General features: G+C 46.4%; 2 protein-coding genes across 3 annotated transcripts; one reads left to right on the top strand and one right to left on the bottom strand.

Annotated features, from left to right (window-relative positions):
* The first annotated feature begins 11,433 nt into the window (after positions 1–11,433).
* On the top strand, positions 11,434–21,288 carry MPO (myeloperoxidase). Its single transcript, XM_060133526.1, has 13 exons — positions 11,434–11,527; positions 11,677–11,770; positions 12,287–12,462; positions 12,659–12,782; positions 12,882–13,011; positions 13,082–13,288; positions 14,111–14,429; positions 16,223–16,383; positions 17,763–18,018; positions 18,480–18,650; positions 19,424–19,661; positions 20,376–20,587; positions 21,210–21,288. The coding sequence occupies exons 1-12, from the start codon at positions 11,452–11,454 to the stop codon at positions 20,578–20,580; spliced, it is 2,157 nt and encodes a 718-aa protein (XP_059989509.1). The 5' UTR covers positions 11,434–11,451; the 3' UTR covers positions 20,581–20,587; positions 21,210–21,288.
* Positions 21,289–23,163: 1,875 nt separating this feature from the next.
* On the bottom strand, positions 23,164–42,642 carry LPO (lactoperoxidase). Of its 2 annotated transcripts, XM_060133700.1 has the most exons (12): positions 42,567–42,642; positions 41,251–41,338; positions 36,627–36,787; positions 35,197–35,314; positions 34,625–34,754; positions 33,668–33,874; positions 32,119–32,443; positions 30,116–30,276; positions 25,587–25,839; positions 24,568–24,741; positions 23,558–23,795; positions 23,164–23,371 (listed from the first exon to the last, which is right to left on the bottom strand). In XM_060133700.1, the coding sequence occupies exons 1-12, from the start codon at positions 42,640–42,642 to the stop codon at positions 23,164–23,166; spliced, it is 2,139 nt and encodes a 712-aa protein (XP_059989683.1). The 2 variants fall into 2 exon arrangements, with proteins under 2 accessions (XP_059989683.1, XP_059989684.1); XM_060133701.1 differs by lacking the exons at positions 36,627–36,787; positions 41,251–41,338.
* Between the last annotated feature and the right edge of the window lie 28,386 nt (positions 42,643–71,028).

Raw genomic sequence — 71,028 nt, 5'->3', positions numbered from 1 at the left:
TATTAGTTCTAGTAGCTTTTTAATGGATTCCTTAGAATTCTCTACGTATGTGATCATATTGTATAGAACAAAGACAGTTTTACTTCTTCCTTTCAAATTTTGATGCCTTTAATTTCTTTTTCTTGCCTCACTGCACCGATAGAATTTCCAGTACAATGCTTAATAGAAATAATAGAAAAGGACACACTTGCTTTGTTCCTGGTCTTAGGGAGAAATCGTTCGGTCTTTCACTCTTATGATGTCAGTGATAGGGCTTTTTTTGTAGATGCCCTTTGCTGTGTTTAAGGAAGTTCTCTTCTATCCCTCGTTTGCAGAGAGGTTTTTTTTTTGTTGTTTTAAAGAGAATCAGCATTAAATCAAAACTACAAAGAAGTATCAAAAAGTCTGCAAATAATAAATGCTGCAGAGGGTGTGGAGAAAAGGGAACCTTCCTACACTGCTGGTGGGAATGTAAATTGGTGCAGCCACTATGGAGAACAGTATGGAGGTTCCTTAAAAAACAAAAACAGAGTTACCCTATGATCCAGCAATCCCACTCCTGGGCATACATCCAGAGAAAACCATAATTCAAAAAGATACATGCACCCCAATGTTCATAGCAGCACTATTTACAGTAGCCAAGACATGGAAGCAACCTAAATGTCCGTTGACAGATGAATGAAGATGTGGTATACATACACAATGGAATATTAGTCATAAAAAAGAATGAAATAATGCCATTTGCAGCAACATGGATAGACCTAGAGATTATTATACTGAGCCTGAAGTAAGTCAGACAAAGACAAATATCATATGGTATCACTTATATGCCGAATCTAAAATCTGATACAAATGACTTTATTTGCAAAACAGAAATAGACGCACAGACGTAGAAAACAAACTTACGGGGACTTCCCCGGTGGCTCAGTGGTTAAGAATCCGCCTGCCAATGCAGGGGACACGGGTTCGAGCCCTGGTCTGGGAAGATCCCACATGCCGTGGAGCAACGAAGCCCACGTGCCACAACTACTGAGCCTGCGCTCTAGAGCCCACGAGCTACAACTACTGAAGCCCGCATGCCTAGAGCCTGCGCTCCGCAACAAGAGAAACCACTGCAATGAGAAGACTGCGCACCGCAAGGAAGAGTAGCCCCCGCTCCTCGAAGCTAGAGAAAGCCCGCAAGCAGCAACAAAGACCCAACGCAGCCAAAAATAAATAAATAAATTTATTTAAAAAAGAAAGAAAGAAAACATACTTATGGTTACCAAAGGGGAAAGGGGAGGGAGAGATAAATTAGGAGTTTGGGATTAACTTATACACACTACTATACGTAAAATAGATAACCAACTACGACCTACTGTATAGCACAGGGAACTCTACTCAATATTTTGTAATAACCTATAAGGGAAAAGAATCTGAAAAAAATAGATATATATGTATGTATAACTGAATCACTTTGCTGTACACCTGAAACTAATACAACATTGTAAATCAACTATACTTCAATAAAAATAAATAAATTTTAAAAAAGAATCAGCATTAATTTATTTTTAATTGAAGTATGGTTGATTTACAATGTTGTAATAGTTTCTGGTGTACAGCAAAGTGATTCAGTTACATATATATATATACACACATATATATACACACATATATATATTCTTTTTTGGATTCTTTTCCATTATGGTTTATTACAAGATATTGAATATAGTTCCCTGTGCTATACAGTAAGACCTTGTTGGTTATCTATTTTATATATAGTAGTGTGTATAGGTTAATCCCAAACTCCTAGTTTATCCCTCTCTTCCCTTTCCCCTTTGGTAACCGTAAGTTTGTTTTCTATGTCTGTGGGTCTGTTTCTGTCTTGCAAATAAATTCATTTGTATCAGATTTTAGATTTGGCATATAAGTGATACCATATGATATTTGTCTTTGTCTGACTTACTTCAGGCTCAGTATAATAATCTCTAGGTGTATCCATGTTGCTGCAAATGGCATTATTTCATTCTTTTTTATGACTAATATTCCATGGTGTATATATACCACATCTTCTTTATCCATTCATCTGTCGATGGACATTTAGGTTGCTTCCATGTCTTGCCTATTGTAAATAGTGCTGCAATGAACATTGGGGTGCATGTATTTTTTTAAAATTAATTAATTAATTTTTGGCTGCATTGGGTCTTCGTTGCTGTGCACGGGCTTTCTCAGAGCGGGGGGCTACTCTTTTTTGCGGTGCGCAGGCTTCTCATTGTGGTGGCTTCTCTTGTTGCGGAGCATGGGGTCCACAGCGCAGTCTCAGTAGTTGTGGCACATGGGCTCAGTAGTCGTGGCTCATGGGCTCTAGAGCGCAGGCTCAGTAGTTGTGGTGCACAGGCTTAGTTGCTCTGCGGCATGTGGGATCTTCCCGGACCAGGGCTCGAACCCATGTCCCCTGCATTGACAGGCGGATTCTTAACCACTGCACCACCAGGGAAACCCTGCATGTATCTTTTTGAATTATGGTTTTCTCTGGCTGTATGCCCAGGAGTGGGATTGCTGGATCATATGGTAACTCTATTTTTAGTTGCTGTTGTTGTTGCTTTTGGCTGCACTTCAAGGCTTGTGGGATCTTAGTTCCCTGACCCAGGATTGAACTGGGCTCTGGCAGTGAAAGCGCCGAGTCCTAACCACTGGACTGCCAGGGAATTCCCTAGTTTTCCTTTTTTTTTTTTTTTTTTTTTTGTGGTACGCGGGCCTCTCACTGTTGTGGCCTCTCCCGTTGAGGAGCAGAGGCTCCGGACGCGCAGGCTCCACGGCCATGGCTCACGGGCCCAGCCGCTCTGTGGCATGTGGGATCTTCCCGGACCCGGGCACGAACCCGTGTCCCCTGCATTGGCAGGCGGACTCTCAACCACTGCGCCACCAGGGGAGCCCCTATTTTTCGTTTTTTAAGGACCCTCCATACTGTTTTCCGTAGTGGCTGCACCAGTTTACATCCCCCCCCAACAGTGTTGGAGGGTTCCCTTTCCTCCACATTTTTTTTTAAAATAATCAATCAGTAATGGAGGTTGGATTTTGTCAGATGATCTTTCTGCATGTAATGAGAGATCATACCATTTTTCTTAGTTATGGCAAATTTCATTGATTGATTTTGGAGTATTAAACCAACTTTACTTTCCTGGGGTAAATTCTACTTGGTCATGACCTGGGAGGAGGATGAAAGCCTATTCCCCAGGACGTGCCCCTTTTGTTGAGTTAAGGAGTGTGTACAGGGCAAAGATAAGGGGGCGGTGGGGATGGTGGGAGACTCATACCTTAGCGTAGAGAGACTCCAGTGTTAAAATCTGGACTCATCCATTCTCTGTTTCCTACCTACCCTCAACCGTGGGTCCTTACCCATTAAGGAGTCTCCACGTTCCTCTGTCAAGGCAAGGACTTCCCCTTAGGTCATAGTACTCTGGTCCTCAGGGCAGAGGAAAGAACCTGTTGTTTCCACTCCCGAACCTGGCCAGGGTCCAACACCACTCTCGCAAACTTCTGTTGGCCTTGAGGGGCTGTTTTCCTGCCTGCAGTCCCTGCAGAGAGGACGGCATAACTGGAAAGTTCTCCCTAGCCCCACGCCCTGCTGGAGATGCCTGGCCCTCAACCCCTCTTAGTCTGTCTTTCTGTTACCAGGTCCCAGGCTCCTTCTGTCTCCCTGGGGGTTTCCCACAACTCTTGTTATTTTCTGCTCTCCAACAATTTCACTTCTATGTCTCACTTCTGTGACATCTTCACCGTCAGGTTTGGCCGATGGGATCCTGTAGCCCATGTTAATTCTGCTTTGCCTGAAACCAGGATTAACGTCATATTGCAAGAGCTGGAAGTCTACTTGTAACAGAGAATTTAACTGTAATACTAGATGCACAAAAATAATAGAGCAATATCTTCCAAGTGCCAAAAAGAAAGAAATTTGGACTTGAGTTCTATATTTAGCCAAATTAACGGTCACACTACTGAAGTCTCCCACAGGGGAAGCACTTAATCCTGAATGCCAGGTGTTTCAAGGTCATCATTTCAATCTTTGGTAATGTTTGACCTCATATTTAGAAATCGAAATAAAACTAATCCAAAACCTCAGATTATATAAGTCAAATCAAAGTTTACTACTTTGCGGGGGGGGGGGGTTGAAGTGGAGGGAGAGATTATTAATTCTTTTGTGAAAAAATTATTATATTTTCCTGGTAAAACTCTCAAACAGAGGGGCATTTATTTTACAGTAAAGCCTCCACCTCCTCAGCCTTTTCCGTTCCATTCCCCAAAGGTAACCACTGTTAATAGGCTTCTGCGTCTGCTTCTAGAATGTTCTATGTATATTTAAAATACACGTGTGCGTGGCGTGTGTGTGTATGTGTGCTTTGCGCGAATTGCATATAATGTTTTGTAACTAACCCTTTTCCTTCAGCTACGTATTTTTCTTTATTGCTACATATAGACCTCCCTCCCTAGTCTTAAAGCCTGCATAAAACACCATTATGTGGATGTACCACAGTATGGCAAAAATTTTTTGATGGACATTTGGCTTGTTTCTACTCTTTTGGTTGTTGCAAATGAGGCTGAAATGAAGACCCTTGTGCTTTCTGTTTTCCTAAAAATGCATCTGAAGGATAAATTCCTTCCTGGAAGTAGAATTGCTGAGTCAGAGCAAGTGTACATTTTGGATTTTAACTGACATTGCCAAACTGCCATTCCATGGCATGGAGCCAATCTACACGTATCTTTTCACATGCTGACTGGCACTGGCTTTATCAGCCCTTTTAAATTTTAACTAGTCTGTCCGATGGATAAAGATGCTGTTGAATTCTTTTACTTTGAGTTTCATTGCTTCTTAATTTTAGTGTTATTTTGTAGAACTTTGACTCATGGAAGCTTACCACCCATCCCACCCCCACCACCAATAACCACAAGTATGAAGGGGGTTAACTGAATAACCATTAAACATTTGCACAGTCATGTAACTTAACTGTCTTTACCTTTACAATACTACCCTAAACAAATTTGGGAACCATTATTTGAAACTAACAAAAGCTTGAATGTTCACTCTTTAAAATGTTTTAATCTTGTTCAGTAAATAGGAAGTGCAACCTCTCTAGAACGGAGGGTTAAAAATGTCCAACGCTTTTCTGCTCTATGAATTTACCTTCTAAAGAGAACCAAAAGAAGCATACTAAATTTTTTTCTTTAAAAATACTTACCTTGGGGCTTCCCTGGTGGTGCACTGGTTAAGAATCCGCCTGCCAATGCAAGGGACACGTGTTCAAGCCCTGGTCCGGGAAGATCCCACATGCCGCGGAGCAACTAAGCCCATGCCCCATAACTACTGAGCCTGCACTCTAGAGCCCGCGAGCCACAGCTACTGAGCCTGAGTGCCACAACTACTGAAGCCTGTGCTCTAGAGCCCGCGAGCCACAACTACTGAGCCTGAGCGCCACAACTACTGAAGCCTGCGCGCCTAGAGCCCGTGCTCCGCAACAAGAGAAGCCACCACAGTGAGAAGCCCGTGCATCTCAACGAAGAGTAGCCCCCGCTCACCACAACTAGAGAAAGCTGCACGGAGCAACAAAGACCCAACGCAGCCAAAAACAAGTAAATAATTAATTTTTTAAAAGAATCCTTACCTTGAAAGCTTTTAAGGGAAAGAGAATGTTTATAAGATTTTACACGTTCTGTGGAGAAACTCAAAGGCTAAATGTATATACATTTTCCAAAAAGAGAGTACTTAGGAATAAACCTAACAAGAGGGTAAAACAATAACACTTCAATGAAGACTATAAGAGTAGACAAATAAAATGGTACATTGTATGACTCAAGAATGTGAGCTCCGCGAGACCAAGTAATTTGTTAATTGCTGTATCCCCAGTGCCAAGAACAGTGCTGGCACAGAGGTGCTCAGGAAGTACATGTTGAATGGATGAATGTGCATGGATAGGAAGATTTAATATCATAAGATGCCAAATGTCACCAAATTTGTGTATAAATTGAATACGATATCAAGAAAAATCTCAACTGGATTTCTCATGGAACTAGACACTCAAAAATTCACAAGAGAGAAAATATGTTAGAATGTTGAAGATTCTTTTGAAAAAGAAGAATGAGGAAGGAGAATTTATCTCACGAGAAATCAAAACATAAAGCTGTGGCAACTGCAACGTTTAGGTATCGACATCGGAATTGACAGCTAGACTAGCAGATCGGTAGAATAGAATAATCTAGAAACACACACACACATTTATGGTGAGTGATAAAGGTAGCATCTCAGCTCAGTGGAGAAATGACAGATTATTCAGTTCAAGGCACTGGGACAACTGGTTTTGCATTTGGAAAGAAATGAAGGTAGCTTGGTTTCTTACACTGTTCACACACACAAATTCCAAATGGTGATCTAAATGTGAAAAATCGAAGTATTCAGGTTTTAGAAGAATATACATGTGATTTTTGAAAAAGGGAAGATCCTCTTAAACAAGTCTGAAAAGGAAGATCCAAGAGGAAAAGATTGATTAATTTGACCGCCTCAAAATTAAGACCCTGTAAAAAACATAAATGAAAAGTGACAAGACTGGAAAAAAATATTAGCAACATACATGACAGACGACTGTTCATCCAGAACACACAATAACTTTTGCACTTCAGTAAAAAGAGTGATAATCAATAGGAAACTGGACAAGACCAAGCCCAGGAAATTTACAGAGGAGATAATATGCGTACAATGATGCACAATCTCACTCGTAATCAAATAAATAAAAATTGAACCAATAATGTGATTCTAATCTTTGCCTATGAGAATTTTACCATTTGGAGGACAGTTTGGTGATATCTGTTAAAAATTTTAAATGCACAAAACCCATGACCGACTTCTCAATCTTTACCCAGGAGAACACGTGTGTGTGAACAAGGAGGCTCTTGCTGCATTGTTTTTAATAGTGAAAAATGGAAAAATGTCGGCTTCCATCAATAGAGGAAGGGTGGCATAGTGGAGGTATACCTCATCTGAAGAATACCGGGTAACAGTCAAAAAAGTGAGATAGTTCTCCAAGGAGCACATGATAACAGATCTGAGAGAGGTATTATTGAGTGAGAGAAGCATGCTGCTGAGCAATGTGTATAATGTGACATCATTTATGGAAAAATCTAGAAGAATATTTCCCACAGATCCATATGTATAAATGAATGTAAAGTAAAAAGGTTTGGAAGGACAAATACAAAAATGACAAAAGTGTTTATGTCTCAGGACTGGGGGAAAGGGACTGTAATTGGAAATGGTGTAATAACCTAATCTAGAGGGAGCTTGAAACTGACCTGTAATATTTTAATTTTATTCAAAAGATATCCAGGTATTAATTACCTGCCTAATTCTAAATTAACTTTTAAAACTTTAAAGAGAGAGAAAACAAAGACTTTGGACTGGGTGCAATTGGGGTGTTTGAGGAGTCACTGCCCCCATCCTCTCCCCAGCTTCCATAAGCCCCCTTCACTCCAACCACACACACACACACACACACACACACACACACACAGGAAATCTGGCTGTAATCCCAACTGAACTGTTTCCTAAACAGCATTAAGAAAGAACAAGCTGTTTTGCAAGCAGTAGCAGAGAGAGCCCGTTACCCCATAGACAGTTGGATTTCACCCTAGGAGTGGGGATGTTTGGGAAGGCAAATGGAGAGAAGGAGGGCAGTAGGTGTGGGTGGGTGGAGGGGCTCCCTCAAAGGGCTATAGTCATGAGATGTAGCAGTCTCATCAGTGCCCTCCAGAGGCCACCCCCAGGATAGGGAGCTAGGGGGTAAGTTGTGGGACAAGGCTTGTCTGAAATATCTCCTCGGGCAGACATTCTCCTTCTGGTTATTCTGCGTGCTGAGAAGCCCTCTGAGCCTCAATTACACCTGAGCCAGACAAATAGGGCCTCGATGAGGGATCAACAGAGATACAGACTGGGCAGCCTTACAGTGGTCCCACCTGGGCCATTACTAATTGGTTGGAAACATCATAAAGAGCATCTCACATCATCACAGAGCATCTCAAACCTCTGCACACAAACGGAGACCCACAGCCCCTGCCCTGAGCCAAAGGCAGGTGGCTTGGGGATTATAAATCTTGAGAATTCTACCCCCTCCACATGCATAGAGAGTGAAGGGCATTTTAACGTCATCCTTTGAAAAGCCTTTAGTTTTTCATTCATTGCCTCAACACCACCCGTGAGAAATCAGGGCAGGTCTCTTGACGCCCATGAATCACTGCAACGCCTCCTGCCTGGCACATGGCCTCTGGGCCTGTCCCCTCAGTGCACATTCCACTTGGCAGCCAGTGAGCTTCCTAAAATGAACTCCGACCATGCACTTCAGGGCCTTCGTGGCTCCCTGGAGCCTTCAGGACAAGAACTTCTCAGGAGGTCAGCAAGAGCGTTGTGTCCTGGGCCTCTGCCTGCCGTATCAGCCTCATCCTGCCCCACCCTGTCCCCCATGGTGGAACTGTCTGGACGAAGCCCACCTGTGTCGAGGCTTTTGCTGTGTCATCCTCTGGGTCCAGAATGCTCTTCCTCCCTGTGTGCAACTTATAAACATTCTTCAAGACAGTCTCAAGCACCAATTCCTCAAAAAAGCCTTCTCTGATGCTCCCAAAGAGCCCTGCACAAGGTTGTTGGGCTGCCATCGGTCTGCATCCCCCTGTGCTCACGGAGGAAAGGGCCTTTGCTCAACGGAGGGCACCCAACGGCCAGCACAGTACCTGTCATGTGCGGGGGCTCGGTACCTACTCATTGAGCAAATGCCTGAGTGAAAGGTCAGCAATAAACCTGCAGAGGCCACTGGGTAAACAGCACTCATTTGTAAGTCAAGAGACCTGACAACTAGAGTTTTCTGAGCTGTGCCACACTGCTGCCCTAGGCAAAGTTATTTCCTTCCCAGACCTCCATCTTTCTCATCTGTGCTATGAGGAACTTGTATTAAATGTCTCTTACCTCTTGGGCTCTGACAATTCCCTTAAAAGAGTAAAGGAACACTAATCGTCAGAGTTGATGAGGGCGATGGGGAACAGGTGCTCCCACGCGTGGCTGATGGGAGGGTGAAAGCCTTATAAACGTGGATACCCAAATATGCAGCAATTTTACCTCTAGGACTTTTTACCTAAGGAAATAACTGAAGATGCGACTAGAGATTTAACTCCATGGATAACGACCCTAGTACTGCTTATAACAGTGAAAATAGGAAATGACCCGAGTATCTAACGAGAGAGGATTAGTGAATAAAACATAGTATTTCATACCAAATATTACGCAGACATAGAAACGAAATAAATCTTTTTATTGACAGAGAGATGTCCAGGCTAAATTACGTATTAAAAGTAGATTGTAGGGGCTTCCCTGGTGGCACAGTGGTTAAGAATCCGGCTGCCAATGCAGGGGACACGGGTTCGAGCCCTGGTCTGGGAAGATCCCACGTGCTGCGGAGCAACTAAGTCCTTGTGTCACAACTACTGAGGCTGCGCTCTAGGGCCCGCGAGCCACAACTACCGAAGCCCGCACGCCTAGAGCCCGTGCTCCGCAACGGAGAGTAGCCCCCGCTTGCCGCAACTAGAGAAAGCCTGCGCACAGCAACGAAGACCCAACACAGCCAAAAATAAATAAATAAAATTAAAAAAAAAGTAGATTGTAAAATAATATTTAAAGTAATAGTAAATATTAAAAATAATATATATTTTTGGCCTCACCACGTGGCTTGTGGGATCTTAGTTCCCTGACCAGGGATTGAACCCGGGCCATGGCATGAAAGCGCCAAGTCCTAACCATTGGACTGCCAGGGAATTCCCCTAAAGTATGTTCTTATCACTGCTTAAAATACATATTATATCTACATATAGGATATAAAATTATGAAATGGGGTTATTGGTGAGTGGTGGGATTATGGGAAATTATTTTCCTTCCTGCTTCTTATTTATGTGAAAGATGGCAAACCTGGAAAGAAAAAAAATTACACATAACCTCACCTGATTGTAAATATTTTATTTACTTATTCTATAACATTTCATGTATGGAAATATATGTTACTTACAGGATGAAAAAAGAAGTATTTTCAAAAGCCTATAAAATTCTAGAACCTGATTCACAAAGAGCCATTCGTCCAAGTTCACCCATAGCAAGTACCTGGCAGAACAAGGCTGGAAGAATGGCCTCCCCTCTCATGGGCCCCTGGACTCTGCTTCCTGGCAGATGACAGGATCACTGGGCACATTGGGAAGATGTCTCTGTCCCCTGTTCCTTGGCCAAGATGTGGTCTGGGCATAGAAGGCGAGAGTGAGTGCAGGAGGGTATCTGAAGGTAGGAGGTGTGGGTAGACCAAACAGGACATGGGGGCCACGGCTGGCACGTGCCCAGCCTGACGAGGGCACAGGGAGGTGGACAGACACAGTCATTAGTCGTAGGGTACCTTTTCCTGCTGCGGAATGGCAGTCCCTTGGCCAGTCTTCCCCAGGGCTTCTCCCTCTTCTATTTCAAAAGTTTAATGCAAATCCTAACGACACTGATCTTGTCCCTGGGAGGCACTGGGCTGTGTCACCCAACTGACCACTAACCACAACCAGCTCGCTTCTCTCCTCGTTCCTGAAATCTGGGGGCAGATGGTGGGGATGTTGGAGACAGCCCCCTACCAAAAGCCAAGAGGAAAGGGGATGAAGAGAGGGATAGAGGAAGTTAACCTTGGTCCTCAGCCCACGGCCCCCAGGGTCTTCTTTCCTGTGAAGCCCAACGGTCCCCAGCCAGATTTCCTGTCCCTTTAGCCTTCTCCAAGAATGGAGGGCTGCCCATCAAGGTTGGCCACGGGGTCAGGTTACTGTTAGGGGTGGGGCAAGGTGCCCTGAGGCAGATCGGGCCATCATCACTCCAGGTCTCTCCTTCACCTTCTGTTTCCCATAATTCCTTAGGTTGTCAGTTCCTAACTTTTGTCCCTTTCAAAGGAACCTTGGAGACTCAGTTGAACCAGAATTTTGGAGGGGGTGCGGTTAGTTGTCTGCACCCCCTGGGGACAGCACTGGTCTAGGCACACAGTGGGGAGCTGAGAAACTCTGGGGGTGCTAAGTTCAAAGGCCGAAGACAGTTCTGGTCCCTCCTCTCCTGCCCGTATCACCCATATCAGAGAACTCTTTCTAAGCACCCCGGGCCCAGGCGGGGAGGAGAGAGAGTTCAGTCTCCAGGGGCGGGCCTCATCTGCCCTGCCCCTCCCCCAGCTTGGAGGACATAAAAGCCCAGATTTAGCTAAGAGGTGATGTCACTGCCAGCTGGAGCACGGGAACTTTGGAGGTAGGGTCCTGGACTCCGTCTGTTGGCAGAACCCACTGAGGGGGCACTGGGGGGTGACGGTGGGAGTGAGGGGCCTGGGAGGAGAGGGACATGGGGCTCTCTTCTCCCTAAATGCCCTGTGGGCTTTGGACACTTACTGGGCTTGGGGTCTTGCTGCAGAGATGAAGCTGCCCCTGGGCCTAGCAGGACTCCTGGTCATTCTAGCCATGCCCCAGCCTTCTGAGGGTGCCGCCCCAGGTAACAGTTCAGAAGGAAGGGAAAAGCTGGTGTGTTGGGGGAGGTTCTGAGTCCCCGGGATGCCTTTCCTCAGTGTAAGTCACCCGGGCTCTAGGGCCTGATGGGGGCTTTGGGCCCATTCCTGACCTCGTGACCCCTGTTCTGGGCAGCTGTCCTGGGGGAAGTGGAGACCTCAGTGGTGCTGACCTGCATGGAGGAGGCCAAGCGGCTAGTGGACAAAGCCTACAAGGAGCGGCGGGAAAGGTGGGGCGCCGGGGTACGGCGTGGCTCTGGGCAAGGCTGTCTCAGGCCTTTCAGAGAAGGAACAGACAGTGGGGAATTTGTGGCTGGGCGTGGGGCCCTCTGTCTGTCAGTCTTTTTTTTTTTTTTTTTTTGCGGTACGCGGGCCTCTCACTGTTGTGGCCTCTCCCGTTGCGGAGCACAGGCTCCGGACGCGCAGGCTCAGCGGCCATGGCTCACGGGCCCCGGACCGGGGCACGAACCCTTGTCCCCTGCATCGGCAGGTGGACTCTCAACCACTGCGCCACCAGGGAAGCCCTGTCAGTCTTTTTATCTCTGGGTGCGAGAACATTTTCCAAACCATGCCTCCCGTGGCCTGGCCTCTGGGCACCCAGGTCCAAACCCCGTTTAAAAAGAGAAACCTGCTTCCTAACTGTGGGTCTGTCTACACTGTCCTCTGTGTCCAGAACCCTGGGCTGGGGCTGTGCTGAGTGTCTCTGCCTCCCTTCTCTGGCCCTCCCTCCTCCCTCCCCCAAGCAGCATCAAGCGGCGGCTTCACAGTGGCTCGGCCAGCCCCATGGACCTCCTGTCCTACTTCAAGCAGCCAGTGGCAGCCACCAGGACAGCTGTGAGGGCAGCTGACTACCTGCACGTGGCCCTAGGCCTGCTGGAGAGGAAGCTGCGGCCCCTGTGGCCAGGCCGCTTCAATGTCACGGGTACCATTCCCTCTACATCCCCAGACCCTCGCTCAATCCCAGTGGCTCCCCCAACCCCTCTTTCCAGGGGGTCTCAGCAGGCATCCTAGCGTCCCCTCCATGTCCTCAGATCACACCCCCTAACCGAGGCTCCCCAGCAGAGGATAGAAAATAGGGTCTCAGCTCCCACTCGCCCCCTACTTTCCCGGCCCCGCAGACGTGCTGACACCTGCCCAGCTGAATCTGCTGTCCAAGACTAGCGGCTGCGCCTACCAGGACCTGGGGGTGAGGTGCCCAGAGGAGGACCAGTACCGAACCATCACCGGGCAGTGCAACAACAGGTGCGGCCGCTGGGGACCTCCCCTCGGCGGGCGGGTGGTGGCTAGAGGAGGGTGGTCCTGGCCACATGGCGTCAGCGCCCTGTTCCCCCACCCCTGCAGGCGCAGCCCCACGCTAGGGGCCTCCAACCGCGCCTTTGCGCGCTGGCTGCCGGCGGAGTACGAGGATGGCTTCTCCCTGCCCTTCGGCTGGACGCCCGGGGTCAAGCGCAACGGCTTCCCGGTGCCCCTGGTGAGCCCTGGCCCGCGGAGTGGGAGAGGCCCGGCCGAGGCCAGGGCCCCTGACTCCCCGTGTCCCGCAGGCTCGCGCCGTCTCGAACGACATCGTGCGCTTCCCCACGGAGAACCTGACCCCGGACCAGGAGCGCTCGCTCATGTTCATGCAGTGGGGCCAGCTGCTCGACCACGACCTCGACTTCACCCCCGAGCCAGCCGCCCGTGTCTCCTTCCTCACTGGCATCAACTGCGAGACCAGCTGCCTGCAGCAGCCTCCCTGCTTCCCGCTCAAGGTACTCCCTCCCTGCCCCACCGGCCAGCCTGCCGGGTCGCGGGAGGGGCAGCGTTCCCGGAAGGGAACACCTCCCTCCCTGCCCAGCCTTCCTTCCCTGGCTCCCAGCAAGGCTGGCCCTGAGCCCCCATCCCCCGCCACTCTGGGCTAGGGACCTTCCCACCGTCCCTCAAACCTCTGTGTGCAGGTGCCGGGGGCTCAGTCCTCCTCCCTCCCCACTCACGGGCTCCCTCTCCCCAAGCCCACATCACACAGAGGCTGGGTTTTGGGGTTGGAGCAGGGCTGAGAGTGGGCTGGTTGGTCGAGGCACGTGCAGAGTAGGTAGACGAGGGGAGAAAGAAGGAAGGAGGATCCGAGAGAGAGGGAGAGAGACACAGGGGCCAGAGTGAGAGAGAGGAAGGGGAAAGGGAGAGGAGGCCCCCGGAGAGTGTAGAGACCAGATCTAGAGAACAGAGGAGGGAGGAGCAGAGACAGAAAAGAGGAGAGAAAGGAGGTTTGGGGGGAGGGGTCAGAGGACTGGCCACACCCCCTTCAGCGGGCCCCACATCCCCCACGCCAGCATCCTACTCGTCACCCCTCCAGCGTGGAGGCGCTCTGCTGGTGGAAACTCAGGCTGATCCCCTGGGGGCCTTGAGACGCCTTCCTGCCGGCCGAGGGGGCCGAGGAGCTCCATTTTAGTATCTGGGTTGCCGCCTCTGGTCCTGGGCTCTAGGCTGCTTCCGAGGTGGGAATTAAGGCCTTCAGGAGGGTGGGCGGGGGAAAGCCACTCCTGATCTCTGTCCCTGTCCTCGGCGCGCCCGCCGGGCCTCTCTCTGTGCCGCAGATCCCGCCCGATGACCCCCGCATCAAGAACCAACGCGACTGCATCCCTTTCTTCCGCTCCAGCCCGGCCTGCAAAGGGAGCAACATCACCGTCCGCAACCAGATCAATGCGCTCACCTCCTTCGTGGACGCCAGCATGGTGTACGGCAGCGAGGACCCCTTGGCCATGAAGCTGCGCAACCTGACCAACCAGCTGGGGCTGCTGGCCGTCAACACCCGCTTCCATGACAACGGTCGGGCCCTGCTGCCCTTTGACAACCTGCACGATGACCCGTGCCTGCTCACCAACCGCACCGCGAACATCCCCTGCTTCCTGGCAGGTCAGTCTTGGACAGGGACCTGGGCTGACGCAGGGGCGCCCCCCTACCGGAGCCACAGCGGGCCCGTTTGAGAGCCCCTTGTGGGTTTGCATTTAGAGAGACTGTCCTCATCAACTTCATGATATTAATCCAGTTGCCTTGGTAACAAGTTGGATGGAGCCAGAGAGGCGAAACAGAAACAAAACCCCAAACCAACAAAAACAATAACCCCAGACCTAAGAAGGAGACTCAGGGCTGGCCAAGGAGCGAGCCTCTGTCCATCTGTTCAGCCCTTTCTCGGTCGCTCTCTTTCCCTCTGGACTCTGGGAGAGAGGAAAGTTGAGTCCTCCAGGAACAGGGAACTGAAGGGACAGAGAGCAACATGGCACCCTCACCCTCTAGAATCACAGTATCCAATATGGTAGCCACTAGCCACACATGGCTATTTTCATTTACGTGTAAGTTAATTTAAATGAACTTAAATTAAAAACAAGATTCCTCCACTGCGCTAGCTACATTTCAAATGCTCAACAGCCTCGTAGGCTAGTGGCTTCCATATAGGACAGCTCAAATGTAGAACATTTCCATCTTCATGTTCTATTGGACAGAGCTGCTCCAGCACATCACCGCCTATCCACCTTGATTCCCTGTAATGAGAGAGGGTGGGATTTTCGATTTAAACAGCTGGCATTCCTGGGGATGTGGTTGGGGCAATGATGGTGGTAGTGCCCAGAAATTTTACACTTTTACGTTTAAACCCAACAGTGGGTCTGAGGCCTTTCTTTCTCCACCTCCTGGTGGCTCCTGATGGGTGGGCCCTGGGGAGGAGAATCAAGGTCAGCACCAGTGTGGGCTTTTCTGGGCTAATGGGGGAAGAGCAGCACTCCTTGGCCTCCTCATGGGGTTGAGCCACATGTTCCCAGCCTGGATGGTCGTGACCTCTGTCAGGTTGTGGGAAGAAAAGCTGCTCTCAGAGAATATCCTTCTCGACAAACTTTAGAGCTGTGGAGGACTGAACCCAGGGTCCTGCAGAAATGGGCTTGGCCCTAACCCTCTGGTACTTCCAGAGCAGGTTTAGGGGAGGACTTGAGGGATCAGAGGGTCACACTTCATTCTTTTGCACAGTCTCAGGGGTGGACTTCAAACATCCTGTGCCCTGGCTCCCTGCCCTGAGTAGGCTGCACAATTAGCATGCAGTAAGGTGCGGATGGCAGTTCTGAACAGATGGTACTGGCTTTCTAGAGTCCTGTGTTAAGAAGGATTCTGAGGTTGCATCCAATTTTAGCAGGAGAGAGGGCTGTGATCATTCACTGTGTCTCACATGGACAGGAAAATAGGGAGAGCCAACGTGCATGCTACTTTCTGGCCTTCCCTGAATCAAGAGAATAAGTCAATCAAGCTGTATTCATGGATCTCCTATTTTGTACCAGGCACTGTGTTAAACCCCATGTGTCTAGGTATACATTGGGTGGGAGGGTCAGATACAAAAAGGCATAAGCCATGGTCCTTGTCCTCAAGGTGCTACCAGTCTCAGGTGTGGGAAGGTGGCAAGTCTTGTGTCAGATCTGGTGCTTAGTGAATGAGCATCTCTGACCAGCAGTGCCACTAAAGAGAGGAAGAGCTATTATGGTGGACCAGGGCATCAAGGCAGGCTTCCTAGAGGAGGTGTAAACTGAGCATGGCGTGGAAAGATGGGTGCAGAGGAGGGCTGGGTAGGGGGCATTTGAGGCCTTGGCTTGGGAGAGAGTTTCAGTGGAGCAAGTCCTTTCTGGGAGGGAGGTCTTAGGAATGACAGTAGCTCTTGCTTCCCCAAGGGGACAGCCGCTCAAGTGAGATGCCTGAGCTCACCTCCATGCACACACTCTTTCTGCGGGAGCACAACCGGCTGGCCACAGAGCTCAAGCGCCTGAACCCCTGCTGGAATGGAGAGAAGCTCTATCAGGAAGCCCGAAAGATCGTGGGAGCCATGGTCCAGGTAGGCGGTCCTGCGCGTCAGTGATGCCAGGGGTCGGCAGACTTGGGATCCAGACATGCCTTTGCCACATCTTATCAGTGCAAATTAACCCTCATGAGCTTCAGTTTCTTCATCCATGATACTGTAAGGATTAAAGGACACATATGAAAACACCTGGCAGATACTAAGCACCTGACAAGGGTCACTTGCCTTCCAACGCCTCTTTCCCAGGCTTGCTGACCTTTCTACTGATACTTTCCTGTCCCCCAGGAATGGTACTGGGAGGTTTAAACAGGTGGTTCTAAAGTGCCTGGCGCACAGTAGCTGTTCAGTAAATGCTTCTCCTTTCCTTCATCTCATCATCACCCTTGGCTCCTTTGCACACCTTCTCTTCTTTAGAGCTCTATCACAGGTCACCTGCTCTCCTTATCCTCGCTTATCCATGAGGGGGTGTTCTCTGAACTTTTTTTGAAATGTTTAAATGCTTTATTTATTTATTTATTGGCCGCACTACATGGCTTGCGGAATCTTAGTTCCCCGACCAGGGATTGAACTCATGCCCCCTGCAGTGGAAGCAGAGGGTCCTAACCACTGGACCTCCAGGGGATTTCCCTTCTCCCAACTTTTGATGCTCCAGCATCCCCATTGTCTCCCCAAGACATAAACACACACACACACACACATACACACACACACACACACACACACACACACACACACACACACACGCACATGCACACCCCTTGTTAATACTCCTTGACCCTGGAGGAGAGAGAGTTGCTGGAGCTGAGGATGAGTTTTCAATTTGTACTAAGAAAGTGAGATTCATTTAAACCTCAGAGGAAATTCCAGAGTCTAGAATCTAGAGTGGGACTGTTCCATCTCTTTTCTTTTCACTGGGAGAAAGCATCTAGGGTGGCCCTTTTCCATTTTGCTTCCCCTCCTCCTACAGGCAATATATTGAACCCTACTGTGAGCCAGGCACTTGCTGGGCACTGAGTAATTTCAAGAGAAATGAGACACCACCCTTGCCCTCAAGGAGCTAATAAGTTTGTAGGAGAAATGGGACCATGGGTAACAAGGGCAAGGGAGCTACTGCAAGGAGTAACAAAGCCCTTTTTTTATGTAATACGTTAGGGCAGAGAGCAGCATAATTACCCGTAATTTACATTTGAGGAACTGGGGCTCAGAGAGGTTAATAACTGGCCCAAGGGCACACAGCAGGCAAGCACTAGAGCTCTGTTTATGCCATGCGGTGCCACTCTGTGAGACTCAGCTCTAGTGCTGTGGGAGGCAAATCTCTGGCCTTATACGAGGGAGGGATCCCCTGAGTCAGGAGCAGGTGAAGAATCTGCTGGGCGGGATGAGTGGAGAGGCTGCTCTGCGTGACTTTTCTTTAGATCATCACTTACCGAGATTACTTGCCCCTGGTGCTGGGGCCGGAGGCCATGAGGAAGTACCTGCCCGAGTACCGCTCCTACAATGACTCGGTGGACCCGCGCATCGCCAACGTCTTCACCAACGCCTTCCGCTATGGCCACACCCTCATCCAGCCCTTCATGTTCCGCCTGAACGATCAGTACCAGCCTATGCAGCCCAACCCTCGTGTTCCGCTCAGCAAGGTCTTTTTTGCCAGCTGGAGGGTTGTGCTGGAAGGTGAGCAGGACCTAAGCCAGGAGTGAGTTAGCTGGCAGCCGAGGGTGGGATGGGGGTGGGCTTCGTCACAGGGAACTAGGGTGGACCAGATCCTCTTTCCTTCCATCTTTGGGGATCTGATCTGACTCTCCAGCCTCTGACTTTCAAGCAAAGCTCACCTGACTCTGGTGAACTCTGGTGGAGATGGCTTGTAGGAGCTGGCTCCTTCCTGTGTGTTGTACTGAATAATCCTCAGTGACCCAGGAGGCCAGGGGCTGGGAGCACCTGAGCCTTGCCAGTCTGAATGGCATTACCCCCCGAGACCTCAAAGCCTCAGTGAGGACCTGCCCGCTGGGGACACCTTGGCACCAGAGCCGCACATGCCCAGCCCTGTTCTGCAATCCCCCCGGTTCTGCGTGACTCTGGTCTGAGCTCTGATACCGAGCCAGATCCTTCCCCCAACCTTGCTCCTCTCGCCCCAGGTGGCATCGACCCCATCCTCCGGGGCCTCATGGCCACCCCTGCGAAGCTGAATCTGCAGAACCAAATCGCGGTGGATGAGATCCGGGAGCGGCTGTTTGAGCAGGTCATGAGGATCGGGCTGGACCTGCCCGCTCTAAACATGCAGCGCAGCCGGGACCACGGCCTCCCAGGTGAGGGCCCCGCCCCTCCCCACCTCCCACTCCAGGGCCTGCCCTCTCCAGTGCCCCCAGCTGCCCAGGGCTCCCCCGAACCCCCAGAACGTTGCTCTTAGGATGCGGTCTGAGGTCAGGCCCCTACCTCTCCCTGGGCCCATCTGCCCCATTTCCAGCACCTCCCACCTCCTTTGTGTTGCTGTAACCCTCCAACTTAGAGCATCATCGTAATAACCACAAGCCCCTGCCCACAGTCTCAAAATCTGTCTCCATCTCATTTCACTTTGCTTCATTTTACATGAATTCTGAGGGGAAGAGATTATTATCACCTCCATTTTACTGATGAGGAAACCGAGGCTCGGAGAAATTCAGAATCTGCCCAGGTTCTCCAGCCACGTCCATGACAGAGCTGGAATGGGAGCCCAGATCAGCCTCACGCCACGCCCGTGCCTGTGTCATAGGACAGCTGGTGTGGCCGATCCTTCTAGACACACTGCACCCATCACGGGTCTGAGATCTCCACAGGGGGCCGGGAGATGCCAGCAGGAGTTATGGCGATTGAGGATTTACCGTAGGGTGGGAGGACAGGGGAGAAAGAGAGGCTCCTGGAGAGACCCAGCTGTCCCCAGGCCCCTGGAGAGGCCACAGGGTTCCCTGTGGGGTTTATAGCCTGGTGGCAGCCCCTCTGTGTCCTCCCCTCCCTCAGGTACCTCAGTACGTGGCCTCGCTGTGTTGGGAAGGTGGCCTTTCTGGGACCCACCCACGGGCGTCTCTCCCCTCCCCCCATACAGGCTACAATGCCTGGAGGCGCTTCTGCGGGCTTCCGCAGCCCAGCACGGTGGGCGAGCTGGGCACGGTCCTGAAGAACCTGGACCTGGCGAGGAAGCTGATGGCCCAGTACGGCACGCCCAACAACATCGACATCTGGATGGGTGGTGTGGCCGAGCCCCTGAACAGCAAAGGCCGCGTGGGCCTGCTGCTCGCCTGCCTCATCGGGACCCAGTTCAGGAAGCTCCGCGATGGCGATCGGTGAGGACGGAGGCCGAGGGGCTCGGGCCCGCTGCGCGGCGGTGGGCCTGTCCCTTACCCTCGGGGGCCCCAGCTTCCTCCTGCTAGAAGGAGTGCGTTCTGGGGAGCCTCAGGGTCATCCCTAATGCGCCCTGAATCTGTTGGGGGCGCAGCAAGGAGGCACCTGGACCCCTGGTTGTAAAGGAGGGAAGAGAGAAAATGCCACTCGTAGTCACTTCTTCTCCGGGTCCCGGGCCGCCGCCACGGCACCACCGATCTCTGTTGAAAGGTCCCATCCTCGCTTTCCCACGGCTGCTCCTGGGGTCCTGACATCTATCACACCCAGTTCTACCCTAGCCTGAATCGCGCCTTTGGGATCACTTTTAAAAGGTGTCCCACTCCAGGTGGACAAATTATAAACCACCCCCAAGGGCCTTTCTCCCCACGTGGATGTAGCCCTGGCTACATTGTGAATGAGTGGGGGCCTGGCTCCCGGTCTGTCATCAGCGGTGCCCGGAGGCTGCTGGGGCGTGGGCGGGGGAGGCAGCTGGGCAGCTGTGAGTGGGGATCTATTTGTTTGAACCCCCCTGGGCTGCCTGAGGGCCTGGAGCTCCCCCGTGCTGTGGGGCCGGTGTCTGCCGTGGTCCTCTGTCATCCGGGAGCATCTCCAGCCAGTGGATGGCCTCCCGGCCCAGGAGGGCCTCAGGCACGATGGCCAGCAGTGTTCCCGTGCAGGTTTTGGTGGCAGAACAAGGGCGTGTTCAGCCCGCAGCAACAGCAGGCCCTGGCCAAGGTCTCCTTGCCCCGCACCATCTGTGACAACACAGGCATCACCGTCGTGTCCAAGAACATCTTCGAGTCCAACACGTTCCCTCGGGACTTTGTCAACTGCAGTGCACTCCCTGCGTTGGACTTGGGCTCCTGGAGGGACAGGGACTAGAGGCTGGGTAAGGGGGTGCAGTGGTGAGGTGAAGGTTGGGCATACCTGGGCTGGCCAATTGGAACCACAGAGATCTCCCTTCCCTAGGTGGGCCCATCCCTGTTCTGGGTGCCAGCCAGAAAAACCAGTGACTAGACATTCATTCATGTGTGTGTGTGTGTGTACGTGCGCAGTGAATATAAATTGCATTTTGTGTGTGTGTGTGAACATGGGTAGTATTTTGTGTGCGTTGGGTTCAAATCCTGCCTCTGCAGCTCACCAGCTATGTGACCTTGAACAAGTTCCTCAACCTTTGCTAAGCCTGAATTTTCTTCTCTGTAAATAACAACTATCACGGCTCCTTAGAAGGTCCATTTGCATTCTCTAGTACTCGGTTTATTGAGCACTTACTACCTGCCAGGCACTGTGCTAGGCATGGGAAACATACAGAAAAAGTCAGACACCATTTCTGCCCTCACGGAGCTTATACCTTGAGAGGGTCCGGGTAGCAGAGGTGAACCAGCGACCCCAGAGGAGTGGCTAGTAGCAGTGGGGCTGTGGGTGGTGGTTGAGTTATGGGCCCTTGCGAGCCAGGCTCAGTCCCTGGCTGCCCTTTGTCTTCCTTACTCTCTTCTCTTGCTTTTTCACAGGAGCCTGCCTGGAGAGGGACTGGGGCCCACTGGCCCTTTTGTACCATTTGTTTGTACCTGATGATTATGAGAATAAAACATCACTGATGGGGATCTTTGCTGTGTCTGCAGTGGGGCTGGACCCTCAGCATGAGGCTTGCTCTGGGCTCTGAACTTGAACCAGGGGGGTCAGTGTTTCAGGGCCCTTTCTGAACTGGGGGTCAGGACATCCAGGAGTCCTCCTTTGGCCGATTCGTAGGTGGAAGGCAGTCAGCTCTTAGAAGCCTAGGGGCCAGGCCAAACCAAGCAGACCCTCTTCGCTCACCTTCTCCGGGGAACAGGAATTGTGGTCCCCAAGGCCTTCTGTTCGTGCATTGCTCTGGGAAGTATTTGCTATGTGCTCACTCTGTGTCAGGCCGGGAAATAGAGGGGACACACACTTTTACTGCAGGAGAGGAAGAGCAGAGGGGTGATGGGAAGGTAGTTCCCTCCCCAGATAACAAGGCATCTCTGGATCCTGCATCCCTGCAGCTGGCATAGTGGTTCGGAGGCCGTAGGACAGTAGACTCCTTCTCACTCCTGCCTTCACGGGGCCAGGTTCCCAGACTGGGACAGCAGGCTGGGCTGAGGGAGGGGAAGGCGCATGCTTCCCTAATAAACTTGCCTGGAGCTTAATCCCTCTGATTGGTAGATTCCCTCCCTGTTCCCTCCCTTCTTCCCACATTTGGGGAGGGGCACCCACAGCTGGAGCCTGAAAGCATGCAGGATGCTGGGGGCCCATGCCCATAGGAGCCCCCGGCACGTCCCCCTAGCAGGATAAATACCACTCAGCTCCGTTTCACTGATGACGAGAGGGGTGTTCAGTGAGGTTAAGGGCCTCATCTGAGGCCTCAGAGAAGAGGGTACCAGCGTCAGGGCTGCAGCCCAGGCCTTGCGGCTCCTGGGCTTTTCCCACAGGATGGCTAAGCGCCTCCCACCCCTGCCCCGCCAGCCAGGGGATCTGGAGGCCCCGGCGGGGCTGACCTTACCCAGGAAGGTCATTTTAAAACAACTCATGAATCTGTATTGGGCGGCAGCGCTAGCCGCGTTCTGGAGCTGCCTGTCAAAGGCCTCGCAGTCTCCCAGGACTGGCCTAGAAGAAGAGGGTATTTCCCTGAGGGGCCCCTGGAAGGGAAATTAACTTTAGCTCTGGGGGAATCCAGGCTTGGATTTCCTCCCTCTTTGACCCCGTGGCACTGAGGGCTCTCTTGCCACCCCACAGCCATGGCTTCTTTTCCCAGGAGCCCCTTGCCTCCTCTTTTTCTTTGAGAGCACTTTGAAATCCCACCAGACCGTGCCCTCTCACCCCATAGACTCGTGCACACGACCTGTTGGTGGTGAGACATGTCTGAGCTGTAAACATCCAGTTACTCATTTGGCAGTGATTCCAAGGCCTGCCTTGGGAGGGGAACAAGGTCATTGCCAGCACCCATAGTCAATCACCAGATGTTTACTGGGCACTTACTGTGTGCTGAGCTACATGCTGGGGGCCACGGAAGACACTTGGAAGTGGGCTGAAGTCCCCGGCTCAAGGAGTTTACAATCTTGGGGAGTTTATAATCACGGGGGAGTTTACAATCACAGGGAGGAGAGATAAGGGTGTAAAGGCCTTGACTTGTTCAGCGGAGAGGATGGCTGACATCTGGCAAGCTAGACTGGAAGGTATCTCAGAGAGTATCTCGGAGTCTTGACAGAAACGTGGGTTTCCACAGGCAGAGAGGATGGATTCAAGAGGAAGAGCTGGAGAGCCCGAGGGGGCTGGCTTCGGGCTTGAGCGAGGTGTGTATCCAGGGAGCGTAGAGAGACCCGGCTGGGAGGAAGGGCTGGGACTAGGTATGGCGCTCTAAGGGACCGGGTCACTGAGCTTGCTTGAGGTGGCATCGTGGACCAAGGGGAGCTTTACTGCACAGTTTGTGAGGCCGTGGAGTCCAGGCCCCTAATTCTCCTCGGAGGTCCACGGTGAGAGGTCCAGCTTATCGATGGCTGAGCAATCCACAAAGCCTTGGGGGTAGCTGTTGGCTTGGAAGGGGTGCAGCGGGACCTTGGTGACGTGGGTGTTGTCACAGACAAGGCGTGACAAGGACATTTTCTGTAGAGAGTTCCGCTGCTCCTCAGTGAAGACCCCAGGGTTCTCCCACCAGAACCTGCAGAGACAGAAGCAGGGTCTCTCCATACAGCCCAGCTGTTGGACCCTCCCCCGTCTGCCAGAGGGGAAGGAAGGGGGTCACCGGAACATGCCAAGGTCTGGCGTCAGTCCTCCTGTAGGATGCCCACGGCCCACCTCCGAGAAGGGATGCCCTCCGTGCCCTCCCCCCTGAGGTCTCACTTGCCTGTCTCCATCACGGATCTGCTGGAACTGCCTTCCCAGGAGGCAGGCCAGGAGATGCCCCACCTGGCCCCTCTCTACCAGGGGCTCAGCGACGGCCCCTATCCAGATGTCAATGTTGTCAGGGGTCCCGTAGAGAACCAGTAACTTCTCAGCCAGCAACTTGTTCTTCAGCACGGCGTGCAGCTGCTTCAGTGTTTGGGGCTGTGAGAGGCCACAGAAGCCTCTCCAGGAGTTGTACCCTAGGGCAGAGAGGCTGGAGCTGTCTCATCCCCCTTGCAGAAGTGCCCACTCCGGCTCCATCAGCCCCAGAAAGTCTGTGTTCGCAGCCCTTGGGATAGGGGAGTCAGTGAGCCATTGTTTTATACTGTGGCACTTAAGCTTCGAGGGGGCTAGTAGGTTATATGGTGCTTACTATGGGTCCAGGAACTATTCTAAGCACCACACACAAACGTAAATTGAAGAACAGAGATGTCAAGTAACTTGCCTGAGGTCACATGAGTAGAAAGGGCAGAGCTGGAATTTGAACCCAGGCAGTCTGGCTCTTAGGTACTACATTTAGGAAGATCCGATAGTCGTTGTTTTCCCTCTGTTACCCTTTTCTTAATATTTTCTGGACTTTTAAACTGATTTTACAAGTCAGTTGTTGATTTCTTTCATTTGAGGAGCTCAAAGAAAGTACCAGATGTGTTCTCTGGTCTCTGCATTAAGGAGAATGGAAGATTCCATTTCACAGATGAGCAAAGTGAGTTTTAAAAACGGGCATCTCTGGACTTCCATGGAGGTCCAGTGGTTAAGACTCTGTGCTTCCACTGCAGGGGGCATGGGTTCTATCCCTGGTCGGGGAACTAAGATCCCACATGCTGCGTGGCACGGTCAAAAAAAAAAAAAAGGGCATCTCTGCCTTCTGTTTTAGAAGTGATCACCTCCTCAGGGCTACAGACAAGAGTCCCTTGGAACCCCAGAAAGTAGCTAAAAGTTCCCCAGGCCTGGCAGGACCCTAGGCCCACTCACCAGGCATCCCATGGTCCCGGCAACGCTGTATGTTGATGGCAGCCAGGTCAAAGCCGTGGATCACGTGAGTGGGCTGGAAAAGCTTGTTGCGCAGCTCGCCCGTCATCATTTTATTCTGATTCATCGATTTGGACTTCTTGGCCAGCAGGCCCCGCACCAGAGGGTCAATTCCACCTGCAAGGGAGACCCAGAGGCCATGTTGGGGATGGGGGCAGCTGGGGACATCTTCCACTGCTGGCTTCTCCCTCCACCAGACATTTTCTCTTTCCCAGGTGAAAGAAGGGCCAACTGCACCTCTCAGGCTGGAAGTGGGGAGAGAAGAGCACAGTGCAGCCCGCAGGGTATGCTGGGAGCTGGGGGTCAGTCCAGACCACCTGCCGTCCTGGGGCGATGGCATGAGCATAAGCTTAGGGTTTCTTTCAAGCTCCAGTTCAGAGAGCTGGCTCCTTCACTTCCATATGTTCCCCCAATGAACTGTGCAGCTTGGGAAGAGATGTCAGAAATCTCTGGAAAATGCCCTGACTTGTCAGGCCTTAAGTAAAGCCAGTTTCAACACAGCCCACCTCAGGATAAAGGGGAGCTGGCTTCAACCTTTGGCACTTAATGTAGGTGGAAAGCCATAGAGGAGAGCAGAAAAGAGCAATTTTTTTTTTTTTTTTTACCAGACCTAGGAATTATTTCTGCAGGAATCAGAGAAACCTGAGGCAGGGAAAGGGAACAGGGAAAACTCGGCATCTTAAAGGCCAGCGGAAGAAAGAAAGAATAATAACCACATCCTGTGTGTCAGGAACCATTGTAGGGCACTTTATACATATATTTCTATTTTTTTAATATCCTATGAGATAGGTATTATTACTGTCCCCATTTTACAAATGAAGAAACTGAGGCTCCGTGAGGTGAATTCACTTGCCTAGGGTCACACAGGAAGTGCCTGGAGTCTGACTTCCAAGCCAGGTTTCCCTAGAAGCAGGCTACAGAGTGAGACAGCCTAGTGACAGTGCTTCCCTGAAAGCACATACCATCTTTGACTATCCTCCAGGTGTTGAAGAAGAGGGTATGCAGGGGGAGCTCTGCTTCCAGACCCCATGGCTGATAATTCTCATCCAGGCGGAACACAGTGGAGGGGACCTCTAAGTGGCCAAAGCGGAAGGCGAAGGTGAAGACATTGGAAATTCGGGGATCCACAGATTCGTTATAGCCTTTGTATGGAGGGATCCACTTTTGCATCTCATCACCTAGCACAATGGGTAGGTAGTCCCTAAAGGTGATAATCTGGAAGGAGAAACAAGTCATGAGAAAAGGGTGTGAGAAGCCCTACCTCTGGCCACAGTGGACGGGCCCAGCTGTGGCACCAGACTAAGCTGGTTAGTCAGATTCTCTCTCTCAGGAACTTAGATTTCAAATGCAGCTCTTCAAGAAATTATAGCTTGAATAGAAATAGCTATTCAAGCTATTTTTGGCGGTGCTCTATCTGAGGGGACAGATGGGGTGATATGGGTTGTCATCTTCTATCATGTGCAGAAAAGCAGAGAAAACCCATCTGCAGAGAAAGAGAGTGGAGAAGTGAAGAGAGGAGCAGAGAGGAGGGAGAGACAGAGTGAGAGTAGCTGCCCTAATTCCAGATGGTTTTCAGTCTCTGGCTCTCACCCTAGTTGAGGCCCAACTACACTCCCTGCCTGGGGGTTCCGGGAGAAACCCTTACTAGCTTCCAGTTGATACATGTATAGGGTGAACCTGTACTGAACATCTGAACTAGCTTGCATGGGTTTCTTTTTCTTGTAGTCCAAGAAGCCTTATTATGGATGCAAATCCATATGTTGAAGCTCTAACCCTCTCATCTGACTGTATTTGAAGATAGGGCCTGTAAAGGGGTAATTAAGGTTAAATGATGTCATAAGGGTGGAGTCCTAATCCAAAAAGACTAGTGTCCTGATAAGATGAGAGAGACACACGCACAGGGGTAAGACTGTGACCTCCAGAAAGGAAAGAAGAATGATGTACTGGGTAACACTACACCCATCAACAGCAGAATACAAATACTTTCTAAGGACCTATGGAACATTCAACAAGATAACCATACCAGGGTTATAAAATAAACCTTAACAAATTTGGAAGAATTGAGATCATAAGAGTATATTCTCTGACCATGATGGAATCAAATTAGAAATCAGTAACAGAAAGGCAGCAGAAAAATCTCTAAACACTTAGAAATAAAACAATATACTTCTCAATAACCCACAGGTCAAAGAGAAAGTCTGAAACGAAGAAACAACAACAACAAAACATACACAGTGAATTAAAATGAAAATATAACATATCAATATTTGTGGGATACAACTAACAGTGCTAAGAGGGAAATTTATATCACTTATGTTAGAAAAGAAGAAAGCTCTCAAATCAATAATCTAAGCTCCTACCTCAATAAACTAGCAGGAAGAGCAAAGTAAACCTAAAGCAAGCAGAATAAACTAAAGAAGAAAAGTCATATGATTATCTAAATCAATGTAGAAAAACTATTTGACAAAATTCCACATCTACTCGTGATAAAAACTCTCAGTATGCTAGGAATAGAGCAGAACGTCCTCAACTTCATATAGAGCATTTACCAAAAAAAATCACAACTAACTATACTTAATGGTGTAACCTTGAATGCTCTTCTTTTACTATTGGGAAGACAAGAATGTCTGCTCTCATCACTCTTATTCACTATAGTACTGGAAGTTGTAGCCACTGTAATAAGGCAAGAAAAGGAAATGAAAAACATACAAATTAGAAAAGAAGGAATATAACTGCCATTATTTGTAGGTGACATGACTATCTATGTAGAAAATCCCAAGGAATCTACAGAACTCCTGGAACTAATTGCATTCAACAAGGTCACAGGATACAGACTCAACACATAAAAATCAATTATATTTTTATACACTGATAATGAATAAGTGGAAACTGAAATAAGAGATGTAATACCACTTACAATTCCTCCAAAGGAAATGAAATACTCAGGTATAAATGTAATAAGCATGTATAGGATCTGTCTGATTAAAATTATAAAATGCTGATGAAATAAATCAAAGAAAATCTAAATACCTGGAGAGACATACTATGTTTATATAGTGGAAAACTCAACATTGTAAAGATGTCAATTGTCCCTAAATTGATCTATAGTTTTAATACAATTCTTATCAAAATCTCAGCAAGATTTCTTTGTAGACATAGATCAGCATGTTTTAAAATATATGTGGAAAGGTAAAGACCCTACAATAGCCAAAATAATTTTGAAAAAGAATAAAGTGAGGAGTCATTCTTCTTAATGTTGTCTTATTGTATAGCTACAGTTATTAAACACTGTGGTACTGGTGTAGGAATAGACACATAGATTAGTGGAATATAATGGACAACCTAGAAATAGATTGACATAAATATGCCCAAATAAGTTTTTTTTACACTTTTTATTTTATATTGGAGTATAGCCGATTAGCAATGTTGTGATAGTTTCAGGTGCACAGCAAAGCGACTCAGCCATACATATACATGTATCCATTCTTCCCCAGACTTCTCTCCCATCCAGGCTGCCACATAATGCCCCAATAATTTTTGACAATGGAGCAAAAGCAGTTCAAAAGGAGAAAGATAGCCTTTCAGTAAGTGGTGCTGGAGCAATTAGACAACCATACCCCCCACCCCAAATGAACCCTGACCTAAACCTTATGCTTTATACAAAAATTAACCTCAAATGGATCATGGGCTTAAATGTAAAAGATAAAACTATAAAATGTCTAGAAAAATAAAACCAGGAGAAAAATCTCTGGGACCTAAGACTAGGGAAAGAATTGAAACTTGACACCAAAACACAATCTATGAAAGGAAAAAACTGATAAATTTGGCCTCATCAAAATTAAAAACTCTTACTCTGCAAAAGACCCTATTAAGAAAATGAAAAGACAAAGTACAGACTGGGAGAAAATATTTACAGTCACATATCTGACAAAGGAGTCATATCTAGAATATATAAAGAACTCTCAAAACTCAACAAAAAGACAAAATCCATTTTGAAAATGGGCAAAATATATGAACAGATGTTTGATTGAAGAGGATATCCAGATGGCAAAAAAACACATGAAAAGAAGTTCAATATGATCAGCCATCAGATAAATGCAAAGTAAACCCACAATGCAATATCACTACATACCTATCAGAAAAGGTAAAAAAAAAAAATGAGTGATGACACCAAATAATGACCAGAATGCAGAGAAACTGGATCATTCATACATTGCTGGTGGGAATGTAAAGAACAGTACAGCCACTCTGAGAAATACTTTGGCAGTTCCTTTTAAAACTAAAAATGGACTTAGCGTATAACCCAGCAATTGCACTCTTGGGCATATATGCCAGAGAAATAAAAACCTATTTTCATGCAGAAACTTATCCACGAATGTTCATAGCAGCTTTATTCATAATAGCCCCAAATTGGAAGCTATGCAAATGTCATTCAATAGGTGAATGGTTAAACAAAACATGGAATACTACTCAACAACAAAAAGAAATGAACAATTGATGTATGTAACAAGTTGGATGAACCTCAAGGAAATTATGCTGAAAGTAAAAAGCCAGTCTCAAAAGAATACATACTGCATGATTTCATTTATATAATACTCATGAAATAACATAACTGTACAGATGGAGAACAGATTAGTGGTTGCCGGGGGTTAGGGATGTGGGAAGGGGGAGGGTGGATGTGGCTATAAAAAGGTAGCACAAGGGAGTCTGTGGTGATGGTAGAGGTAAGTGTCGTTATTGTGGTGGCCGTTACATGAAACTACATATGTGATACGCTTACATGGAGCTACACACACACACACACACACACACACACACACACACACACACCCCACATGAATTGACTGCACTTATAACTGGTGAAATCTGAATAAACTTTATGGTTCGTATCTATGTTAACTTCTGGCTTTTGATATTGTACCATAGTTATGCAAACTGTTAGCACTGGGGGAGACTAGGTGCATGTGCTTTTTTTTTCTTTTTGATACAACTTCCTGAGCATCTACAATTATTTTTAAATAAAATGTTTAAAAAATATGTGTATGGTTAATATCAACATATCAATTTTTCTAAGTCTCTTCTAGTTAGTCAATCAGTCAATCAACAATAGCAATTGACTATGCCTGTGACATGTGGCTTAGGTGTGGAAAATTTTAGAAGATAATCCAATCAAAACAATCAAAATAACTGTGATGTAACAGTCCCAGGAGTGATGGAGCCTGTGGTCCCAGGGATGGCCCCTGGGCGGGCATACTGAGTGACTAACATATGAATGACTCTCCAACACCCTGAATCCAGGGATTCATTTTGGGGCCGAGAAGCTGAAGAAACGAAAGGGAGGGTTTAAAAGAATGAGACAGTGGGAAAGAAGCAGCAGAGGAGAGGAAGGGGGAAAGCCGAGGAGGTCACTGGACGCGTGGCCACGGGCAGAGGGCAGAGCCAGGAGCAGAAGCGAGGCTGGCACGTGAGGCAGTTCTCCTGAGCCTCTTACCTGTATGAAGGCTCCTAGGATTTTCCGGGCTTCCTGGTAGAGCTTCTCTCCATCCCAGTGAGGGTTGAGTCTCTTTAGTTCTCTGGCCAGCCGGTTGTGCTCTCGGAGAAGGAGGGTGTGGGAAACGGCCAGCAGGATCTGCTCCGAGGCTCGGGGATCTCCTGAAAGCCCAGAAGGCAGAAGGGTGGGTCCCCCCTGAGCAGCCCCAGAACCCAGTAACATGCACAAAGAATAAATGTGGTGTCCCAGAGGGAAGCTCTCCTAAGCCCCTCCTTCCAGTTAGTTTAAGGTGGAAAGAGATCGGGGTTGCGATTCATAGATTTGAATCCCAGCTCTCCACACACACTCTTTAGTTCTGTGACTTTGGACAAGTTACTTAACATTTCTAAGCCTCAGTCTTCATGTCTGTGAAAATGGGGATAATAAGGTCGAACCCACAAGACTGTGGTAAAGAAAGACTACATACAGGTGATATTAAAAAGTAAAATTTTGCTAATTAAATCCCAACTGCCTTCTAAGACAGGACCTACAAATAAACGAGGGGCTTTTTATTGTGCGGAGCAATTTGGATGGTTTTAGGAATGCAAGTTTGAGGGTAAGAGATTGGGTAGGGTTGAATTCCTCTGTGTAATAAGGGAGAAGAATCTAGAGATGGGGGCTATTGGGAAGAGAGGGTCGTATAGGTGGTAACAGACCAGCTGTTTCATAAGGGGACTTCTCCTTGTGTCCTCTAATCTTCAGGAAAGTCTATTAAATTCATGAATGCTTGGTCTTACTGGATATTTTAATGGAAAACAGGAAGGGCTTAGTTTTGTGTCTGGACTGATGCGAGATGTGTATGGACGCAGAATCCAAGAGCTCTACCAAGAGATCTGGGTCTTCTGCCATGTCTGGGTGGGCTGGGGGTTTGTCCTGGGAGAGTGGGTTTCTGGAAGAGACAAGGCCTCCAGAAGCCGCAGGCAGAGAACACCAGGAGGGCATGAGCCCCCGGAATGAAGAGAACTGGAGGGCTTTGTCTGCGTACAGGATACATGGAGTGGGGACTTTGTGTTTATAGAAAGCCTTAAAAATACACATTCCTCTTAATCTAGAACGTCCTCCTCTAGGAAGTTATCTTAGTAACTTATGAAAAATGAGCACAAGGGCTTCCCTGGTGGCGCAGTGGTTGAGAGTCCACCTGCCGATGCAGGGGACATGGGTTCGTGCCCCGGTCTGGGAGGATCCCACATGTGGAGCGGCTGGGCCCGTGAGCCATGGCCGCTGAGCCTGCGCGTCCGGAGCCTGTGCTCCGCAACGGGAGAGGCCACAGCAGTGAGAGGCCTGCGTACAGCAAAAAAAAAAAAAAAAAAAAAAAATGAGCACAATAATTCATCAACAAGGATGCTCAGGACCTTAACAAAAACGCACAAACAAAAATCACAGAAAAACTAGAAATGACACCAATGTCTCCAAGTAAGGCTGATAAAATACCGTATGATACATATATGTCATGGAATACCAGGCAGCCATTAAAGATCATGACGTAGAAGAATATTTAAAGATGTGATACATTAAGAGAAGACATCAGACAATGAGAAGACAGAGAATTACTTCTAGTATGACCCCAATTGTGTAAAACAAGGTAGAACTAGATGTATGACAGAAAAAAACTGGAAACATAGGCACTAAAATGCTAACGATTGTCTGTGAGTGGTGGGATTTTGTGCATTTTCTTATTTTCTTTGTGCTTTACTGGACTCCCTTAATTTTTTTTTTTTTTTATACAGTGAACACATGTTCTTAGATTCTGTCTTCATCTGCGCCCTTCTGCCAGTCCTGGACCACTGCCCACGGCAATGGTGTCTTGGTGTGTGTTTTTCCAGGAGACAATGAGAAGCAGCAATGGTAAAGCCTCCCTGGAAGCCGCCCAGTGGCCTCGAGAAGCTCTTCTGGCCTTCCTCTGCTCTCAGGCCCCAGGATAATCCCCTTGTCCTTTGGCCCCTCTGTTGCCAGCCTAGACTCACCTGCCAGGAAGCAGGGCACGCGGGCAGTGGCGTTGATGAACTCACAGGGGCTCGGCTTCTTGTTGTCAAAGGGCGGGTAGGCCAGCCCGTGGTCCTGGGCCTCCTGGTTGATGGCCATGAGGCCCAGTGGGCTGCTGAGATCCCGGAGGCGGCTGGCCAGGCTCGGCTCAGGGCTGTACACTAAACTGGCGTCCAGGAAGGAGGTCAGAGCATTGATCTGCTCTCGGGCCAATGACTGGTAAGGTGGAGTGGGGCAGACAAACCCGGCCCGGAAGAAAGGCATGCATTTCCCTTGAGTCTTCACCTTGGGGTCGTTGCACGGGAACTGCAGAGAGATCGGGGTGGGTGACTGGGCAGAGGTGGTACAACTGGCAACCTCTCCCCAGGGTAGGTCTGGATGCAGCTGGCAAAGATGCTGATGGTGCCCTCCTGGGACCCTGGCACCAGACAATGGCTCCAGATGCCTCCTGCTGATGCTATAAATCCTGGGCCCCCAACTCCCTGAAGGTCACTACCTCTGCTGACTAAAAGGGCTGAGGGGGAATCATTCAATCTTTCACAGCAAAACCTCCAAATTTTTGGTTGAGAGAGAGTCCTGAGATCCCGGCACAAGGAAGCAGGACATGAGGCAGAAAAGGGTTTGTTAATAATTAACAACAGCTACCATTTATTTATTCTGGACCTACCGTGTGCTTGGCATTATGCATACTTTATCTCACTTTGGTCCTCATAAAACCCTGTAAGGTAGACAATTCTGTCCCACTTTACACGTGAGAAAACGGAGGCTCAGAAAGGTTAAGTCATTTGCCCGAGATCTTACAAACTGAAAGGGAAAGATGTGGGATTCAGATCTAGGCTGACCTGACTTCACAGCTTATGTTCTTTACACCACAACACAGAGCCCCGATTTGTTTGAGTGAAGAAATCATTCTCTAACTGTAAAATCATGAATAAGAAGAAAGGTGCACCACTGCAAGTTCCTTTCCCTTCCTGCTGGAAATTCCCACAAATGCCTGCCACTCATCCTGACTCATCCATTCTGGGAGTAGACTTCCCGACTCTGAGATGACTTATGGTAGCATTCCACAAATTTCACTGTCTATAAAATGAATCTCCTGGGGATTCCATAAAATGTGGATTCTGCTTCCCAATGTCTGGGATGAGGTTTGAGATTTTGCATGTCTAATAAGACCCCAGGTGACATCAGTGCTGCTGGGCCAGGGATGAAGACAACACTCCCCAGAGCTTCCCAATTTTGCCATTAGTGATTTCTTGTCCATTTCCCACACAGGTCCTTTGTCCTTGACGGAAGGGACAGTGTCTCGTTCACCTTTGAATTCTAAGTGTTTAGCGTACTGCCTGGCACAGAGTAGCTGAGTAATGTCTATTTGCTAAATAAATGGGTGAGTGAATGAATAGACGTGTGAGGCTTGGGAAGCTGTCAAATCAACATTCAAGATCTCCAGGAGGCCCTGGCTGACAGGCTGGGAACGTCTGCCACATCAGGGAGGCAAGGGGCTTGCCAGGGACCCGCAGCTGCAGGGCCTACCATGATGGGGAAACAGTTGTCTCCCTGGATACAGTGCTCATCGCACTGTACTTTGGAGTACTCGCTGCTCTCCAGTTCCGTGTCGGGGGCAAAATCCAGGTCGTGGTCCACAATTTGACCCCACTGCATCAAGAGCAGGGACCTGTTTGGGTCCAGAACACCCTCTTCATTTAGGTAGCCTACAATCTTGTTGGATACCTCACGGGCCTACAGGTGGAGAGAGAAGGACGGGGAGGAAAAGGTGCTTTGAGGATTCAGATTCAACTGCAGTTTATAGAGTACCTGTGATGTAACGGGTGCACTTCATCCCCATGACAAGCTTGTGAGGTACGTGGCATTACCCCCATTTTGTAGATGAGGAGACTGAGGACTAGACAGGTGAGGTCAACTCACCAAGGTCCTGCCGCTACAAAGGGCCAGGTCTGTATGACGTGCTGGCTTCAAGGCCAGTGCTCCTTCCACTCAGAGAGGGAACACAAAGACAGGCTGTCCCTGAAGTAAGTGCCACGGAGGTGCCAGGTGTCTGGGAATAGAAGAGGGGCTCTGGGGAGGGCCCGCCAACTCAGATGAGGCCAACAGATAGGACGTCCCGGCAAGCACCAGCTGATGCACTCCAGGGGCTGGGGCAGGGCAAGCGCGAACAGGATGGGGCAGGGAAGCCATCTGCCTGGGAGACCCCAGGATACTTGGCCTGACGGCAGCTGGGACGTGACCGTCACGTGGCTGGGCTCCGGGACCCGGACTCTGCTGCTCTCTAGTGGCATTTTCCGGAACACCACCAGGGAGGAAGTCCAAATCTCCATCTTTCTCTCTGGATGCGGTTCTACCGCGCGTCTGTCCTCCCACCTATTTCTTCTTCCTTTCCTTGTGTGTTTGTGGGAGGGCATCCTTTCCCCTCTGACTCCCATCATTCACCCGCCTGCTCGGGGCTCGCCCCCACCCCGTGTCCGCCCTCACCAACGGGACAGGGAAGCCGTTCCGCTTCTTCCTCGGCGTCCAGCCGAAGGGCAGGGAGAGCCCGTCCTCGTACTCCGCCGGCAGCCAGCGCGCCAGCGCCCTGTTGGACGCGCCCAGCGCGGGGTTCCTCCTGAAACAGCAAGACCGGCCCTCAGCCTAGGCGGCGGGTTCGCTCCGGGGTCCGCTTCTCCGCAAACCCCACGGGGATCCCCTGGGGAAGGACCCGGAGCTTCTGCCCAAGGGAAAGGGGGCGCGGAGGAGGGGCCTCTCAAATGTGGGGTGTTGGAGCTACTGCCACCTCCGAAGGCGCTGGGCTCCTCTGCGCTGGGGAAAGGTGCTCCTTCCAGTGGGATACAGTGGTCTCTTTAGAAGGTGGGGAAGTTAGCGGGGTTCCAACAGAACAGATTCCAGTGGGACGCTAGTCCAGGAGGGTAAGGCGGTGGGAGTTAAGCCTGTAATGCCCAAGGGACAAAGCCCCTGGCTGGGCTGAGCAGGGCAGGTGGGCTGGACAGATGGGTTGGCTGTGGTGATTGGGAGAACCTGCCTCCTAAACCCACCTACTGGCCACTCACCTGTTATTACAGTCTCCCGTGATGGTGCGGTAAGGGCTGTTCTCATCACATTTCACCAAAGGAACTGGGACACCACAGCCCACCTCCTGAGAGAGTGCAGTGAAGTCCAGGCTAAGGTCTGAAAGAGAAGGGACGCCAAAAGGGCTGAGTTCTTTCTCCATTCCGAGGCCCTGAGGGGAGGTTCATTTTTTGAACTTGATTTTTTGGGGAATACATTTTACGTTCTAAGTAAGCATTTCTCAGGGGGTTTCTCATTGAATCCTGACAACTCATTAAGGTAAGAATTTAAATTTTCATTTTACGAGAGAACGAGACTTGCCCAAGGCCACACAGATAGTAACGGTCTCCAGAATTGTTAGTAGTTCTTTGTCTATCAGACCCTTTGAATCAACAGATCTTTCTTTTAGAACAATACCCCTGAGAGGTTAGGTACATGTTAGTATGAGTTAGTTTGAGAAGATTGCTTTTCTTCTAAAGCTCCACTGACGTCTAAGGTCCCAAGCACGCAGGAATCTAGATAGGAAAGATGTTGGGAAGGGACGGGGCATCTTTACGTGAGGGGCGCTGTGATCTCGGCGGGAGTAACAGAGCGGGGAGCTTCAGGCATCAGAGACCTCCACGTGGGCACAGAATGGGTCCTAATGCAGCCTGAAGGGAATCCGGCTCTGGGGGCCTTCTTCGGGGGCTCACCTGCGGAAGTTGGCAGGGGCTGAGGTTCAAGCCCCAGCACCTTTTGAGTCTCAGAGTCCAAAGTGCTCCCTACTTCTCCCTACCTTGTCCTGGTTTCCTCCTTTTGGAACTTTGGAATTTGCCCAAGTCCTAGGCTAGCTATCTTCCCCCGCTTGATGTTTTCCCAGGGAGAACCTGCAGCCTCTTCCTCCTGTCAAGACCAATCCCCTTCCTCCGTGACCCACCGTGAACAGTGACATTTGGTAGGGGGTGGGGTGGAGGGGTGGAGGAGGTCACGATCAATCCATCGACTCATTGTTTCAGCTCCACGGTACCGAGAACAGAAGAGACAGCTCATCACCTGTGACGTAATCCCAGTAAATCCCCCCTGACACAGGTGGCTGAAATGTCCCGTCCACAGGCGGAAGTGGTGACACTGTGGCTTGGGACAGGGAGCCTGTGTTTATTAACTTTAGTCCTTCCTCTGGACAGAGGCCTTACAGATGGTGTTATAACAAAAGGCACAAATGTCCCCTCATTTGGAGTTGGCAGTGTGACCTTGCTGGGCCCAAGTTCCTTTCTCTGCAAAAGGAGCATTGGCCTGGCTGTCCGCCCAGCCCCTCCTTGCTCTGCAGTCCATGATTCTGATGGAGAGAGAGGACATGGCTCCCAGTAGGAACTGTGGCTTTTGGTGGCTTGTGTTCTCTCCTGCGGAGAGATGACCCCTTCCTGCCATCAGAGGGCTGGTGGGTTTTCTGTACCTGTGATGTTGGTCAGGGTCACTTTCTGCCTCAGTCTCTTTAAGGACTCCTCCCACACCTGCCCATGGCGGATGGCCATGCGGGTCCAGCCCTTGGCGTGCTTGAGGTATTTGGAGAGCTGTCGGGTGGTGGGTGCCTCAGAGCTCATGGCCGTCTTCAGCCTACAATGGAGAGCAACGGGGGAGTCATGACCGGGCCCTCGGCTCCGACCCTGTAGTGTGAGGTGTGAGGGGTGTGAGGTGCTGTGTGTGTATAGCAGAGCCGCGGGGGTGTGGGCAGCATGCAGGAGACCCCCACTCCTGTGCTCTCAGGATCTTTTCTTAGCTCTCCTCTGATGCCTCTGGGAAATCTCCTCTGGGAAATCTCCTCTGGGAGGAGGAAGCTACAGTGTGTCTTTAAGCTTCGTTAAGTCTGGTTCTCAAGGAAGGCAGAGAGATGGACATGAGCACTTCCTGAATTAGAGTCAGAGGGTTGCAGCTGTGCTGGCTGCTTCCGAATCAGTTGGGGAACCTGAAAACACCTAAGTCCCAGGATGTACCGATTCAGACCGAGGAACCCCTGACCGTGGAGCTGGCCTCGTGCACCGAGAATTCTGGAAATAACATGCCCATGGGCCCCAGTTCTGCCCATGAGTCTGGCCCTAGAGTCAGTGTGGAGTTTGTTTAGTTGTGGCTGTAACATCTAGCCTCTTGTTGACCATTTCTTGGGCCAGATGTTCGGGCTTTGTCTTAATTACCTATCTATAAAAAGAGAAGCCCCAAACCTTTCTACTACTAAGAAGTTGGTGACCAAGGACAAGGTGGTGTCAGAAAAGTCCCTGCATGAGAACCCTCTCCCCCTTCCTGTGCCTCAGTTTCTTGTGTGTGAGATGAAGGGTCCTATGAGATGATCTTTATGGCTCTAAGACTGAAATTTTGGAAGTGGCTCAAATTCTCACAAAGGCAACCCTCCTTTGGGGATATGCGTCACAGGCTGTAACTCCTGGCCTGTCCCTGTGGATCAGGTTATCGATTCTACTGCAAGCATGAGGGGGCCTCGTGCTCAGCCTGAAGGGCGACAATGGGCGATGACCGAGCTGTAATCACCAGGTCTGACCCCTTCCAACCTCCCCCCAACCTCGGTAAGAAAGGACCCAAGAAGATAAGCCAGACTGCCTTTTGTTGCTGTTACAAGAGACGTCATGGCCCAGTGGCCCAGCCTGCTGCATGGCATGTCCAATATGGTAACCGCTAGCCACATGTGGCTGTTGAAATGGAAATGCATTAAAATTAAATACAATTAAAAACTCAGTTCCTCGGTGTCACTAGCCACGTTTCAAGGGCTCCGTAGCCACATGTAGTCAGTGGCTCCTGTATTGGACAGCACTGACCTAGAGTTTGAACCCTGGTTCCCCCAGGATTGGTTTACACGCATGACCTCTGAGTGAGCTAGGACTCACTGTGTTACTTACATCAGGGCCTTTGGAACACGCTGGCTGGGTTTGCCTCCTGCGGCCACTTAGTAGCTGTGTGCCTTCGAGCAAGTTACTCAACATCTCTGTCCCCAATTTCCTTACCCATAAAATGAGGATAATGGTAGTAATCCTGTTATTTGATCATTTTGACCTTCAAAGGCAGCTGCTTCACATAGTTGGATTGAGCACTTTCTAGGATTTGGGGGAGGAAGGTGTGAAGCGCTGAGAGCTGTCTCTGGCACAGAGTAAACACCCAGTGTTAGCATCAGCGCCATCACCATCATCATGGGTCCCGAAGGCCCCCCCACCCAAGAGAGAAGGTGTGCTGCTGGGCCTCCCAGGGCTCCACCCAAAGGTCCCACGCAAGGCCCTACCTGTTCCTGCCTTTCTCCCCTGGCTAGCGTTCTGCGCGGTCTCCTGCCTGACCTTGACACGCCAGGGACTTACCTCCTGCTCTGCCTCAGGGCCGGGCTCCACGGGCGCAAGCAGGGCCTTGGAGGAACTCTGTTTCCATCTCCAGGCCTACCCGCTTGTCCTAGCCCCCAGCCTCTCCCATCTGGATGGCCACAGCAGACTCCTAATGGGACTCACGCCTCCTCTCCTGTCCTTCTCCCATCCGTTCTCCATCCGGCTGCAGGAAGGCGCTTTTTCGAATGAAAAGCGGACCAGGCCACTCTGCCTGAAGCACTCTCTTGGCTCTCCCTGTGACGTGCATGAATCCACAGGCTTACTGTGTACGTGCTCGTGACGTTGTGGGATCTTTGCCTCTATCTAGTTCCCAAACATTTTCATCACCCTCCAAGGAGACCCCACACCCATGAACAGCCAGCCCAATCCCTCCCCTTCTCCCCCAGCCGCTGTCAGCCACTGCTGTGCCTCTGACTATCTGGCCCTCAGGCTCCACCCGTGTGTCCTCTTTTCCTACTGCTACCACCAGTGTGGGCCCTCTTTCTGTTTCCTGAGCACCCTAAGCTCTTTCCTGCCTCAGGACCTTTGCCTTTGCTGCTCCCAGACCCTGGCTTTCTACATGGCTGGCTCCTTCTCATCCTCCGTCAGGCTTCCCTGCTCCCTGCGCCTAGAGTAGCAGGCGCTGCCCTGTTTATTTCCTTCATTTTCCGTGTCACAGACTGTGAGTCGCTGGATTGTGTGTGTGCTTGTGAACAAGATGTTTAAATGTGGTTCTTTGTGTCTCCATGAGACCCCTAAATCCAAGAACCAATCGGTGGGGATGAATTCCAAGGCAGGGCTGGGTCGTCCTGGGCAGCACGACTTGCAGAGGAGGTGACGAAAACCAATCGTGAGGCTGTTATTCTACCCCGACCTTGGGCTATAAAAGGATTGACATTAAGGAGGGAGAGAGAATGTTCGTCTGGAGGTAGTTGCTGAAATACCAGGCAGTTCCCTCCTGCCACTGTGGGGCTTCTTCTTGGCACTCAATCTAGTGACAAGGGCCTTGAGAGGAGGGCCCTGCTGTGTGTCCTGGAGCTATGGCTGGTGGTTGACTTCTGCCCCAAGAGCCCAAAGAGAACAAGAAAAGCAGACGTGGCTCGTGCTGTGCACCTAACAGCAGAGTAAGCCAGACAGGGCAGCCCTCGGCCCCAAATCGGCACATCCTCCAGCAGCAGAGCAAAACTTTTAGTCTTCTGTGGCATCTTTAAAGGGGACCTGGCCCAAGATGGTGCGAGGAGGGGTGACGGAGGGAGCCGCAAGCTCCAGGGCTGAGGGGTGGAGCTCAGAAACTTCTCTGGGTCAGAAACTTCTGCTCAGAAACTTCTCTGGGTCAGAGAGCTGGCAGCAGAATCTCTGAGAGCCGAAAAGCGCCCAAGGAGGGAAGGAGCTTCTGACCCAACCCCTAACACCCAGGCACTAAGCTGTCCAGGCGACTTAGACTTTGCCATCCTGTATCTCTCCTACCTCCCCCAGCTTGACCCCTAAGAGGGACAGTCCTGGGCTGGGGGATGAGGAGAAGCTCGGGAAAGAGGGACGGGCGGACCATGCGCCCTCCTCTCACTATGAAAGCCTAAAGCAGCTCCGAGGGGAGGAAAGTGAGAGGCTCTGGGCTTTGTCTTCTTCTGCTGACATTTGAGTTCCTGAAAGGACTAGAAGTGATCAGAGCACATCTTGTCATCTAAAAGTCAGCAAAAAAGTTATGGGACCTCTTGAGAGTTTATGCAAGGGCCAGGGAGGAATGAAACCCCAAGCCCAGTAAAGGGGCAGCAAGAGGAACGAGTAAGGTTGTTTTCTGCTCAGTAAAGTGGTTACTCTTGTTTTTCTGCCTCTCTAGCTCCAGCATGGGCTTCCTGAGGGCAGGGACCCAGTCTGCATTGCTTATTTCAGGAAACCCAGGCCCTACACATGGTCGGGAGGTGGCTGACTCTGCTGGTGTCCTGCACGTTTCTCAAGTTCATTTGGGCCCATTTATAGCTTTGGCGTGCCCCTACCCTAGCCTCTGACGGCTCACTCCCGTAACTGTCCTGGCAATTGCTTCTGAGTCAGGGTGGCTTCCTGGCTGGAGGTGCCTGGGAGTCACACAGTGTGCTACACTGCGCCCCCCCACCCCCCCCAGTGCCAAGCTTGCAGCACATCTGGCTGACATCAAGGACCCTTTTGGCAGGTGAAAGGTCTGCTCTCTCGCTTGGGGTAGGATAGACTCTGAGGTGCAGCCTACACTCCGGATCTCCCTGTGGGGTCAGCTGGGGCTAGACCTTAAACCACATCCCTGCTTAACCCCTTCTTTTTACCTACCTGGCCTCACTCCCTCACTCCGCTACAGCTTTCGTGAGAGCGCTCCCCAGTAAGCCACCCGCATGTGAATCCAGGTCTCAGGTTCTGCCTCAAAGGGACCTGACCTAAGACATGTTGAATGAACGGAGAACTTCTAGGGACAGGCTTTCTGAGAGTATGCAATGCATGACCTAATGAATCACTTAGTCACGTGGAAGAAAGTGCTTATAGGATCAGATGAGACATCCCCTTCAAGGTAACTTAGAGGCTGAGGACTTTAGGAACTGTTGGCTTTTACTCATACTTGCCCCATACTCGCAGGTGGGCAGGGTCTGGGAGTGGAAGGGCAGGTTATAAAATTGCTCTGGCTCATTGGCTTGTCAGGACTGGCCTAGATGCACTCGTCAGCCTAGGAAGAGAAGCATGTGGTATGTGTGTCTCACCTACCTGGTCCGGGAGTCCAGGAAGGCCTTGTTGACCTGGATCTTGACCTGACTCACAGCATCAGAGATGGCGAGGGTGCGGGTGGCCTGCTCTTGGAGGGGGAGAAGCAAGGAGCAGGGTATCAGACACCACTCTTTGGAGAAGCCCTTTGCTCTGTCTCCCTCTTTCTCCACCATTATCCCCACCACTCAAACCTGAGCAGGCAGAAGATCAAGATTAGGAAACATTCGACAGGAGGAAAAGCCCAGAATGGGAAGAATACTCTCTGATCCTCAGTAAGGTGTCAATATCACTCTTTAGGAGTCCAGTAGAATACATTCGTCCCTCAGTATCCACAGGGGATTGGTTCCAGGACCCCCCAGGATGCTCAAGGCCCTTATGTAAAAGGGCATAGTATTTATATATAACCTATGCGCATCTTTCTGTATACTTTGAATCGCCTCCAGATTACTTATAATACTTAATGCAATGTAAATGTCATATAAATAGTTACCAGAGTGGGTTTTTTTTTTTTGGGAGCCGGGGAGCTTTCTGGAATCTTTTAAAAAAAATATTTTCAATCCACTGCTTGTTGAATCCGCTGATGCAGAACCTGTGGATACAGAGGCCTGACTGGACCCAGTGATGGGATTAAGAAGGCGTGTGACCACTCAGGTTGGCTCTGGGCTCTGGGCTGTGGGGATTTTTTTTGGTTCTTGGTGAAGTGGATCTGAAAACAAGTCCCTCAAAAGGCTTCGCTAATCACAAGGACCCTGAGGTAGGGAAGGGGATGGTGTAGAGTAGAGGTGGGGTTCCCTCTTTTACTCGAATTGGGGTCTGGAATGGTGGGGGGATGAGGATGCAGTCTTTGAACAAGGGGAGTGTAGTGGCTTAAATAGTGTCCCTCCAAAAACCTTGTCCAACTACCACCTGAGAATGTGACCTTATTTGGAAATAGGGTCTTTGCAGATGTAGCTAATTAGGAAGAAGTCATACAGGTACAGGATTAGAGTGGGCTCTAAATCCAATGACTCGTGGTCTTATAACAAGAGGAGAGGACACACAGAGGACACCACAGAGAAGAAGGCCATGTGAAGATGGAGGCAGGTTGGAGTGACGCATGTAAAAGCCAAGGATTTCTGGGAGCTACCGGAGGCTGCAAGGGGCAAGGAATGATTCTCCCCTAGAGCCTTCAGAGGAGCATGACCCAGCCAACACCTTGATTTAGGAATTCCAGCCTCCTGGACTGTAGGAGAATAAATTCCTGTTGTCTTAAGCCGCCCAGTTTGTGGTCCTTTGTTACGGCAGCCCCAGGAAACACAGTACAAGGTGGTACTTACCATTTGTGTCAGATTCTGCAACCTGGAACAAGCTCAGGGAAGCCAAAAGGACTGGGAGATGGAAGAGGACCCTCATCGCTGAAATGAGACCAGGATCAGGATGTGAGCCTTGTAGAGTCCCCGTGGGTAGGACTGAATCACAGAAAGGGGGTGGTAAAGCAGAGAAAGCCCAGAGAACATGAGACACCCTAACATTAGAACAGAGGAGGGGGAACCACAGTAACTAACTAGCCATCTACCGTACGTGCAGGCCCATGGTAGGTCCTGGGAGATGGAAAGAGGCAGTGGTGGAAGGGAAAGAACACAGGCTTTGTGGTCAGAAGGTCCTGAGTTGTAGTTATGCGTTTGCTCCAACTAGCTCTGTGACATTGAGCAGGTTACCTGACATCTCTGGGCCCCCGGCCTGATTGAGTGAGAGGGTTGGACCAAGTGATCCAGGATGTCTGATTCTGCCTTGACACCCCGTGACCCAACTTCCTGTACCTGTCTTGTCACTGGTGACAAATGCTCTTACCAAACCCAAAACACAACTTTGGAGTTCCTCTTCCTTTTTTCCCCTCAGGATGTATTGCTCCCTGAAAGCCATCCTCCTCTGGCCCAGCACCAGGGGAGTGTGCCTGAGAAGCAGACACTCAGTTCCTCCTATGGGAACTGGCAAGGAACGCCACCCTCCCTCAAAGAGTCGACATGATGGGAAAACACGAATGAAAATTGTGGCGAAGCTCAGAGCTCTCCAGAGCTCACAGCTGTGTTCCAGGTTGCCTGAAGAGATTCCTGCTCTTGGATCAACGCCTTCATCATGAGCTTTAACTCTGAACCTAAATCATCAGATTAAAATTGTGCAGATTAACAGATTTTATTTTAACAGATTAAATTTAACAGATTAAATTTTAACAGATTAAAATTTGTTTGCTGACGAGGGACTTTGGAGCTCAGAGCGTCCATTAGGATTGGTGGGATAGACCCAAAATGTCTTTTGAGGAGATTCTAGTTCCAGCCCAGGAGGCACCCATGCTGTACAGATGGAAGGATCGTGTGTCTAGACCATGTTCTTCACGAGAGGGCACAGGCTCTCCCCATAGTGTGCATTCACTGGTTGGACCTCAGAAACGTCCTCAGATTGGCTGCCCCCTCTGTCTCTACTCAAAGCTCCCTAAGAGAAATCGTGGTTCTAGAGTTTTGCCCAAGAGACCACCCAGGAGGTCTTCCAGATACTCTCCAGAAAAGGACAACTGTGTATCTGGACAGGTAATTTCAGCTTCCCTTGCACTCCCGCAATCTTTTCCTCTGACCTTTGATGATCCCCCTAATAATTTTTATCTTGTTGAATGTACTTCTTGTAAGCTAACTGTAGAAAAAAAAAACAAACCAAGGTGCGAATAAATACCTCTCTGGCCAAGATTCTCCCTGGCACTTTTTTTTTCCCCAAGAGGAAAACAGCTTGACCCCTCCCTCAGTGGGCTCCTGTCCTTGCACCTCTATGGCCCCACGTAGTCCTCCTATTTGTGCTTCGAGGAGACCACTGAGCCAGCAGAAATCTGCCCTTTTAAGCAAACAGATACGATGGTTTTGGAGTAAAAAGCATCACTGATATTATTTTAAGTTGTGGTGAAAACACACAGGATAAAATTTACTACCTTAACCATTTTAACCAGACAGTACAGTAGTGATAATAAGTACATTCACATTGATGTCCAACAGATCTTTAGAACTATTTCATCTTGCAAAACTGAAACTCTCTACCCACTAAACACCAACTCCCCCTTCCTCCCTCTGCCCAGCCCCTGACAACCACCATATCATTGATTTTTAAGAGAGCTGATGGGCACACAAGTATGCATTATGTTATTCTTTCAATGACTAGTGTGTTTCATGATAAATCAAAAACAAAAAGTGAAAGGTTAGTCTATGAAAATAGGCATCATCTGAAATAGATTGAGGAAGAAGAATATCATAGCTGGAGAAATAAAAGTTGAGAAATCTGAACAGGAAAAAGTCCTTAGATACTCATTTCTCCTCTCCTTTCCTTGGAACCTCTTTAATACTCCCCATCACTGAAAAGTGGAGGGAGGGAACCTCAAGGCAAAAGCTAAAGTATTTTCCTTGTCTCGGCCATCTTTCCTGGTGGGTGTGAAGGAAGCATGTGGGACAGAAAGCAGAGAAAAGCAAACACGAGGTCATGCTGCTGGGAAAGGGGTGTTCAGAAAGATCCTGGAGGAACCCTAGCTGCAGCCGGAGCAAAGAGGCTTCTGGGATGTTGGGATATTTACCCACATTCTTATCATCATGCTCAGTGCAGAAACCCTTTCCCAAGCCCTTTGGTTTGCATCAAAGCTTGGAGCCTTCCCTGAGACATGAAGTGTTATCTGGAGACAGAACCACAGCCTCTGCCTCTCAAATGCCAGTCTAGTCCACAATCCCCTGCCTCTTACTCACACTCTCCTACGCAATGCCCTCTTGGTCCCGTGAACTCCTATTCGTTCTTTAAAACCCAGGCCAAATGCCACCTTCTCTGTGAAGTGTACCAGATCTAGGCAAAATTAGGTCATTCTTTTTTCTCTCTTCCCACAGTACTTTACTCACATCTCGTGTCACTGTTTTCATGTCCGTTTCCCCGTCAGATCATAAGCTTCTCAAGAGCTACGTCCTATTTTTGTTTCTTCCACTGCCCAAGCCTAGTGTTGGTACATAATAGGTGTTGGGTACGTGCTGAATGAATGAAACTCCCACGGCAGCGAAGTTCAACATCCAGATGGTGCAGAGGGAGAGGGTGGTGATGGTCCCTTAACAGGCTTCTCCCACCTCAGTGTGGCTACTAATCACCGGGGGACCTTGTTAAATGCAGATTCTAACTCAGAAGGTTATAGAAGGGGCCTGAGAGCCTGCACTTCCAACAAGTTCCAGGTGACGCCGATGCTGCAGGTCTGCAGACCACACTGAGTACCACGATCTCCCAGAATCCGGCTCTCAGACTTGCTGAGAGGCCACCAAGGGTGCGGCAGGAAGGCCTCAGAAGGGAAGCCATCAGTAGGATTCTTTTCCATGAATGGTGAACGCTCTGTTGAGGGTAGTGGGATGAGCCGGAAAGAATACCAATGAACTCACCATCACCCCCAAGAATGTTCTATTTGATCTTTTGAGCAGTTCCAGTATCAAGAGGAAAATAGAGAAGAGACAAGCTCTTATCAAGCTCTCTACAGCAGAAAAAATCCCCCTTAGCCACAGGGTTCGGGATATGCAGTTTCATAAAAAAACAATATGATTCAATCACTCAATTTTCCCAGGATGAAACCCATTTAAATATTGATGCAATTCATAAATCTGATTGAGAACATAGTGTCCACAGGACATTGGAGACACCTGGGACTAGACATTCAGGGCTAACTAGATGTCCAGGTCTGCTGGAAATAGCATGAGACACTAGAAAGAGGTTGAAGATCTGAGATCCCTGGCTTAGGGGACCCCTTAAACACTGCAAACTTTTCACTAGAGTGAATTTTCATTAGCGTTCATATCGTAATTGCATCGGTCTCAAGAACCCCACATGGAGCATCATTCTGTTACTATCTTCCCCCAACTTTCTGTGCGACCTGGACACATGATGTGCCTTAGACCTTAGTTCCTAAACAGGATGGATGCGAGGAATACGGTACCTTCCAGCCCTAAGAGTTTATGATTCTATGGCTCGGTGTTCAGACTCAGAAAAGCCTCTTTGCCCCACAATGGATTCAATTACATTCTCCCTTATGGATTCAATCACATTGTCCCTTATGGATTCAATCACATTGTCCCAAACAGGGATGACCTGCCAAATCTGGCACCAGAAAATGCCTGAAGAAGACAAGTCCAAAGGCAGTACCAAGCTTTCTGAGAAGCCGTTAGGAAATTTCATCATCAACTTTGCAGATTCCAGTTAATGAGTCTTACCTGCCAAGTGCCTTGGCCTCCTGTGGCAGCCAGGGGAGTTTCTCTCCTTGGAGGAACTGGTCTTTTATACTGTCTATCAGGAATTAATTTTAGGGAAAGGCCCAGAAAGAAAGATTATGAGGGGCTGATGTGGCTTGGAGGAGGATCTCAGGTTCAGCAGGAAATACCCTGTGACTCTGGGCAGATGCTTGAGGAAACTGTCAAAAGGCAGAGGTTGGTTGATGCACTATCGCTGGTCCTGGATGAAGCAAATCCTCTTCTTCCTATTTTTCAGGTGAACTATGTGGTCTTGCTGCAGTCATGGAAGGTAAACCTCTAATCTTTGAGCAGGCTTGCCCCTTCTATGCCCTTGATGGGATCTGAATAGCTCTTAAAATTAGGAACAATTAAGTGGCTTTCTTCCCCATTTGTTTATTCAGTGCCCTTTGATCCCTCTCTTACCTTTCACCCAATCACTGTGGAAGCCACTAAATTCATCTTTGGGATTTGCAATAGTTTTCAAGTGTTCCCTTCTGGGAAGGTCAACATTTCAAAATACTACCCCTTTTTGGCCACCAGAGAAGTGAGAAGAGCCCTGGACTTGTTGTCAAGGGGTAGGTTAGATCCCTGCCTCTGTCACTGTGTGGCTCTGGACAAGTCACTCTACCTTCTGTTTCCTCGTATACTCTAGTTGCAAAGCCAACGGTTGGCTTTGATTACTAGGATTCTGCAACTTCATACCTTCTATAGGGTGAGCCATTAAAAAAAAACCCACCACTATACAGGAACTTATTGACTTAAAGCCCAAGTATGATGTTATATACCATCAAGTTCATTAGATCCATACAGGAAGGAAATAAGAAGGTTTAAAGAAAATGACATTTCATGAGAGTGTATTTTACAGACAGGCAAATTAAAACATAAGCCTCTTTATAAAATTATACTTTGGGTTGAAAATACTCTGGGGGACTGTCAGAACTTCATCATCCCAAAACCAGCCCCTTGAATTTACCTTCCAAAATGTAATATTCCTTTTCTCTGGCTGATGGAAGGTAGTTAGAATCTGCTTCTCTTGTGATGAATCCAGGCAAATGAGCTGGGCATCTCAAAAGAAGGCAGCTGTCCAGGAAAGTTAAGTGAAAGACATCAGGCTTTTCTTGTTTTCTCTGAAAGACATTTCTGCTTGTCGGCCAAGGTTTTCTTTGTCTGAGCACTCCTTGAACTTTCGAGCATGCTTCTCAAGGCTCTCGCCTCTGGGTTTCGTGCTTTACGAGTTAATGAAGCTGTGTTTTTAGGTGGCTCTTGACCTAGTTGGTTCTGAATACTTGTATTTTCAGCGCTTTGCTGACGTGTGATGACATGGATTCATGGACTTATCTCAGTTTAGTTAAATCTGTTTAGCACAGTTAGATGTCTCCCTATGAGGGAACTGGCCTGAGAAATGGAGACTGGAAGACAGGTAGCCCAGTAGAAAGCTAAAAAGGCCAACAGCTTCTCATATATCAGCACAGAGAGTCCAAGGTATTTTAGTAATAGTGGCAGCAGGAAATACCCACATACACTTTCCAAGAATTCACAGTTTATAAGCAAGGCTGGCCTCAGACATGGTTGGCTTTCCTCCTTTACTTCTGGAAGTACAATTCTGCATACTGATCAAGGGACATTCATGGTCAGTAAGTGACAAAGTGACCACTGTGTATGAGGTGACCGTAGCTCTCGCACTGGGCCCTGGCCTTCCGGCCATCTCCACCGTTTCAGGTGATATCTTCTTGGAAGCCCAGCCAGTCCCTCTCTCAGCTGTCTGTTTTCACCCACCTTCCCGCTGGCTTGGCTGTCATTCACAGCTGGACACGTTAATTTTTTTCTTTCCTGGCTAAAATGCATTTCCTCTTGCTGGTTCTCAGAACACCAAACAAACGGACCTCTTGACCCCAGCATGGCTCCACATGTCAATGTTTACCCTCTTTGGGACACATCCGCTGCTCACCCCAGAGAAGGAAGGAACCCAGGTGCTCTGGCGTCAGCCATCCTGGCCTTGGGACAGGTGTGGAGATAACAAAGTTTCTCTGGATGGTGTCCCTGGCAGCACGGGGCCTTGGGAGGGATGGGAACATTACCAGGCAGCCCCCTTCGGGAGGAAGAGAAAAGTGTCTGGGATGGTTTGTGTGTCTTCCTCCGCGGGCAAGAAGAGGCCTTCTGCCTCCTGTAAGTACTTTTTAGGGGGAGGATTCATTGGATATTTGGTGGCTTCTGAGACTGGCATAACATCAGGGTTCTGACTGGTAAACCAAGTATCAATGAGTTTTTCCAATTAGCCACAGAATGTTGGGAGTGGAAGGTCTGGGTCTTGTTCAGGGTTCCTCCAGGGACCACTCTGGTGGGGCTGGCAGAGGGAATTACCAAGAACCTCTCTGCTGGAGTGGGCAGAATGCTCTTCCTTCTCTCCATTAATCTAAAATCCTTTTTGGTCAAGGCCATTCTCCTATTTTCCATCAGTGTTCCATCTCTCCTTCCTTTCTTTTATCTCCCTCTTAGATGTTCAGTGAGCACCTGGTATTATGAGTTCTTGTTTTTTTCCTTTTCTTACCCCCAATCCTCCTTCTTCCCAATTAGCTTACAAATGGTGTATTTTGATAAAGTTGGCTTCAAATGAAAAAGATGTCATGTCTGTTCCATGCCTTGGCAGAATTGTGTAGCGACAGAACTGGGAAAGGTGACAGACAGATCTTAGAGCTCAGCTGAGGCCATTTGACCTAAAGTAGATCCAGAGATGGTTGGGGTAGAGATGGGAAGAGAAACCAACTCTCATATAAGTCACAAACTCAGGCTTTTAAACAAAAGCCAATCTCGAATTACTATTGTTATTATGTGAGAAGTCAGGTGAGGTATGTTTTATAGTAAATCCACAGAGAAAATATCATTCCCATAAAATACGCCCTGTCACTCAGCAAGCACGTGCACACCACAGACAGACAGACAGACACACACAGAGATAAAACACTAAGCAACAAGTGGAAATGCAAGGAACTCTGGATTAAGATTCAGGAAGCCAGGTTCTAGGCTTACCTTGCTATCTACTGGCTGTGTGACCATGGGGAGGTCATTCTTCATTTGCAGGCCTCAATTTGTCTGTAAAGAGAAGTGGGTCCACTAAATAATCGTGGTGGTTCTTCGAGGCTCTGGTGTTGAAGATTCTCCTGTGAATCATCAGATCTAGGAGCTCCTAGTACCTGTCTGCTTCTGCCCCATCTGTTCAATCTTGTACGAGTCACATATCCTCAGGTTCTCTTTATACAAAAAGGACATCAGAATCCTATGTTATTCTCTGTTAGTACCAGCTAGGATGGAGTTTCCTTTAGTTCTGAGGGGCAACCAGAATAAAAGAACGAGAGGAATCTTGTCGAGAAACGGGAATAAAAATTCTGCTGGGAATGTGATCATTCCCTCTGTCACTCAAGTGTGGAAACGAGGGAGTCATCCCAAGTACTTCTGCTCTTCTTTCTTTTCTCTTCCTCTGCCTTCCTCCCATCTCCCATCTCAGTCACTGATTCCTACCCATTTGCTCTTCATCAGTCAAAGGCATTGGTCGCTTCCTTGCCTTCCCCACATTCTGGTTCTGCTCTGACTCACCTCAGTTTTACTCCAAGATCACATCTTTCTCACTGGTCTCCCTGTCACCAGTCCACTCCACCCCTTCCTCCTCTATACCAAGGTTTTCACTCCTGAGCTCCCTACTACCCAGAGGACAATGTCTCAAGTTTTAGCCAAAGTTCTAGGCTGCCTACCCTCCCATCTCTCCCAGCCCCTCAGACATCACTCCTCTACCCAATCTCTTTATTCCAGCCAAATTAACCTACTCTTCTTTTCCCTAACATGCCAGGCACTGTCCTGCTTCTGTGCCTTTCCCACTGCTGTCCTCCATGTCTGGCTGGCTCTCTCCCTTCTTGTCTGACCAGTGTCTCAAGCCCTCTCTTGTCCATGGAGACTTCCCTATCTGCCAACCTCCAGGGAGCATCGGATATTGCTTCTCTTTTTCTCTCCTTTGCTTTTCCTATTTATTATCTCTTTATGCATCTTTCCTGATACCCAAATTAGATCATAAATTCCTTAAGAGCTCCAGATTGTATTGGGCAATCAATGATATTTGTTTGATTGATAAAGATGATGATATCGGGGGAAAAATGACCTTGCCTTAACTCAGTCATTCAAGTCCAAGGTCTTGGCTGTTGGTCCTAAAGCTGCTTCTGGAAATCACTTCTGGCTTAACTAAAACACGGTGGCTATTCAAAGTGTAACTAGAGGGTATAATTTCTGAATTTTTCTCTTCTCTTTCGTTTTCCCCAACTTAGAGCCCAACTGCCCATCTTAAGCTGCACAAATGCAGAGAGAGCCAGGAGATTGTGAGGAACATCTGGATCTTGGTCCTCTTACAGTTGGGTGAAGACAGCAGCCAGAGCCCCTTTGCCAACCTGAAGGTGGAACTTCAATGCTTATTTTCCAGATGGCGGAAGAATCTCTCAGAAGCAACAGAACCCGCATGCCCTAGTCTTGTGAAGTTCCATCCTTAGGTCTCTTTGCCAGATGGAGGCTGGAATTCTGCATGGACATTCCTGAGAAGGCACCCCCCCCCCCCGTGGACTAGCCCTGGAACTAGTGAACGGTGCCCACTAGGTGCCAGGGTGTGCAGGCTCTGGGACTTACCGTAAATGGCTGAGACCTCGCTACTTCTTCCTGGGGCTCCACCCAGATAATTTGGGGCTGTGCAAATAGAATTATCTCTGGAAGATTGTGGTGGAGGCTGGAATGGGGTGAGGTGCTGGAGCGGACTTGATGTAAGAGAATCCCTTCTGCTCTCCTGGGAACCTGGGAAGGGCTAAGTGATTATTTGCCTCTCACTCTTCTCATAGTGCTAAGAAGGGGGCAGAGGCCTGGGGAGGAGAGTGTATGAGCCCTTGCTGTCCTACTTTCTTGTCCTTCTCTTAAGAAATGCAGGGTTTTCAAGAGGCTGTAGAATGTCCTTTTACTCTGTGAACAACAGGGCATGGGCAATGCTCTTTATTTATTTATTAAAAGTTTTTTATTTTATATTGGAGTAGAGTTGGTTAACAATGTTGTGTTAGTTTCAGGTGTACAGCAAAGTGATTCAGTTATACATGTACGTGTATCCATTGTTTTTCAAATGCTTTTCCCATTTAGGTTATTACAGAGTATTCAGCAGAGGTCCCTGTGGTATACAGTGGGTCCTTGTTGGTTATCTATTTTAAATATAACAGTGTGTACGTGTCAATCCCAAACTCCCAGTCTATCCCCCCACCCTTCCCCCCAGTAACCATAAGTTCTCTAACTCTGTGATCTGTTTCCGTTTTGTAAATAAGTTCATTTGTATCATTTTTTAAAGATTCTGCATATAAGTGATATCATATGATATTTGTCTGTCTGACTTACTTCACTTAGTATGATAATCTCCAGGTCCATCCATGTTGCTGCAAATGGCATTATTTCATTCTTTTTAATGACTGAGTAATATTCCTTTGTATATGTGTACCACATCTTCTTTATCCATTCATCTGTTGATAAACATTTAGGTTGCTTCCATGTCTTGGCTATTGTAAACAGCACTGCAGTGAACATTGGGATGCATGTACCCTTTTGAACCATGTTTTTCTCCAGATATGTGCCCAGGAGTGGGATTATAGGATCATATGTTAGCTCTATTTTTAGTTTCTTAAGGAACCTCCATACTGTTCTCCATAGTGGCTGCGCCAATTTACATTCCCACCAACAGTGTAGGAGGGTTCCTGGCAATGCTTTTTAAACATGGCTTCTGATATACCTTCAACGAAAGAGGAGTGTGACCAGGTATTCCTGGAGGAGACTGAGATTCTACAATTTCTTTGATATCTCACATTTTTAAAAATAAAATTTTTATTTTAGAACAGCTTTATTTTAAAAAATTTTTATTTATTTATTTCACCGCTGTGCGCGAGCTTTCTGTAGCTGCAGTGAGCGGGGGATAGTCTTCGTTGCGGTGCGCAGGCTTCTCACTGCGGTGGCTTCTCTTGTTTTGGAGCTCAGGCTCTAGGCGCGTGGGCTCCAGTAGTTGCAGCACGCGGACTCTAGCGCGCAGGCTCAGTAGTTGTGGTGCACGGGCTTAGTTGCTCCGCGGCATGTGGGATCTTCCCGGACCGGAGATCGAACCCATGTCCCCTGCATTGGCAGGCAGATTCTTAAACACTGAGCCGCAGGGAAGTCCCTTTAGAACAATTTTAGATTTACAGTATTATTACTAAGATAGTACAGAGAATTCTCATATACCCAGACCCAGTTTTCCCTATTGTTACCATCTTACATCACTGTGGTACGTTTGTCACAATTAATGAACCAATATTGTTACGTTATTATCAACTAAAAGTTCGAGATCTCACATTTTAACTTAACAAGTCACACTTTCGTGTTCTACTCCAGAACTCACCTGTGTGTGTTTTACCAAATAAAAATTTTAAATTTACTTAACATCAAGCTAAAACGGACGTCCCAAGGAATACGAGCCATGTCTAGCCAGCGCCCTGTGTTCTCTGGGTTACTCCTGCTCCCCCTGCAGGTGTCCAGACAGCTTGGGTGGCAAGAGTTGCAGAGAGTGAGCTTGGAGTGGGGTCAGACCATCTCCCTGGGTCCTGATAACCCTGCTCAGTCACTGTGTGACCCCAGTCACTCAGTCTCTGAGCCTCGGCTTCCTTTTCTGGCCAATGGGAACAATATCACCAGCCTGTATCACAGGGCTCTGTCAGGGCCACTTGAGGTCCTGTATGCAGACGTGGAAAGCATGGATCACAGGTAAGAGATAAGTATGGAGATGAATTCTTAGTCATGGGAGGTGAGCAGCTACTTCGGCATGAACTTGTTCTTGAGACATCACGCTGTCTGCTCTCAGCCTCATCTGAGTCTCTAGTTACTGAGGAGGCCAGAAGCTAAAACTAAGGCCCATGTTGTCCTTGCTGGGTTGCATTTCACAGGCTGGGAGAGGAGGGGGCAGTAATGGAAAGTTTCTTTTTTGGCTTCTGCTGCTGGACTCAGCTCGAATTGGCTTAACTAATAGGGAAATTTTCAAGTTGGATACTGTAATATCCAAATATACAATATAGGTGGTCATTACACTATTTCTCCATATTTTTGTTGTCATTTTTGTAATGTTTTTTAAAAACTGTGGTAAAATACACAACATAAAATTTAACACCGTAACCATTTTAAGTGTACAGTTCACTATTAAGTATATTCACATTGTTGTGCAATCTCTGTTCCATATTTTTTTTTTTTTTTTTTTTTTTTTTTTTGCGGTACGCGGGCCTCTCACTGTTGTGGCCTCTCCCATTGCGGAGCACAGGCTCCGGACACGCAGGCTCAGCGGCCATGGCTCACGGGCCCAGCCGCTCCGCGGCATGTGGGATCTTCCCGGACCGGGGCACGAAGCCGTGTCCCCTTGCATCGGCAGGCGGACTCTCAACCACTGCGCCACCAGGGAAGCCCTGTTCCATATTTTTGATCATCTGACATATTAGAAACAAAAAGAAAACGCTAACAAGAAGTCCAGAGATAGGGCAGACTTCAGGGTTGATTTAATTCAGTGGTTCTGGATTTCTTTACCCTGCAGTTCTCCCTGCCAAGCCTCCTCCAAGCTGCTTTGGAGGCAAAATGGCACACAACCACCTTCGTAGGAAGGCAGAGAATCTCACAGGAGAGAAAGAAGAGTTTTCCCAGAAATCCTGGCGAATCTTTTCTCAGTTCTTAACTGGCAAAGAAATTTTAAGCCTCATCAGATTATTGCCTTAGAAAGGTCACTTTGGTATCAGTATGGAGAACAGTTAGAGGGGACAAGACTGGAGACAGAGAGATCAGGAGGGAACCTGTTGCAATCATTTAGGTAAGAAATAACAGTAACCTGGAACAAGGTAGTGACTGGTGGTCCTGGAGATGGAGATCCTGGAGAAGACTCCAAAGATGTTTATGTGGTAGATTAACCTGATTAAGATCTTAACTCATTTTCTTCTGTTGAAAGGATAAAAATACTTTTCCCTCCACCCTCCCTCAAGAGAGCAGTTAAAAGCTTTGTGTCCTGTATTTTCCTTGCCTCCCAGGAAATTAATAAGCCTTTGCTTTTAACAACCAAGAAATAATAAACCAACCAACCAGCCAACAAACCAACCAACCAACCAACCAGCCAACCAGCCTACCACCACCACCAACAGCATAACCGACAAACAAACCTAGCTCACAGGGGCTGGGGAGCTCCGTTGAGGTATTGGGGGGTGAGGAATGGAAGTGTACCTTCAAAATCCCCTTTTGTTCTTCTTGGACCTGGACATTCAGCTCCTGCCCCGAACTGAATTGGGAGCCTTGGTCTCCTGCTCTGTGTATCCTGGCTTCCCTTTAGTTCCTTCAACACTTGCTAGCAGCTGGTAAGATCGTCACACGCTGATTCTTCAATTTTCTGCCTGGTGACACTAAGTAGTAGGGTGGACAGTCCGTACCAGGACACCCTGGAGTGTGCTCCCTCTTGGCTGCAGGCAGGCCCTAATTCACTGTCCCTTTGGAGTTGAGGTGTCTTTCTTTTTTCAGTTCTTATATTCTAAGCATTAGTACAAATAAACATTTTTACACAGGAAAAAAAAGTAAATTTCATGAGGTCAGAGACTATTTCGTATACAACATATCCCCAGAGCTTAAGACAGGAGGCTAGTAGTTTGATTCCTGAAGCCTGTGTTGATGGAGGGATTGCTCCGAGATGCAGGTCCAAGAAGCAGGGAACTTCAGCTCCCATGTAGCATTCCTAGATGGTGCAGGACCTCTGATGGGGTGGCACATGCCTATCGGGGACTGATCCCTGAGGCTACAGTCTTGGGGGGGCAAGTTGGTCATGAGGAAGATGGACGTCATGAGCAGAGAGCAGCTTACTCTGCAGTGAGCTCAGGCCATGACCATTCCAGCAATGACCGCAGTGGACTGGAGGCCCCTTTCCAGGGCACAGGGACTCCTCCCTGAGTCTAAGGAGTGGGAAGGATGCTCAATAATGACTGACACTGAACATCTCATCAGCTTTGCTGAGTGGAAGCTTGGAGTTAGTTTTAATTTAGCAATATCTATTACTATAATTATTCACATAAATTATAATACAGTTGAGAATAAATATAACATACACCTATGCCCCACGACCCTGCTTTGTAATGGCTGAATCCTCTGCCTGTGATGCTCACTCTCCAGATCTCCACATGCCTTGTTTCCTCATCATCTTCAGGTGTTTACTTAAATTTGGCCATCTCATTGAGTGTTTCCTGATTTCCCTTAAAAAAATTCAAACTCTTCTCCTCCCAAAATTCTTATTATCCTTCCTTGTTTTATTTTTCTTCATGGAACTGACCACCAAATATTGTACCATGTTTTACTTTTTTATTTGTTTACTGTCTATCTATCTACATAGAATGTAAATTTCATGAGGTCAGAGAATGTTTAGTATATATCACATATCTGCGGGACTTACACAGTGGCCCCCACACAGAAGACCAGCAATAAATATTTGTTGAACTAAGTGACTTAATCAATAAATTGTGGAGCAAACTCATAACTACCATATCTTAGTAGGGTAGGGGCTCAGACAGGGTTGCTGAGAATCCTTACTCAAAATACTTTCTATGCCACTTAATTTCAACCCTAATAGCTGTAGCCAAATGATTCTTTTGAGGCAATAGCCAAAAACTTGATTCATAATTATTGTGTAGATATAGATATAGACTTTCAAAAGGTCATTGCTGATTTGGGGAAAGTCAATGGACTTTAATGAGATTAAACTTGAAAGAATCTTGTAGTTGGCAGAAAGTGCTGGCATTAGAATTTATTGAAGAGATAAATTTCTTCTTATTTCCAGGAGAATACCAAGAAAGGGAGGAGCGTGGAAGGTAAATTTTAAAATCTCTGTGTTTCCAAAAATTGAAACTTCTTCTTGGAGGAGGAGGGACCATAGGAGCTAATGTCATCAGAGTCCTACCATTTAGAACACTCCTACTGCTCCAAGTCTTGAGGTGTCACTGAAGACCTGGGCTAACTTGTTGGGACATATTGTAGGGAAAATGGGGCTGCCCAAGATAAAAGCAATTAATTATCAAAAGCTGAGTATGTTTCTTGAGAAAAGGCATTTGAGATCTGGTTAGGACATACAAATCAACTGCTTCAGAGGCTGAGTTTCTGGGTACTGCTGACCTGTTTTATTCTCCTACTGATTCTGGTAATGTTCGTGTGGTACTACCCATGTGGTCCCACCTGTTCTACCTATTGACCTACTGCCTGGAAGGGGCTGGGGAAAGGTGAGGATGCTTATGCTCTTTGTGCCCTGAGTAAGCTGGCCTGTAAATAACACTGTTATACAAGTATTTCCTGGGATCACCTCTCCAAAGGATACTTGCAGCAGATGCACTTGGTGCCCTGCCCAGGTCCCCTTGATGGACTGCTGAGCATCTTGACTGTTAACAGCTCATAGGTGCACCCATCTCAGGATTGCCCTTGGCTAGCTAGCTAGCCCAGCGGTTTCTAAGAGGTTCCATTCTGTTTCTTCCAGGAAATAAAACAATTCCTCAAGGAGCCTGATCCCTTATAATGAAGGATGATATTTAGAAACCACGTCTGGGTACTGGGAATGCTCATTTCTCCTGGAGAGTGACTGCTTCTGGACCCTCTCGGTGGACAGAGCTGGGAAATGTATGTATGGATAGTACTCACGCATACATACACATATACTTACATACCTCTATTCATGTCTGACTCTGTCTTTATACATATTTTAAAAAACACCCAGAAGTTTTATCATTAACTCCAACTCTGATCCAGCACCACAGGGTTCATTCTCACCTTTACCTCCCTTCCTTTTTGTAACTTCTTTCTCAGACAGTGAGAAACATTGCTCTTGTTCTCGACAGTATGATTACTTATTTCTTCAACCTTAGTATACATATAAAGTAGTTTCAGAATTGCTAATCCATACCCCTCTGAGAAATGAATTTACCAACCAGAGTACAGTGTTTGTGGACAGTTCTTTTTGTCTTTAGCTTTCAGTTTCCATCAAAACACTGCTTTCCAGAGTTATTTCGGTTGGCTCCTTACTTTCTCAATCCCTTCAGTGTGGTTATGTAAATTATTTGTAACACAGTTAGATTCCTTTGTCATAGTCTGCATTCTGGTCTTGGTGCTCTGGCCGGGTGTCAAGCCTGAGCCTCTGAGGTGGGAGAGCTGGGTTCAGGACATTGGTCGACCAGAGACCTCCCAGGCCCACGTAAGATCAAACGGTGAAAGCTCTCCCAGAGATCTCCATCTCAATGCTAAGACCCACCTCCACTCAATGACAGGCAAGCTACAGTGCTAGACACCCTATGCCAAACAACTAGCAAGACAGGAACACAACCCCACCCATTAGCAGAGAGGCTGCCTAAAATCATAATAAGTTCACAGACACCGCAAAACACATCACCAGATGTGGCCCTGCCCACCAGAAAGACAAGATCCAGCCTCATCCACCAGAACACAGGCACCAGTCCCCTCCACCAGGAAGCCTACACAACGCACTGAACCACCTTACCCACTGGGAGCAGACACCAAAAACCATGGGAACTATGAACCCACAGCCTGCAAAAAGGAGACCCCAAACACAGTAAGTTAAGCAAAATGAGAAGAGAGAGAAATACACAGCAGATGAAGGAGCAAGGTAAAAACCCACCAGACCAAAGAAATGAAGAGGAAATAGGCAGTCTATCTGAAAAAGAATTCAGAGTAATGATAGGAAAGATGATCCAAAATCTTGGAAATAGAATGGAGAAAATACAAGAAACGTTTAACAGGGACATAAAAGAACTAAAGAGCAACCAAACAATGATGAACAACACGATAAATGAAATTAAAAATTCTCTAGAAGGAATCAATAGCAGAATAACTGAGGGAGAAGAACGGATAAGTGACCTGGAAGATAAAATAGTGGCAATAACTACCACCGAGCAGAATAAAGATAAAAGAATGAAAAGAGTTGAGGACAATCTCAGAGAGCTCTGAGACAACATTAAATGCACCAACATTCGAATTATAGGGGTCCCACAAGAAGAAGAGGGAAAAAAAGGGACTGAGAAAGTATTTGAAGATATTATGGCTGAAACTTCCCTGATATGGGTAAGGAAATAGTCAGTCAAGTCCAGGAAGTGCAGAGAGTCCCATACAGGATAAATCCAAGGAGAAACATGCCAAGACACATACTAATCAAACTATCAAAAATTAAACACAAAGAAAAAATATTAAGAGCGGCAAGGGAAAAGCAACAAATAAAATACAAGGGAATCCCCATAAGGTTAAGAGCTGACCTTTCAGCAGAAACTCTGCAACCTAGAAGGGAGTGGCAGGACATATTAAAAGTGATGAAAGGGAAAAACCTACAACCAAGATTACTCTGCCCAGCAAGGATCTCATTCAGATTCAATGGGGAAATTAAAACTTTTACAGACAAGCAAAAGCCAAGAGAATTCAGCACCACCAAACCAGCTTTATGACAAATGCTAAAGGAACTTCTCTAGGCAGGAAACACAAGAGAAGGAAAAGATTACAATAACAAACCCAAAACAATTAAGAAAATGGTAATAGGAACATACATATTGATAACTACCTTAAATGTAAATGGATTAAATGCTCCAACCAAAAGACACAGATGGGCTGAGTGGATACAAAAACAAACCCATATATATGCTGCCTACAAGAGACCCACTTCAGACCTAGGGACATATACAGACTCAAAGTAGGGGGGATGGAAAAAATATTCCATGCAAATGGAAATCAAAAGAAAGCTGGAATAGCAATTCTCATATCAGACAAAATAGACTTTAAAATAAAGACTATTACAAGAGACAAAGAAGGACACTACATAATGATCAAGTGGTCAATCCAAGAAGAAGCTATAACAATTGTAAATATTTATGCACCCAACATAGGAGCACCTCAATAAGGCAAATGCTAACAGCCATAAAAGGGGAAATCGACAGTAACACAATCATAGTAGGGGAATTTAACACCCCACTTTCACCAATGGACAGATCATCCAAAATGAAAATAAATAAGGAAACACAAGCTTTAAATGATACATTAAACAAGATGGACTTAATTGATATTTATAGGACATTCCATCAAAAAACAGCAGATTACACATTCTTCTCAAGTGCTCATGGAACATTCTCCAGGATAGATCATATCTTGGGTCACAAGTCAAGCCTTGGTAAATTTAAGAAAATTGAAATTATATCAAGTATCTTTTCTGACCACAATGCTATGAGACTAGATATCAATTACAGGAAAAAATCTGTAAAAAAATACAAACGCATGGAGGCTAAGCAATACACTAGTAAATAACCAAGAGATTGCTGAAGAAATCAAAAAGGAAATCAAAAAATACCTAGAAACAAATGACAATGAAAACACGACGACCCCAAACCTATGGGATGCAGCAAAAGCAGTTCTTAGAGGGAAGTTTATAGCAATATAATCCTACCTCAAGAAACAAGAAACATCTCAAATAAACAACCTAACCTTAAACCTAAAGCAATTAGAGAAAGAAGAACAAAAAAAAACCCCAAAGTTAGTAGAAGGAAGGAAATCATAAAGATCAGATCAGAAATAAATGAAAAAGAAATGAAGGAATCGATAGAAAAGATCAATAAAACTAAAAGCTGGTTCTTTGAGAAGATAAACAAAATTGTTAAACCATTAGCCAGACTCATCAAGAAAAAAAGGGAGAAGACTCAGATCAATAGAATTAGAAATGAAAAAGGAGAAGTAACAACCGACACTGCAGAAATACAAAGGATCATGAGAGATTACTACAAGCAACTATATGCCAATAAATTGGACAACCTGGAAGAAATGGACAAATTCTTAGAAATGCACAACCTTCCGAGACTGAAATAGAAAATATAAACAGACCAATCACAAGCACTGAAATTGAAACTGTGATTAAAAATCTTCCAACAAACCAAAGCCCAGGACAGATGGCTTCACAGGCGAATTCTATCAAACTTTAGAGAAGAGCTAACACCTATCCTTCTCAAACTCTTCCAAAATATCGCAGAGGGAGGAACAGTCCCAAACTCATTCTACGAGGTCACCGGCACTGTGATACCAGAACCAGACAAAGATGTCACAGAGAAAGAAAACTACAGGCCAATAGCACTGATGAACATAGATGCAAGAATCCTCAACAAAATACTAGCAAACAGAATCCAACAGCACATTAAAAGGATGAAGGGGTTTATCCCAGGAATGCAAGGATTCTTCGATATATGCAAATCAATCAGTGTGATGCACCATATTAACAAACTGAAGGAGAAAAACCATATGATCATCTCAATAGATGCAGAGAAAGCTTTCGACAAAATTCAACACCCATTTATGATAAAAATCCTCCAGAAAGTAGGCATAGAGGGAACTTACCTCAACATTAAAAACACCATACGTGACAAACCCACAGCCAACATCATTCTCAATGGTGAAAAACTGAAACCATGTCCACTAAGATTAGGAACAAGACAAGGTTTCCCACTCTCACCACTATTATTCAACATAGGTTTGGAAGTTTTAGCCACAGCAATCAGAGACGAAAAAGAAATAAAAGGAATCCAAATCGGAAAAGAAGAAGGAAAACTGTCACTCTTTGCAGGTGACATGATAGTATACATAAAGAATCCTAAAGATGCTACCAGAAAGCTACTAGAGCTAATCAATGAATTTGGTAAAGTAGCAGGATACAAAATTAATACACAGAAATCACCTGCCGTCCTATACACTAAGGATGAAAAATCTGAAAGAGAAATTAAGAAAACACTCCCATTTACTACTGCAACAAAAAGAATAAAATACCTAGGAATAAACCTACCTAAGGAAACAAAAGACCTGTATGCAGAAAAGTATAAGACATTGATGAAAGAAATTAAAGATGATACAAACAGATGGAGAGATATACCATGTTCTTGGATTGGAAGAACCAACATTGTGAAAATGACTATACTATCCAAAGCAATCTACAGATTCAATGCAATTCCTATCAAACTACCAATGGTATTTTTCACAGAACTAGAACCCCAAATTTCGCAGTTTGTATGGAAACACAAAAGACCCCGAATAGCCAAAGCAATCTTGAGAAAGAAAAACGGAGCTGGAGAAATCAGACTCCCTGACTTCAGTCTATACTAGAAAGCTACAATAATCAAGACAGTATGGTACTGGCACAAAAACAGAAATATAGATCAATGGAACAGGATAGAAAGCCCAGAGATAAACCCATGCACATATGGTCACCTTATCTTTGATAAAGGAGGCAAGAATACACAATGGAGAAAAGACAGTCTCTTCAATAAGTGGTGCTGGGAAAACTGGCCAGCTACATGCCAAAAATGAAATTAGAACACTCCCTAACACCATACATAAAAATAAACTCAAAATGGATTAAAGACCTATATGTAAGGCCAGACACCATCAAACTCTTAGAGGAGAACATAGTCAGGACACTCTATGACATCAATCACAGCAAGATCCTTTTTGACCCACCTCCTAGAGAAATGGAAATAAAAACAAAAATAAACAAATGGGACCTAATGGAACTTAAAAGCTTTTGCACAGCAAAGGAAACCATAAACAAGACGAAAAGACAACCCTCAGAATGGGAGAAAGTATTTGCAAATGAAGCAACTGACAAAGCATTAATCTCCAAAATTTACAAGCAGCTCAATATCAAAAAAACAAACAATCCAATCCAAAAATGGGCAGAAGACCTAAACAGACATTTCTCCAAAGAAGATATACAGACTGCCAACAAACACATGAAAGAATGCTCAACATCACTAATCATTAGAGAAATGCAAATCAAAACTACAATGAGGTATCATCTCACACAAGTCAGAATGGCCATCATCAAAAATCTAGAAACAATAAATGCTGGAGAGGGTGTGGAGAAAAGGGAAACCTCTTGCACTGTTGGTGGGAATGTAAATTGATACAGCCACTGTGGAGAACAGTATGGAGGTTCCTTAAAAAACTACAAATAGAACTACCATATGACCCAGCAATCCCACTACTGAGCATTTACCCTGAGAAAACCATAATTCAAAAAGAGTCATGTACCACAATGTTCATTGCAACTCTGTTTACAATAGCCAGGCCATGGAAGCAACCTAAGTGTCCATCGACAGATGAATGGATAAAGAAGATGTGGCACATATATACAATGGAATATACTCAGCCATGAAAAGAAACGAATTGAGTTACTTGTAGTGAGGTGGATGGACCTAGAGTCTGTCATACGGAGTGAAGTAAGTCAGAAAGAGAAAAACAAATATCATGTGCTAACACATATATATGGAATCTTAAAAAAAAGGTTCTGAAGAATCTAGGGGCAGTACAGGAATAAAGAAGATGTAGAGAATGAACTTGAGGACACGGGGAGGGGGAAGTGTAAGCTGGGATAAAGTGAGGGAGTGGCATGCACGTATATACACTACCAAATGTAAAATAGATAGCTGGTGGGATGCAGCCGCATAGCACAGGGAGACCAGCTTGGTGCTTTGTGTCCACCTAAAGGGGTGGGATAGGGAGGGTAGGAGGGAGATGCAAGAGGAGGAGATATGAGGATATATGTATGTGTATAGCTGATTCACTTTGTTATACAGCGGAAACTAATACACCATTGTAAAGCAATTATACTCCAATAAAGATGTTAAAAAAAAAAGTAAGGTTGTTGGTCTGATGATTACTGAGTTGTAAAAATTCTTTGTTTTGTATAAGTCCTGTGTTTTGCAAATACTTTTATCAGATATGTGTTTTGCAAATACTTTTTTTTTCCAATCTGGTTCTTTGTGTGTGTAAATGTTTTGCTTTTATAAGTGTCCATTTTTCCAAAGCAGCTGTATCATTTTGTACTCCTACTAGTAATTTCATGAGTCCCAATTTATCTATCTATCTATCTATCTATCTATCTATCTATCTATCTATATAACGTTTTCTTTATCCATTAATCTGTTTTGGACATTTAGGCTGCTTCCATGTCTTGGCTATTGTAAATAGTGCTGCTGTGAACATTAGAGTGCATGTATCTTTTTGAATTAGAGTTTTCATTTTTTCTGGATATATACCCAGGAGTTGGAGTGCTGGATCATATGGTAACTCTATTTTTAACTTTTAAAGGAACTTCCATCCTCTTTTCCATATGGTTGCACCAATTTACGTTCCCACCAACAGTGTAGGAGAGTTGCCTTTTCCCCACACTCTCTCCAGCATTTGTTATTTGTGGATTTTTAAATAATGGCCATCCTGACTGGTGTGAGGTGATACTTCATTGTAGTTTTGATTTGCATTTCTCTAATAATTAGCGATGTTGAGCATCTTTTTATGTACCTATTGGCCATCCATATGCCTTCTCTGGAGAAATGTCTATTTAGGTTTTCTGCCCATTTTTTTATTGCATTGTTTGCTTTTTTGATATTTAGTTATATGGGCTGTTTGTATATTTTGGAAATTAAGCCCTTGCCGGTCACATCATTTGCAAATATTTTCTCCCAGTCTGTAGGTTTTCTTTTCATTTTGTTTATGGTTTCGTTTGTTGTGCAAAACTTATAAGTTTGATTAGGTTCAATTTGTTTAATTTTGCTTTTATTTCTAGATAAGGATAGTTTTACTTTTTCCTGTCAAATTATGCTTTTCATTTTTGTTTTTTTTGCCTTATTTCACTGGACAGACCTTCAAGTATAAAGTTAAATAGAAGTTGTGATAGCAAATATTCTTCTTGATTTCCAATCTTTGGGAAAGTGTTCAATATTTTATCACCAAGTATGAAGCTAGCTGTTTTTATGTGGATATATGTTTCAATTCTCCATGTAAATACCGAAGAGTGGAAGTTCTGCATCATATGGTATCTTTATGTTTAACATGTTGAGGAAATTCCACTGCAGCTTTCAAAAGCAGCTGCACCATTTTATATTCCCACCAGCAGTGTATGAGTGTCCCAATTTCTTCATATTGTTGCCAACACCTTTTATTATCTGTCTTTTTATTATAATCATCTTAGTGGGGTGAAATTTGCACTTTGTGGTTTTGATTTGCACTTCTTTTATGATCAGTGATGTTGAACATCTTTCCATGTGCTCATTGGCCATTTGTATATCTTCTATGGAGAAATGTATACTCAGATCTTTGCCCATTTGTTTACTTGAGTTGTGTATCTTTTAATACATATGATTTGTAGGAGTTATGTGTATATTCCAGATACAGGTCTCTTGTCAGATATATGGTTTGAAAATATGTTCTCTCATTTTGTAAGTTGTATTTTCACTTTCTTGATATTGTCCTTTGAAGTGCAGAAGTTTTGAATTTTGATGGCATCCGACTTACTTTTCCTTTAGTTGTTTGTATTTTTGGCGTTGTATTTAAGAAGACTTTGTAGAAGTCATTCTAACAGGTATGAGGTGATATCTCATTGTGATTTTGATTTGCATTTCCCTGATAATAACTGACGTTGAGCATCATGTACCTGTTGGCCTCTGTATGTCTTCTCTAGAAATGTCTATTCAAATCTTCTGCCCATTTTTAAGTTGGATTGTGTGTTAGGGAAGAATTTTTTTATTAACAATTCAATCTGATATAGCTCTTCTTAGATTTTTTTATTTATCCTTTAGTAAGATTTAGTTTTTGTTTTTCTAGGAATTTGTCCATTTCATTGAAACTGTTTAATTTACAGACATATAATTTTTCATAGCACTCCCTTAATATCCTTTTTATTTCTGTAAGGTCAGTAGTAATGTTCCTTACTTTATTCTTGAATTTAGGAATTGTTATGTCTGCTTGATGGAGTGACAATTTTTTTTTTTTTGCGGTACACAGGTCTCTCACTGTTGTGGCCTCTCCCGTTGCGGAGCACAGGCTCCGGGTGCGCAGGCTCAGCGGCCATGGCTCACGGGCCTAGCCGCTCCACGGCATGTGGGATCTTCCAGGACCGGGGCACGAACCCGTGTCCCCTGCATCGGAAGGCAAACTCTCAACCACTCCGCCACCAGGGAAGCCCCGATGGAGTGACACTTTTATCATTGTAAAATGTCCTTTGTCTCTATAACAATGTTTGTCTTAAAGTTTACTTTGCCTAATATTATTAGTCAAACCATTCTAGCTCTCTTTTGGTTACTGCTTGCATGGTATATCTTCTCCTATCAACTTACTTTCAACCTATTTGCGTCTTTGAATCTAAAGTGTCTATTATTGATAGCATACGATTGGATCATGTATTTCCAAATCATTATGCCAGTCTCTGCCCTTTGATCAGTGTTTTTAATCCATTCACATTTAATATAGCTACAGACAAGGTAGAATGTACATATGCCATTTTGCTATTTGTTTTCTATATGTATTCTGTCATTTTGTTTTCTGTTCCTCTATTACAGCCTTATTTTATGTTAGATATTTTCTAATGTACCCTTATCATTTCCCTTTCTTTCTTTCTCTCTCTCTCTCTTTCTTTTTTCTTTCGAGTTATTTTCTTAGTGGTTGCCCTAAGGATTACAATTAACATATTAAAATCTTAACAATTAACAACTTAAATTAATCTAGTTCATATTAATTCCAGCTTAATTTCAAGAGACTGGCTCCTATATAGCTCTTTTCTCTGCCCCCTCTTTTATACTATTAGCCATATAAATTGCATCTTTAGTTATTATAAGATCATTAACACAGTTTTAAATTCTCACTTTTAACAATTGTCATTTAAATCATATATGAGAAAAAAAGACTTACAAAAAATTACGCTTTCTTATATTTGTCTATGTGGTTACCTTTACTGGTGTGCTTTATTTTCATGTGACTCTGAGTTACAGTCTTGTGTCCTTTTCTTTCAACCTGAAGATCTCCCTTTTAGGGAAGATCTGCTAGTGACATATTCTCTCAGTTTTTGGGTTTTTTTGGAGTATGCCTTAATTTATCTGTCTTTTTTTTTTTTTTTTTTTTTTTTGTGGTACGCGGACCTCTCACTGTTGTGGCCTCTCCCGTTGCAGAGCACAGGCTCCGGACGTGCAGGCTTGGCGGCCATGGCTCACGGGCCCAGCTGCTTCGCGGCATGTGGGATCTTCCTGGACCAGGGCACGAACCCGCATCCCCTGCATTGGCAGGCCGACTCTCAACCACTGCGCCACCAGGAAAGCCCTATCTGTCATTTTTAAAGGATGGTTTTGCTGGTATAGAATTTTTGGTTGACAATCTTTTTCTTTCAGCGCCTGAAATATGTCATACTACTGCCTTCTAGTCTCCATATTTTCTGATGAGAAATCAGCTGTTAATCTTATTGAGAATTCCTTGTACATGAAAATTGTTTCTCTTATGCTGCTTTCCAGATTCTCATTTGAGTTTATACTACTTGGAGTTCATTAAGCTCTTTGGGAATGTAGATTAATAGTTTTTACATCAAATTTGGGAAAACTTCAGCCATTATTTCTTCAAATATTTTTTCTAATCCTTTCTCTCTCTCCCCTCCTTTTGGGATTCCCCTTATTTAATTGTTGGTATAATTGATTGTGTCCTACAGGTCTGTGAGGCTCTGTTCATTTTTGTTCAATCTATTTTTCTCTCTGTTCCTCAGAATGAATTATTTAAATCAGACTGTCTTCAAGTTTACTGATTTTTTCTTCTGCCAGTGTTCATGTGCTGTTGAGCCTCTCTAGTGAATTTTTCATTTCATTTATTAATCTTTCCAACTCCAGAATTTATATTTGTTTCTTGTTAAAAAATAAGTTATATTTCTTTACTGATATTCTATACTTGGTGCAACATCATTCTCATATGATCTTTTAGTTCTTTAGATATGGTTTCTTTGAGTTCTTTGGACATATTTATATAAAAATTACTAGATGCACATAAATATTCCAACTATCTGTGCTCTCTCAGAGAATATTTCTATGGACTGCTTTTCTTCCTGTGTAGGGACAATACTTTCCTTGTCTTGTAAGTTTTAGTTGAAAACTGGACATTTAAAATAATATAAAGTGGCAACTCCCTCCCTCCTTTCCAGGGCTTCTTGTTGCTCTTTGTTGGTGGTGATACTGCTGCTTATTTGTTTAATGACTTTTCTGAACTAATTCGGTAAAGTCTGTATTCTTTGTCATGTGTGCTAACTGAAGTCTGCTTAGTTGGTTAACTTGTTGGTCAGCTAATGACTGGATAGAGATTTCCTTAAATCCCCTAAACCAATAAGTCTCTCAGCCTTTGTCTAAGGCTCTCTGAACATGTTGAGGTACACTGTCAATTTTTTGGCAGACACTTTATAACTCTGTCTTAGCCTTCACATCATGATTGTCAGAGCCTCAAGATCAGCCAGAGATGAGAGATTCAGTCATCTCGTATCTTTCCTGGGGCATACACACCTCCCCGCACATGTGCATGACCTAGATTCCCAAGAATATATTAGAACTTTTGAAAACTCCCATGAACTTATCATTCCCCAGTTTTTCAAGGTTTTTTTTGATAGTTTCTTGTTTATCTCAGGTATTATCACCTGAAGCAGCTGCAATATTAAACAATTGCCACTCATTCCTTTTGACATTACCCTCAGGGGAAAAGGCTAGTCACAATGAGTTTACGCTGGGGAGAGGAGAGAAGGAATAGGACAGCTAAAATGCCACAAAGCTCACTGTTCTTACTGAAATTTGGCTCTCTTTATTCGATAGATGTTCCTTGGATTGTCTCAAGGATTTGTAGAGTTTTGAAAAAGTTGAGTTTGATAATTTTTGCCAGGGTTCTCATTGCTTTATGGAAGAGTGAATTTTTAAAGGCCCTTCCTTCACCACTCCAGAAGTGGCTTTTTTAGAAATTTTTTTTATGTTTTTGTTTTTGGGTTTTTTTGGCGGTGCCACATGGCATGCAGGATCCCAGTTCCCTAGCCAGGGATCGAACCTGTGCCCCCCTGCAGTGGAAGCACAGGGTCCTAACCACTGGACCACCAGGGAAGTCCTGGTTTTTATGTTTTTTAATTGTATTTCATAAATTTATGCTCTTATGTTTATTATTTTCCCCCTACTTCTTACTTAGTTTTGATTTTCTCCTCATAGTTTATTAAAATTGAAATTTAGATAACTGATTTGAGAGCTTTTTTTTCTTACAGAAGCACTTCATGCTATAAATTTCCCTCCAAGCACTGCTTTAGCTGCATACCCAACATTTTGATATATCATGTTTTCTTTTTCACTCAACTCATTTTCTAATTTCCATTATGATTTCTCTCTTGAAAAATGGATTATTTAGAAGTATGTTGTTATAAACCAAATACTTGGGAATTTTCCAGACACCTTTGTGTTTTTGATTTCTAGTTTAATTCTGTTGTGTTCTGGGAATTTATTTCATATGATTTCAGTCCTTTTAAATTTATTAGAATTTGTTTTATAGCCCAGAAATCATCTACCTTAGTATTCCTTGTGCACTTATAAAGAATATGCTTTCTGCTCTAGAGAATGTCTGTTGACATTCTACAAATGTCAATTTGGTCAAATTTGTTGATAATGTTGTTCAAGTCTATATACTTACTGATTTTCTGTCCATGTGTTTCATCATGTACTAAGAAAAAGTGTTGAGAAAGAGGGATCAAGATGGCAGAGTAGGAAGAGCTGGAGCCCACCTCCTCCCACAGTCACACCAAAACTACAACTACATGTAGAACAACTCTCTTTGAGAATGACCTCAAGACTAACAGGACAGCACTTCTACAATTAAGGATATAAAGAGAAAAAAAACACATCAAAATGGGTAAGAGGGACAGAGACACAATCTAGTCAGGGTCCACACCCACACCAGGCAACCCAAAAGCAGAAGGGGATATCACAAACTCAGAGATCCTCCCCAAGGAGTGAGGGGTTCGAGCCTCACTCAGGAACCCCAGCCATAGGGACTGGCACCAGGAAAATGAGCCCCCTTAACTGGTTTTGAAAACAAGTGCAACTTATGACCAGGAGAGCTGGAGGGCTGTAGGGCTGTAGGAAACCAAGACTCCACTTTTAAAGGGATCACATATAAACTCACTCAATCCGAGTCCCAGTACAGAGGCAGCAGATTGAAAAGCACCTGGTTCTCTGCTGGCCTGTCAAGAATACACCAGCTTCTCCTGCAGCCTGCACTGGGCTCCAGCTCCAACATCTCCACCTCAACTGTCAAGGCAGTGGCCCCTGGCATGCACCAGGAGAAGCCCAGCCTGTGCAGGGCTCTAGCCCCAGCCTCCTGCCCTCTGCCCCCTGCCAAGCTGCAGCTTCCAGCACACCCCAGAGAAAGCCCTGGCCCATACCTGCTTCAGTTTCAGCCCTCCCACCAAAGCCACCAGTCGCACACAGTCTGCAAAGGGATGCTCCTACACAAAGACACGCCTTCAAGACTGGTAGAGGTAACTGTTTCACCTAATTCATAGAGATAAAAACACAGAAAGTTAAACAAAATGAGAAGACAGAGATATATGTTCTAAATGGAAAGACAAGATAAAACCCCAGGAAAAAACCCTAATAAATAGAGGTAAGTAGTTTACCTGATAAAGAGTTCAAAGCAATGGTCATAAAAATGCCCACTGAACTCAAGAAAAGAACAGAGGAACACAGTGAGAACTTCAACAAAGAATTAGAAAATATAAAAAATAACTGAGTCAGAGGTGAAGAATACAGTAACTGGAATGAAAAATACACTAGAGGGAATCAACAGCAGATTAGGTGATACAGAAGAATGGTGATACAGGACACTGGAAGACAGAATAGTGGAAATTACCTGATCAGAACAGTGTAAATAAATAAACAAATGTGTTTTTTTAAATAAGGATACCTTAAAGGACATCAAACAAATTAACGCTACATTATAGCAGTACCAAAAGGAGAGGAGCAAGAGAGAGAAGGGGGCAGGAAATGTATTTGATGAAATAATGGCTGTAAATTTCCTTAACTTGGAAACAGATAATTACTTCCAGTAATCATAGACAGTCTCACACAAGATGAACCCAAAGAGATACACACCAAGACATATCATAATTACAATACCAAAAGTTAAAGATAAAGAGAGAATTTTAAAGGCAGAAAGAGAAAAACAAAGAGTCACATTCAAGGGAACCCTCTTAAGGGTATCAACTGATTTTTCAGTGAAAAGTTTGCAGGTCAGAAGGGAGTGGCATGATATATTTAAAGTGCTGAAAGGAAAAAACCTACAACCAAGGGTACTCTACCCAGCAAGGTTATTATTCAGAATTGAAGGAGAGGTAGTTTCCCAGACAAGCAAAAACTAAAGAGTTCATCTACAAAACTGGCCTTAAAAGAAATGTTAAAGTGCCTTCTTTAAGTGAAAAAGAAAAGACAATAACAAGAAATAAGAAAATACACGAAGAAAAAAAATCTCACTGGTAAAGGGAAATATATATAAAGGAAGTGGATTAACCACCAAAAAACCTAGGATGAAGATTAAAACACAAAAGTCATAAAATCAACTATTACTACAATAAGTA

Source organism: Lagenorhynchus albirostris, chromosome 20 (genome assembly GCF_949774975.1).
Source record: "Lagenorhynchus albirostris chromosome 20, mLagAlb1.1, whole genome shotgun sequence".
NCBI classification, from domain to species: Eukaryota; Metazoa; Chordata; class Mammalia; order Artiodactyla; family Delphinidae; genus Lagenorhynchus; species Lagenorhynchus albirostris.
Note: the sequence above shows the minus strand (reverse complement) of the source record. Positions and strands in the feature narration are given on the sequence as shown.

What these genes read in the sequence shown, in the direction of transcription:
- MPO (XM_060133526.1), top strand. Translation starts at nt 11,452, where the DNA reads ATGAAGCTGCCCCTGGGCCTAGCAGGACTCCTGGTCATTCTAGCCATG. An exon ending in AGGCCGCTTCAATGTCACGG is followed by an intron (nt 12,463 to 12,658) that starts GTACCATTCCCT and finishes CCGGCCCCGCAG; the next exon opens with ACGTGCTGACACCTGCCCAG. An exon ending in ACCGGGCAGTGCAACAACAG is followed by an intron (nt 12,783 to 12,881) that starts GTGCGGCCGCTG and finishes CCACCCCTGCAG; the next exon opens with GCGCAGCCCCACGCTAGGGG.
- LPO (XM_060133700.1), bottom strand. Translation starts at nt 42,642, where the DNA reads ATGAGGGTCCTCTTCCATCTCCCAGTCCTTTTGGCTTCCCTGAGCTTG. An exon ending in ACGGGAGACTGTAATAACAG is followed by an intron (nt 34,755 to 35,196) that starts GTGAGTGGCCAG and finishes TTGCTGTTTCAG; the next exon opens with GAGGAACCCCGCGCTGGGCG. An exon ending in ACGGCTTCCCTGTCCCGTTG is followed by an intron (nt 33,875 to 34,624) that starts GTGAGGGCGGAC and finishes CTCCACCTGTAG; the next exon opens with GCCCGTGAGGTATCCAACAA.